Source organism: Salvia splendens, chromosome 8 (assembly GCF_004379255.2).
Source record: "Salvia splendens isolate huo1 chromosome 8, SspV2, whole genome shotgun sequence".
In the NCBI taxonomy this organism is placed as follows: Eukaryota; Viridiplantae; Streptophyta; class Magnoliopsida; order Lamiales; family Lamiaceae; genus Salvia; species Salvia splendens.
The window spans coordinates 27,829,282-27,887,930 of record NC_056039.1 but is presented as its reverse complement, the minus strand read 5'-3'; the positions used below and the strand labels follow the sequence as shown (position 1 = coordinate 27,887,930).

At 39.3% G+C, this 58,649-nt stretch overlaps 5 protein-coding genes and 1 non-coding gene across 11 annotated transcripts; 5 read left to right on the top strand and 1 right to left on the bottom strand.

Moving 5' to 3' along the window:
- Positions 1–3,678: 3,678 nt before the first annotated feature.
- LOC121743662 (sodium/hydrogen exchanger 6-like) lies at positions 3,679–9,862 on the bottom strand. Of its 5 annotated transcripts, none has more exons than XM_042136988.1 (22): positions 9,510–9,862; positions 9,334–9,385; positions 9,156–9,215; positions 9,005–9,029; positions 8,405–8,490; positions 8,173–8,284; positions 7,657–7,719; positions 7,508–7,527; positions 7,310–7,407; positions 6,967–6,995; positions 6,835–6,866; positions 6,713–6,760; positions 6,557–6,617; positions 6,360–6,457; positions 6,191–6,266; positions 6,084–6,103; positions 5,779–5,876; positions 5,556–5,665; positions 5,102–5,185; positions 4,530–4,627; positions 4,364–4,443; positions 3,679–4,253 (listed from the first exon to the last, which is right to left on the bottom strand). In XM_042136988.1, the coding sequence occupies exons 1-22, from the start codon at positions 9,688–9,690 to the stop codon at positions 4,096–4,098; spliced, it is 1,689 nt and encodes a 562-aa protein (XP_041992922.1). In that variant the 5' UTR covers positions 9,691–9,862; the 3' UTR covers positions 3,679–4,095. The 5 variants fall into 5 exon arrangements, with proteins under 5 accessions (XP_041992922.1, XP_041992924.1, XP_041992923.1 ...); XM_042136990.1 differs by having other exon boundaries at positions 3,679–3,985; XM_042136989.1 differs by having other exon boundaries at positions 6,859–6,866.
- A 910-nt stretch (positions 9,863–10,772) lies between these two features.
- LOC121746013 (protein MAIN-LIKE 1-like) lies at positions 10,773–11,213 on the top strand. The gene has a single exon (XM_042139952.1). The coding sequence runs from the start codon at positions 10,773–10,775 to the stop codon at positions 11,211–11,213; it is 441 nt and encodes a 146-aa protein (XP_041995886.1).
- Positions 11,214–20,083: 8,870 nt separating this feature from the next.
- Positions 20,084–26,704, top strand: LOC121743398 (zinc finger CCCH domain-containing protein 37-like). Its single transcript, XM_042136696.1, has 12 exons — positions 20,084–20,505; positions 21,600–21,847; positions 23,419–23,475; positions 23,565–23,642; positions 23,733–23,795; positions 23,875–24,069; positions 24,681–24,718; positions 24,836–24,882; positions 24,970–25,097; positions 25,811–25,864; positions 26,183–26,326; positions 26,432–26,704. Exons 1-12 carry the CDS (start codon positions 20,166–20,168, stop codon positions 26,582–26,584), a joined length of 1,545 nt encoding a protein of 514 aa, XP_041992630.1. The 5' UTR covers positions 20,084–20,165; the 3' UTR covers positions 26,585–26,704.
- Positions 26,705–27,414: 710 nt separating this feature from the next.
- Positions 27,415–33,686, top strand: LOC121743014 (ABC transporter D family member 2, chloroplastic-like). Of its 2 annotated transcripts, XM_042136187.1 has the most exons (10): positions 27,420–27,781; positions 27,856–28,063; positions 28,145–28,212; positions 28,840–29,166; positions 29,306–29,470; positions 30,116–30,344; positions 30,634–30,866; positions 30,957–31,281; positions 32,128–32,387; positions 33,154–33,686. In XM_042136187.1, the coding sequence occupies exons 1-10, from the start codon at positions 27,530–27,532 to the stop codon at positions 33,337–33,339; spliced, it is 2,253 nt and encodes a 750-aa protein (XP_041992121.1). In that variant the 5' UTR covers positions 27,420–27,529; the 3' UTR covers positions 33,340–33,686. The 2 variants fall into 2 exon arrangements, with proteins under 2 accessions (XP_041992122.1, XP_041992121.1); XM_042136188.1 differs by lacking the exon at positions 33,154–33,686 and having other exon boundaries at positions 27,415–27,781; positions 31,865–32,135.
- Positions 33,687–36,170: 2,484 nt separating this feature from the next.
- LOC121746012 (protein SOMBRERO-like) lies at positions 36,171–38,996 on the top strand. The gene is made up of 4 exons (XM_042139951.1): positions 36,171–36,248; positions 36,735–36,921; positions 38,112–38,395; positions 38,580–38,996. Exons 2-4 carry the CDS (start codon positions 36,750–36,752, stop codon positions 38,994–38,996), a joined length of 873 nt encoding a protein of 290 aa, XP_041995885.1. The 5' UTR covers positions 36,171–36,248; positions 36,735–36,749.
- Positions 38,997–56,652: 17,656 nt separating this feature from the next.
- Positions 56,653–56,726, top strand: TRNAN-GUU. Its single transcript has one exon. It is a non-coding gene; the product is annotated as a tRNA-Asn (tRNA).
- Positions 56,727–58,649: the final 1,923 nt, after the last annotated feature.

Here is a 58,649-nt window from a genome sequence, read left to right as displayed (position 1 = left end):
TGGTACTATAGATAAGTACAAAGCTCGCCTAGTTGTCCAAGGCTTTAAGCAGAAAGAAGGGCATGACTTTTTTTATACCTATTCACCTGTTACGAGAATCAATTCCATTCGGGTGCTTCTTGCGATTGCTGCTTTGCACAATCTCGATATTCACCAAATGGATGTGAAAACTGCGTTTCTGAATGGTGATCTGGAAGAAGAAATATATATGGAACAACCCGAAGGGTTTGTTGTGCCTGGGCAAGAGCGTAAAGTATGCAAACTGGTAAATTCATTATATGGGTTGAAGCAAGCACCATTACAATGGCATTTAAAATTTGACAACGTGATGTTGGCAAACGGGTTCACTATCAATGAGTGTGATAAGTGTGTTTACATTAAGAACACAGATAACAGTTTTGTTATTGTGTGTCTTTATGTAGATGATATGTTGATTATGGGCAGCAATAGTGCCATTATCAACGAAACTAAAAATATGTTGAAGAGAAATTTCGACATGAAAGATATGGGTTTAGCTGATGTGATTCTCGGAATCAAAATTAAAAGGAATCATGAGGGAATTGCTCTGACACAGTCTCATTATATTGAGAAAGTGCTAAAGAAATTTCACTCGTTCGATTGTGAGCCAGCTAAGACTCCATTGGAACCCAACGTGCATTTGAGTAAGCACACGGGTGAGCCTGTAGCTCAAGAAGAATATGCAAGGATCATAGGGAGTTTGATGTTTATCACAAACTGCACCCGACCATATCTTGCATGTACGGTGAATAAGCTGAGCCGATTTACGAGCAACCCAAGCAAGGAACATTGGAAAGCTCAGGGTTTTGAGATACTTGAAGTATACTTTGAGCTGCAGTACACAAGATATCCCCAAGTACTTGAAGGGTACTGTGATGCAAATTGGATCTCTGATTCAAAAGACTCATTTTCGACAAGTGGGTATGTGTTCACTGTGGGGGGTGGTGCTGTCTCGTGGAAATCAACGAAACAGACGTGTTTTGCTCGTTCCACCATGGAATCTGAGTTTATCGCATTGGATAAATCAGGGGAAGAAGCCGAGTGGCTCAGAAATTTCCTAGAATGTATTCCATGTTGGAAGAAGCCAGTGCCGACAGTAGTGATATACTGTGATAGCCAAGCAGCTATAGGGAGAGCACATAGTGGCTTATACAACGGTAAGTCTCGACATATTCGTCGGCGACATAATACCGTCAGACAATTGATCACAAGTGGTGTTATCACAGTTGACTATGTAAGGTCAGTTGATAACTTAGCGGATCCGTTAACAAAAGGTTTAAACCGTGATCAAATGCATAAATTGCTAAAAGGAATGGGACTGAAAACCACATCTTAAAAGATGAGTATAGTGGTAACCCAACCATACGATTGGAGATCCCATGGGATTGGTTCAATGGGAAAACGAAGCTATACAAATCTAGCTGTAACACTCAGAAGATTTTAATCTTCGCCCATTCTTTAGAAAGCATTGAGTGTTGTAACCTGCATGTGGTAAGAGGCTAAGTTTTGACTTTTAATGATTCTTAGAAACCTCGAGGAGGTGGGTATTGCAGGATACCTGGAAAAGAATCACCTATGTAAGTGAAGAAGTGTGGGCCGCTTCAACATGTGAATCACTTATGAATCCAAAGTGGTGTTCCATGGCCAGTAATGGACACAAACGTGAGAACTGATGAGTTTGTAAATAATATTGTGTCAATATTATTGTCTCGGTATACACCAAGGAGGAATGGTTCAAGGCATCACGTCCACCAGGCCGCCGGTATGCCCGATAGTGTTCACTATGGAAAGTTCAAAGCCCCAAGCTACTATTCCAAATGCAATATTGTTTCTCGAGAATTGAGCAAAGAGTCAGCATGCATACATGTCTTATGTTGGTTTGAGCTGGCAGCGCTCTAACCAATGTGGGGGATTGTTGGAAACGTGTAAAACATGAGGGATTTTGGAGGCTTTTCACATGGCCTAGACCTATGGCCTTTCAACTTGTGTAAACCTCTAATTTCTTTATGTTGTATCTTGAATGCCAAACTTTTCAAGTACCATCCTCTATCCTATAAATAGGTGGATTTGAGGGATATGAAATACACCAACAACAAACATTCTCTCTTTTCTCTCAAGGTCTCTACATCATAGTGTGCATCTTAGGAGCATTGTCTAGCTCGATTCTCGGAACTCCATCAAGTTCGCCGGTGCCTAGCGGGTTTGAGGTGCTTCTACACGCTAGGAGGAAGTCGTTTTATCTTTGGGGGCAATACGCCATTCCGTGAGCACTAGCCGGGGCGTAATTTGTCTTGCGGAAAGAGGGCTTTCCTCGACTCGACTTATAAATTTGGTTTGCTTTATTTCCGTTGTAATTTTCATTCCTCTTTTGTTGCAAGTTTTCTTTCGATTGTAATAGTTAGAGTACCGCCTGTACACGGCTTGGGAATTTCTTCCCATTATTTCTAACACGTACTCCGACGAGAACAAATTGACCTGCTTCTTCACCTAATCCCAGTGCTTGTGGAGCTGCTCCCTATGGCGCTTGTAGGCTGCCGCCGGCTTGGACTCGTTATAGTGATAAGCAATGCGCTCCCAGTACGCGATTTACTTTTGGTTGTTGGCAAACACCAGGTCCTCTGAAATATCAACCCAACACTTCGTCAAGGCAATGGTTTCATCCGGGTTGTAGTTCGTCCTCCCTGGGGCGAATTCTTCATTCTTCTCCGGAGGCGGCAACTTCTAGGCTCTTTGCTTGTTCCTCTTCTTCTTGGTGGCGGAGCCCGAGGCGCGGCCACGGGGTGGGGCGGGGGCGCGTGGGGGAGACGACTCCATGTCTGACAGCTCGTACGAATCCGTGCTGAAATCGAGATCGTACTGGGTGTTGGAGTCGAAGGGTCGATATTCATCAGGGTCTGTACCCGTCCACCGTGCACCACCACCGAACATTGGAAATCCGTCGGGACTATTCGGACTTGAGAAATCACCGAGATTCATTTTATAAATTGAAATAGAGAGAATGAGTGAATGGAAGAGTGAAAGGAAGAAATAGAATTGCGGTGTATATATATTAAAAAAATGTAAAACGCGTTGCATCGGGCGCGCTATCGTCCGCGTCGCCCGCAATGGGGCGGACGATAGCACGCCGGATGCGTGCTCCAAGACCTATCATCCGCGGACGATGCATCGGGCGGACTATCGTCCGCCCCACTGTGGATGCTCTAAGTCGTAGAACCTGAGTGTTTTAGATTTTTTCTGGACTATTCTTAATGCTATATTGATTGGTATGGTTTTTATGTACATTTATAATTTACTATATTCACTAATTCCACGAAGATACTACCATTTAATTTGCATATTAAGTCGCAGAAACTCAGTATGGTATTATTTACATTTACGATTTACTATATTCACTCACTAATTCCACGAAGATATACCATTTAATGTGCATATTAAATTACAGAAATTGAGTGTAATGGAGGATAAAATACTAAATTATGTTGTCTATACACACTTTGAGGTTTTAACTTTGTTACAGCTAATGAGCTTTACACCTACGATTTATTTTCAGGGCAGTTCTAAGCTATTCAAATCTAGGCCCAATTTACATCCTTAGATATCATGCTCAAAATATTACAGTGTAATACAACTACTACTAATAATATGACGAAAGGGACAAAATAATTCGATGGCAAATGATACCATGAAATCCTCTCAGAGAATCATTTCATATACTACCATTTACAGATATTAAAAGGCGTCGAATGATGCAGCACCTGACCAGTCCTACCTCTAATTTGTGACTAATCTCCAATCCTATGGCAGTAATACTTTTAAAAGTTACAATCTTTATGTGTCATTGAGCAGTCTTATATCCAGCTTGACGAGCCACAACTGGATACACCACTGTTAAAGTCAATTCTGTCATGGAGGAGGATTCATGTCTGTCAATCATAACTTCCTCTTCCGTTATCGCTAAATATATCATCTGTGGATTATGAACAATAGATTATGGTAAATAGATGAGGTGATGCTCGATTTAGATCAGAACCAAACTTGATCATGCTCTCTGTATCCATGTGAAGGGTGGTTGCTACATCAAGCCACGATTAGCATAGGTTTTGAATGAAAAGACCAAAAACGCTCATTCACCATCAAGGGTAGATCACATAGACCAGTAAAATTTTCAGCATGCATAGTAGCACATAGCAGTAGTATATTTGCTTTTCGCTGAAAGAAAGCAATTGCAGTGGCCACTGTGGCAAAGAAAAAAGCATGCTGAAGTGGTAACCCATGATTGATCAGCATTTAAATTAATTATGGAACTGTATCAACAATAAAACCTGATTTTACGCAGCTAACTTACCGTGCTCATCATCTTCGCCACTTTGAGTGGTAAAAAATGGGGTGAGGTAGTTCTTATCAAGTTCAGTGAAAGATGCAGTGCTGCAAGACGCAATCAAGAAACTCACATGAAGAAAATCTGGAAAGTGAAAAATGCAGAAGTTTGAAATACTATATATCTTGTTTACCTTTTACGGAACTCACTAAGTTTCATCTTAAACCGGTTCCCAGAAGATGATTCCCCCACATAAGTAGGAGCTATGTAGCCATTGTGTGCATCAAAGCTCTGAAATTGAAACAAAGACGTTAAAATCCCAGAACTTGAAAGCTGTTGCAGAAATTGGCATAATATTATCAAGCCAGCAACAAATTTAATGGCTCCTTTTAACCTGATTATGACCTTATGACAGGGAGACAATGAGTGGGACAACAAATTTATTGGCTCTGTTTAGAGGAGCCGGTTGACCACACAGAGCAATGGTAGAAGGATAAGTAAGTGACTTTCCAAAAGTAAATATTGAATGCAAAAACATTTGATCCACAGGGCTGACTAATGCTTTCATCCAGTTCATTAGTATGCATATTCATAGATAACTAGACCAACAAACTGCTGAAAACGAATCCTAGAATTTATGCTTGAATTTGATTTTCAATTTTATTAGCTCACACCAAATTGTACAGATGCAAGGAACTGAAAAAATAGGTTATTATTCTTCACCAAAGGCATGCTGATGCAAGTGGTGAACAATTAATGACTTACTTCACCCAGTGGGATCTCATGACCATCACCAACAACTTCCAAGGCTTCCAGCATGGTTCCTGTTGAACCTCCTATCAGCAAAACCTACAAGATGCCAACAACCACAAAAGTTCAGAAACATATTATCAGAATCAAATTAAATCCTCATCTTAGGTGCATTATTATAGACTAAAAACTAGGAGGATAATATTCGAGAAACAAATTATAAAAACTTAAGCATAAATGCGGTGAAGTTTATATCAAATGTAGCACGTTACTAGTTGATTGATAAATTAGAGAACTATTAAGTATATATTCACATTATTTTGCAACTGGGGATGCAGAGAACATAGCTACAGCCTACAATCACTGCTGACATTCAATCTTACTACGACATACTAAAAGAAGACACTTATAGTTCGACATTCAATCATAGGTCCACTACGAGTTCTACTTGATCTTCAAGGTTTCTCACCGTTAAAACAACAATTGAAGTTGTCGCAGTGAATATAGTCTGACCGTCACCCTCTGGAAGATCATGAACCGATTGCAGGGCAAGCGCAAATGCCATTGCCCCTCGGAGCCCTGTGATTGATATTTCATGTAAGTTAGGGCTGTCAAAGGCTGTACATCTGTTTTGCAGATGAAACCACAAGTGCATAAGGACCAGACACCTAAAACAATTCTTCTTCACTTACCACTATACCAAAGTGCTTTCTGATGCTTCATTGATATTTTTCTATGAGAAGGTCTAGCCATATTGACCAAATAAGCACATGAGAATACATTTGCAGCCCTACACAGAACAAGTTAAACAAGGTTTAAATAGTACTCCATATAAACAATTCCATTATATCATTTCCATATATTCCACATGGCACACTGCAAGACATTACATAAAAAAATTACTTTACATCATAGATGGTAAGAATTGCGGTGTAGATGATAAGATGTTCAACAAACAGACAAATGCTGCATAAAGGAAAATACAGACTGGACATACCTTGCAATTCCAATGAATAACTGGTTTGATTTAAAGCAAGTTAAGGAAAATATAGGTTTCAAGGAGTTAAACAAGAACCCTAGAAGAGTTCACAATTTCAAGGATACAATTGAAAAAAAGATGAATCCAATATGAGACCAGCTGTGCTGTTCCATGGCAATGTCAAATCCCATATATATAAATCTGCAAGACAGACAACATTTAGGAACTTCAATGGAAGATGGAAATAAAGAGTCAGAAACAACATTTAAAATAAATTAATGAATGAATTCTCACATGAACGTCTCGGCCAACGATGATATTAAATGGAAAAATGCAGCTACAAATTTCTGAGATTTGTCTGACAAATTTGAGAAAGTGTAGTGCTTCATAACCTAATACAAAAAATAAGACCTAAATGTTTTGCTGCATTCTGACATCAAATGAAAAGTGAAAACTAAATTATATGTAAAAATCCCAGTAGCTTCACTTACAATTCCAGTGAATAATATTGACACGATGCCTGAGAGGCCAAGTCCTTCGGCTAGCATGTATCTATGTAAGATTGAAGATGACAAGGATCAAAGACACACAGACAAAATAAAATAAAGCTGTCATATAAACTAAAGAAAATAACTCAAAGTTCTTACGAAAAATATGGAAAAAGAACAAATAAGCAGCACTCCAAGTTCTGAAGACTGTACAAGTAACAAGAAAATTATAACATATTAGATCTCAATGGCAGGTTTCAGTAATGCATTCATATGCTTACTTATCGATATCCAGACCAGCATACTTGAAAAGGTGCTGGAAGTTAAGGCTCCACAGAGTGTGTTATAGGCTACAAAACCACTGAAATAATACTTTGGCAAGAATGATAATAAAGAACTTAAAGGAAGGATATCAAAGCAGAAGTAAATCCAACTCCAACCCCTGCAGATTCAGAAAGTAATTATATTCATTAGCTCAAATAATTATGTGACTGGATATAAATGCAATGTTTCTTTCTTTGGGAAGTAAGCAAGCTAAAGTTAAATTGAGGTGTGCGAAAGGAAAATTAATTTACTTAAGTTTATAGGGGCATGTAATAACTTTCATCTGTCTCAGTTCTGGTAAATCAAGTAGTATTATGCAATTTAGCACAATGGTCATCATTGACACATACAACAAGTTAAGCATACTTCAAACTTTAACTAGGACTATAAAACATAGACTGATGAAATTCCTACAGAGTGCTAAAGACAAACCTGCTGACATTGAGCCAACAAAAGTCTCAAGAAATCTGACCACCACCATGAAAAGGTTCTGATCTGATGACATGTGACTCCTCACCGATGACATTGTTCTACAAAAGTATTAATCAGGTATTCAGGTTGTTAAGACTACTAGAAAAAGGGTTGTCATTATGCAATATACAGATGCAGGAGAGCTAAAGTTCCACTTACCTATACAGAGAAATTGCCATCTTCAAAGAGCGGCAGACACCAGCGAATAAACAAACAGCAAATTAGCAACTGGCTAAATAAAGACTGTCCAGCTTTTTCCAAAAAATTATATCAAGCTAGTGGAAGAACAAAAAAAAAGCAGAACTTACTGCATCATTTAGCACAGATTCTCCAAAGACCAAAGCATACAGATTCACATCTGTACCAAGCTCCTACAAATTTCATATCAAGAAAATGGAACTAAAGATTTATTATGTGTTGCAGAATAATGCCATCTAATAGTGAAAAAGCTTATGAAAGATCTATGCTCTCGTGAACATGAGATGACTCTCCAAAGAACCAGAAGTGATTATATTCCATTTAGAGAAGTCTACATTATGGCACTTTACTAGTCATAAAATATGGTCAATGGTATTTGGTAAGCAGAAAACCCAGCTTCGGAGGAAACAGTTAAAAAGTCACTTTACTACTATTATTATATACTCCTATATATAGAGCATTTTTGTGCACACAATATGGATCAGAGAATAATCTTGTATAGACAATGTGAACTAGATACAACCTACGTATTTTGCAGACCTAGGAGTTTCTGTCGCACATAAAATTTTCAACTATCCCAGAATGCCAAATTGGAAGAAATTCATAAGCATAGAATATCACATCACCTGAAATATAGACAGAACAGTGACAGGATCTGTGGCTGAGATAAGCGCACCAAACATCAGACATTCAACAAAAGGAAGCCTGTAGATGAGATATGATACTCCGGCAAGGTATCTGAAACAGAAAAACAAGGGATCAAACAAAGCACATAAATGATGGGAAAAATAATACTTAAATAATAAGTGCTACTAGCATTTACACAAAACCCTGAACTATCAATAGAATGAGACTCACACTAAAATGCCAGTGACCATGGAAGCAACAAAAGTTCCAAAAATTGCAAAGGTGACTATGGCGCCAAAGTTAGAAAAAAATGGTTTCTGCAAAATCAAATTCGTAACAGAGGTCATCCTATACCGAATGATAATAAAGAAATCAAAATCATAGTTATTCAATTATTTCAGGTAATAGTAGGTTTTTTGGGTCTTGGAGCCAACCTAAGGTTGGGATTTAGGAAAGACACAAAAGGTTCATATTTTGATGTATTTGCTGAGAGAAGTTGCAATTCCACCCCTGGACCCTAGATCACAAGAACCGGGCAAGTTTCTCAATTTGGCCTTTTCTCCACCAGCTAACATGCTCATAGGGGCCATGAGGTCTAGCCAAGATCTAATCTTACTATTGAATGTCGCAAGAAACTGTCTTGTCCACAGCCCAATAGAAACAAGTAAGGCGCATAAATGTATTAACACCCTTTCACTGATTTTACACCTATAACTTATCTAGGTGGAATGATGGGTAACACTTCAGGCATCTACATTTCCTTCCCTAATCCAACTCTTTCTTTGACTCATTTCATACTTTATAAGCAAAATTAAAGATAGAGAAACTTACAGGCTGAAGACTGAATCCTGACTGAGTAAACACGAAACCAAGTCAAGGAAACAAACACACTTCGTTTAAAACCTACAGAGGAGCTGTAAAACATAAACTAAGATATTCAGACTAAATTAGGTCCAGAAAATAGTCATCATCAAAAGGATATAATATAATTGGGGGTAACAAGAACAAGAAAAAGAACTCCTCGTGGAAGTTGAACCATGACCTGCCAAACCAAGATTTCAATATGTTAAAACAGAATTGGTATAAACCACAACCATATGAACTAAAGAAGAGTTTTAAGCAAGAAAATAGCAAAAGATGAATAATTATTGGCATGAAACCTAATGCTATTCTCCGTGTTGGAAACATTGGCCAGTACTCCCACGATCAAACCTGCATCACACATTCAAGTTCCAATAAATTGCACATACAGTTAAACCGCAACAAATTCAAGGTGATCATCGGCCAAAAAAACTAGGGCACGACGAATTAAAAACCACAGCAGAGACAAAATTACCGATTAAAAGGGAAGCACTAGCTTCAGGGAGGTAATAAAAGCGATGGCGGCGGAGAACGTGGCCGATAACAAACGATAACACGAGCATCATTATCTGCAGAAGAATTCCGACGCCGGCGGCCTGCTGCTCCGTAGCTGGACTTCCCCTCGGATCGGCCGAAGATATGCGCAATTCTTCCATGCCGATTCCTCGGGATTGCTCGACTTGTAATTTGCTCTTTATCCAATAAATATAGGTTTCAATCCTATCGAATCGATTGCGACGAGATTAATTCTTCCGTATCACTGTTGAGCGATGATTTTAGGATCTTTCTACTTCAGAATTCTCAGTGGTTTTTACCAACTGGAACTTAGATTGCATTATACTTATGGGTAATTCTTTTATTGTTCTAAAATATAATTAACGTTCCATAAGTGTACTGGATTTTTTTTATTCCGGCTTTAGGAATGTATGAAAGAGATGCGTTTTACAGAAAGACACATGACTCTCATGAGTCTTTCAATTTTTCGTTTTTTTAAAGACGCATTAGCGTCATGCGTCTTAGGGAGAGATGCATCTCCATCATGCGTCGCTTGTTTTTTTTATTTTATAGACGACGCATGACCGTCATGCGTCTTAGGGAGAGACGCATGAGGCTCATGCGTCTCTAATTTGCATAAATCAGACGGGCCAGACGCGACAAAGGGCAGACGCGAGAGAGAAAGAGCAGACGCGAGCAGAAACAACAGAGCAAGCGCAACTCAGCGATTTCGGCGATTTCTTGGCGATTCCCCATCATATTCCGGTAAGTTTCCTTCAATCTTTCAACATTCCTCCCTTATTTGTTGTTTATTTGCATATTTTGTGTATGTTTCTCTCAATTTTGTAAATTATGGTTTATAAGAAATTGTTCAAATTTGACCGATGTTTTGTTGTTTTGTTAGTTGTAATGAATTTTATTGGTGAAATTCATTCTATTGTATAGTTTTTGATATGTTTGAGATGCTTGGTATTGCGATTTTGGTTGTTATTGGAGAAGAGAGTGGGGGTTGAAATGTATCTTATAATTTAACCTTCTAATTTAGTAGTTATATGTAAATTAGGTCTTATAAATCATGAATTGTGATGAATTGGAGTGTCTAATATATAGTATTCAATGGATTAGGAGTGAATCATTTGGTTTATAATGTTTTGTGGTTTTGATGATGATTTGAATTTATATGTTAGTTGTATTTGAAATGTGAGTTTGTAATTGTTGTTTTGTGAATATGTTATTAGATTAGATGGAAACTTCAAATTCTAGCGGACAGTTAATATATGGACCTGAAGATCCGTCAGTGCTATATCTTCAAAAAAAAAACATTTCAAATAAACTACTGAAAGATGATTCAACACAAGTTTTCAAAGTTCGAAGGGCGGAAAGTAAGACATGGGATGTGGACATGTATGAGAATGTGAGGTATTGGCTTGACCTATTTGGTTTCAAACGCGTGATGGATTGTGGGAAGTCGATGAAGGTCGACAATGAGCTTATCACGGCTTTGATTGAGCGTTGGAGGCCTGAGACGCACATTTTCCATCTACCAATTGGAGAGGTGACGGTGACCTTGGAAGATGTGCAAGCTATTTGGGGCTTGAGAGCGGATGGTCGCGTTTTCACAGGACGTGACCATCATGTCAGATATCCCGATTGGCCTAGCAAGTGCCGAGATTTGTTGGGATAGATACTGGATACAAACACAGAGACAAAGCAAGGCGGTTTGCTGATGACCGCTCTGATCAACCAGGCCAGGATACCTTTGGGTGGTGACCTACCTACATATGTATACATCCAAAGGGCACGTATACATCCAAAGGGCACGTATCCATGCCCTAATTTTGTTAGGAGGTCTCATTCTACCAGACACCACGTGGTGTAAGGTTCCTTTTATGTGGTTGAATGAATTTGAGGATTCGGACGAGGTGCAGAATATTAGTTGGGGAAGTGCGGCTTTGTCGTACGTGTATCATTACCTGTGCGAGGCTTCCATGGATAAGAGGAAAGAGTTGGGCGGGCCTATGATGCTTCTGCAGCTATGGGCGTGGGAAAGAATGCCCACATTGAGGTCGTCGTTCATAGGAGCACTCGTGCAGGAGCCATATACGCCATGTGGCGCCAGGTATATATTTAAATATTTATCTGTTTAGGTATCTTGGGTTATTTTTTACATCAATTTTATTTATAGGTGGAAAGGAACTACGGAAATAGGAAATGCTCCTAGATATTCGGTTGAGCATTACCGTGATCAAATATCCCTGATTAGACCTGACCATGTGAATATTATTTTAATGTTTACTTAATTTATGAATTTATTATGAAGTTAATTTGGCGTTTGCATTGTTGATTTGTAGTTTCCGTGGACGCCATATGCACATTGTATACTGCCTGACTACTGCAGTGATGTGAATGGATGCTCCTTGTGCGACACTTACTTGGTGTGTTGGTCCTATGTCGAGGCATATGAGGCTGGACGAGTGCGCCGACAGTTTAATCGGTACAAGGATATTTCTCAATATGTAGATAGGATGCTAAAAAATGCTGATCATTTGGGCAAAAATGTTCGGCGTGGTAAGAAGGGTAACAATTGGGAAAGCACGCATCGGTTCTACATTGGGGAGTGGGACATGAGGTATGAAAGGTTCCAGGCAACCAAAGATGCCGCAACGATGTCCATGAACATTCCTATGAGTTCGGGGTATATGGCGTGGCATAACAAGATTACAGTGGCGTACCTGACTCAACCTAGGGTACGGTCAACTGCTGGGATGAACGAGTCGGCTTCTTCGATGAGATTACTTGTAAGTTTGTTATAATAAACTATATGTTTTCATGTGTTACAGATTGTTTCGTATTGATATTTGTATGATTTTTTTTATCTAGGTTGAGGGTTTTCAGCAAGTTTGGCATTTAACTACTGAAGAAGAAATGGACCCAAGAATGCGACAGATTCGAGAAATTGCTAGGCATGTCATTCAGTCTACGAACCACACCGATGTCATGGAGTACCCGGCTTCCCAACACCAAGATGTGGTCATGCCTTATCAACCACAAGTAATTTCACCACGCCGTGGAGTGACTGGTGTTCGGACTGGTGGACACGGTTTCACAAAACAGTTTAGGATGTCGCAGCCGCATCCCCGATTATGTAGTACCAGAGCCGATGAATCCAGAGCATGACCCACCTCAATGGTCTTTATATCCGACGCATGAGTCTCAATCACAGTGGGACCGTCCCCTGTATTCTCCAAGCCAGTCTGTGCCTGAGTGGAATCATCGCCCCTATTCACAAAGTCAAGATGTGCCGCAATGGAGTGGATCTCGAGCATCAGTCGATTCATTCTTCCAAAATTATCAGTTTGTGCCTCCTGTACAAGTTGAAGAAGAAGATGATGATGATGAAGGAGAAGAAGAAAATATTGAAAGAGAAGAGGAAAATGAGGAAGAAGATGTTGTTCAGAACATCTATGTCCAACCTCGACTAGTTGCGGACAGTTCATCACGCGGCGGGGTTGGGAAGATCATGAGAAAAGTGTACAAGAGATTGTCAACCAGGAAGAATAAGGGGATTGAACCGTCGAAATACATTCCATCGTCGTATAAGTAGCACATTTTTCAGGGTTTAGTGATGTTTTGATACTTGATTGACAGGTTTATGGTGACTTATTTTAAGATGAATTCATGCAAAAAAATTTCTTGTGATTGTATGTGATGTGATTTTAATATTTGTGATTTTTCTGATAATTTAGCCATTCAAATCAGCAATACCAGAGATATTTCCTTAACTTTTCAATTATTAGTCCATTGAACGTTTATAAAATCAAACAAAGACGAAGATTAGAGAAAACAAGATCACACAATTACATAACGATGAGATGCAATTAAGCTGATAAAACAGTGTAAGGAAATGGAATAAATCAGAAGTCATTATTAATCATATTTAAGGAAATTCAGTTATTTACATGTACTAAAGATAGTAAAGTATTAATTGAGTTAACTAGATAGATTAAAGTGTGTACTATTCTATAAGACATTATAAGTTTTATGTATAATCAATATTAATTGATGCTATAAACTATCTACACATCTAGAAAAATAGTTTAAATTTAAAGAATAAGTTGAGCAACTCCAATTGGCAATATGAGAAAGTCTATTAAAACTTGCAAACTTTGAGAATATGACATCCGATTTCAACAAAAAACAAAATAATGACATCTAGCTGTGAGCCGAGCTTCTCCAAAACAACCTTCTCAGCCTTGACTCTCAACCTTCCTCTTCTTCTCCAGCTCCTAAAACAAAATTTAAAAAGAAGAAATTTCTCTTCTTAGTCCATTCATACAAACAATCTACGAATAAAGGTAAATTAAATTTCTGAAAATCAAAGATTGAGAAAAAAAATACTTGCACTACAAGAAGTGGGAGGATCCTACATAACACGACCGACTGAGCAATTTCTTCGGTCATGCCCCTCTACGCCGCAATTCCTGTACTTGCGGGGAGCTCTCGGTTCATCTTCCTCGCGGACATCCGTTTGATTAGGAATCCTCCTTGTTCTGCCTCGTCCGCGCTTTCGAGGAAGCAACTGCTCAGGGGTGATACGCAATTTCCATCCAAGTTTAGCCCAATAGTCTTCGTGTCATGGTGCGTGAAATGGGCCACCAGAGTACTGTGCTTCCCATGTAGCTTTGTGGTTGTGTTTATCAATGAGTTCAAACATAGCGTTACCTCTATCTCTAGCAACGGCGCAAGCATGTGAATAAGGAACTCTCCACATCTGCCACTTTCCACAAGTGCATTTTGAATCCAAAAACTCGACATCTTGTATGTTATTGCCCTTTGCCTGTCCATTTTCTAAACGTGAGCGACTTAGAATTTGGTAATGGCCTAGTTCTCGGTCAAGTACTGAACAGTAATGTATTTGCCCCTTCGCATCATTCGCAGCAAGTTTTTCCCTCGCCCACGGGGTTAACCAACCTTCGGTATGTTGTATTTCTGTCTTTCTATCTGCCCACCATTGCACTATTCTCCAAAAAAGTCAGATCAACCAAAGCTCTAATTGACAACTCTCTTATACCTTTCAACACTTTGTTGTAGCTCTCTGACATGTTTGTTGAGGTCACCCCCATCTCAGTTCATCATCGTAACAAAGAGACCGGTTTTCTTTTTTGGCTTTGTTGAGCTCTTGTATCGCAACAAGACTTTCCTCCCATAGTGCACGTCGTCTTCGCATGTATTTACGCACCTGAGTTGTGACACCCAATGTCCATACCATGCCTTTCACATTAGAGCCCTTACCCTTAAGTTTCATCAAGATATTTTTCCTCAAATGGATTAAACAAAATTTGTGGTGACATATCGTCGGCTTTTTCCATTCATCAGAACGCATATCCTTAAGGATTCCTTTATGCCTATCCGAAATGATGCACACCTCCCTTTGGTATTTCACCACATGAATTCTTACATGATCCAAAAACCACTCCCAACTGTCGCCAGTTTCTTCATCAACAACAGCATATGCAATAGGCAGACATTTTTTGTTAGCATCAACACCACAAGCAACAAGCAACTTACCTTTAAATCTTCCTTGAAGGTGAGTCCCGTCTATTGTTAAAACTGGTTGGCACTCTTGGAAAGCATGTATAGCAGGCCCAAGTGCCCAGAAAACGTAGTAGAAGACTTTATTACGTCCCTGGCTCAACAACTCATTGTGCCTCCACTCAACAATTGTGCCTGGATTCCTTTACTACAGTTCAAGCATGTAGCTTGACAAATCCCTAAATGATTCCTCCCATCCACCATATACAATCTCTATAGCTCTTTTCTGTGCATACCATGCCTTCTTATAACTGACTACCACATGAAATCTGTCATGAACAAAATTTCTTACTGCTGCTGCTTGGTACTCGGCATTTTTTAGCAATTGATGACGAATACACAAAACAATCATTGATGATGAAAAGTTAGCATGTCATCACGATGGCCCTCGCAACTATGGCGTCTCACCCACTTCCTAATTTCCCACATATCATCATGGGCCCTTTGTGTAACAGAAACTTCCCACGAACATTCATTCGCTTTTTCAGCGTCGGTCTTGCTGATAATAGCTACCCCATCTTCTGTCCTCCCTGCTGGATATTTGCATACGACATGCCAGTACATAGTACTGTGTTCATTACCAACATCAGGTACCTCAGAAGGACCACTCAGTAGTCTGCGAAAATATTTCAACCCACTGTGAACGTATTCTGGAAGTGGTTGTTCACCTTGCACGTCGGGTTTACACACTATCTCCTCATTACTAGAAACATCACCTTGAGAATCATCACTTAAAATAGCATCAGATAATGATGACGACAATGGTGGATCAAGGTCTCTTCGTACAACATCAACATCAATATGCTCTTGCACATTCACTTGATTATTCATTCCAACATCAGCAGCATCTGCAATATCTACTTGCTCATTCATACCCCAATCAAAGCTCATATGTTCAGCCCTCGCAGATGATCCAACACCATAATCAACAACTGGTGGGATTTCTAAATTTCCAACAGACGAATACTCAACAAATAATTCAATATGACGAGTAGAATTTAGAGCCTCATTGAACATAAATATCACACTTTCATCACTGTCAACCCCAGTACATATATAACTCGTACCGGTACCAAAGAGACAATGCCTCCATGATATTTTGATGGAGTGTTGATATGAATCTATTCTTATCTTAGCACATATCATTGTAACTAATTCAGAGAATGAAACACACGAATTCAATACGATGGAGGCTCTCGCATGAGGAGGATCATAACAAATACCCACTTGAAAAAGTTGAACTATTCCACCACCCCAATATAAACTCACAAATACTTGCATGATTTCTGCAAAAATATATACAAACCAATTTAGAGACAATTTTTTTTCTATAAACCCTAATTTAGTAAGTTTAAGATAAATTTATTAGAAACCCTAATAATATGCAAATAAACAATAAATAAGGGAGGAATGTTGAAAGATTGAAGGAAACTTACCGAAATATGACGGGAAATTGCCGGAATCGCCAAGAAATCACCGGAGTTCGCGTTTGCCTCTTTCTCTTGCGCAGAATGTGAGCTACTGACTCGCCTCGCGTCTGTTTTGTTTAACATTAGAGACGCATGAGCCTCGTGCGTCTCTCCTTAAGACGCATGACGGTCATGCGTCATCTAATAAAATTTTAAAAAAAGGCGACGCATGTGGAAGATGCGTCTCTCCCTATGACACATGATGCTTATGCGTCTTTAACAAAAACAAACGACGCGTCTCACTCATGCGTCTTACCCAAAGACGCATCTCCGTCATGTATTTCATTAAAGGGAGACGCATGACCCTCATGCGTCTCTCCCAAAGCAGGAACATAAAGTCAAGTGCACTTATGGAATGTTAATTGTAGTCTAGAACTACAAAATATTTGCGCCTTTCTAATACGACTTCTTTGTTAAGAATTTTTTTTGGGCAAAAACTGTTACTCAAAGTTTTTTTCTTTCTAACAAAAAATCTAATATTATCTTGACATCCAAAGAAGCTGAGGATGAAATCACATGCGCTTAGCACAAAATTAGTTAGTTAAAGGTTGTTAGTAAATGAAAATGAACATAAGACCAAAAACACAACAGAAATTCATTGGAATGGAGTTAATGTTTCATGGAGTATTTCTTTCGGATGATAAAAAACAATACAATAAGGGAAATATTTATATTGAGCTTTAGAAGCTCCTAGAATTAGAAACTAACTAAATCAGTTAACTGAATCTTTTCACGTATCATCCACTTTGGTAGTGGCCCATAACTGCATCTTTATCTCCCACGTTGGTAATGTCCATAACTGCACCTTTCCCCTTTGCATTTTCTATCTCCATGAGTTTCAACCACGTTTGCATCTTCATACACAACTGTATCACTTGTCTTAACACGCCCCCTCAATTCGACCAAGGTTAGAGAACATACCCCAAGCTTATTTCTCAACTTCGCGAAGAATTGTAGACTCAAAGGCTTTGTAAAGATGTCAGCTACCTGATCTGAAGAGGGGACATGTCTGATATCTAGCCCTTTCTTCCTTACTTTATATCTAACAAAATGCACATCTATTTCTATGTGTTTTGTTCTTGCGTGTAGCACCGGGTTCGAAGCTAATGCAATGGCGCTCAGATTATCAACCCAAATTATTGGAACATTGGCAGACTTGATCTTCAATTCTGATAAAAGGGACTGCATCCAGGTTACCTCAGATGCTGCATGAGCCAAGCTCCTATACTCCGCTTCGGTGCTCGATCTCGAGACCACCGTTTGCTTTTTCGCACACCATGAAATCAAATTAGAACCAAAGTAAGTGCAATACCTCGTCGTGGATCTCCTGTCGTCCACATCCGATGCCCAGTCCGAGTCCGAGAAGGTTGTTATGTTTCCATCTGTCTGCTGAATGTGAATCCCAAAATCCAGAGTCCCCGCCAAGTATCGCAGGATTCTCTTTACAGCTTTCCAGTGCGAATCAAGAGGTGTTACCATATCCAGTACTGAAAGACCCAGGAAACAAGAAGTCAATATGATTGGCCAAAAAAGTACCTAAAGGAAAGGCCAAATTTTTGTTTTGATAGTTTATCTACTTCTAAATTTTCCAAATATTTTGGAAACGGTTATTAGCCCTCACCAAATTATGGTTATTGAAGAGTAAATCATCACAAGTTGAATAAGATGAGGGGCTGAAAATATTTGCAGCGGGTAGAATGAAAGAACAATGGCGGTTGTGTATGGTTGAGCAAGAAGACTCAATTTTAAAAGTAATTAATACTGTACTCCATAATACTACTACTAGTGGTTAATAAAGCACCGGTTGCTTTAAATGTTTTCAGTTATTGTCTATTATTTAAATTGAAAGTCTAATTTTTATTTAGGTAGTGAACACGAAATTTCAATTTGATGACTTAGTTTTTAATAAATGAATATTAACTATTTTAAAATCAAATAGTAGTAATAAATATTTATGATCCATTGTAATTTTTTTTTGAATAATAGGGTATAATATTCTTTTAGTTTTCTTTTTTCAAATCAATTACTACATTCAAGGATTTGGGGTTCAGGGTTTTGAAGGATGGCAAAAGTTGAAGTCGATTAGTTTTGATGGATAATAAAATGACAAAATTATTACAACTCCTACCATCTAAAATTTATGCATCCGCCCAGCATATACAAAATTAATCTAAACAAGCCCCCACCGATAGTAAGCAAGTAACCTCACATCTCTTTCAACCTCTCGTAGGATGTCACATACTCTTGATTTAACTTTATCAAGTTTCCCTTGGAGTCGGTTAACATGAGGAGGGCTGATGTCCGCGGAGTGGGCGTGTACGTCCGTGAAGGCTCTTATGCCCACCGTTGCAACACGAACATATATCATGTTGCGGTGGCCTTGGGCGACTCTCTCGCCTATCATGGACCTAGCCTTGTCGACTGTCTCGCCCAAGAATATCAGCTTCTCCTCCATCTCGTCTTGTGAAGGCAGTGCATCTGCACCGTGGTGGAGGTGAAACTCTATTTTCTCAGTTGTAATTCTTCATGATTAACATATTCTAAGGTATGTGGTCGCTTCTGTAGATGAAACAGAGTTGGGTCAAATTGTAAAGCACCAATTTGCATAGAAATGAAATTGTAGAGAAACTTACTTAGCGTGCATTTTTCATATAATCAACAACAAGAAGTGTAATACGAACAAGGAGTTTTGCACTTGTTTGTCCATCAAGACTGATGTTGGATCAGATGATATACTATGTAATACGAACAAGAAGTGTGATCTGCAATGAAGGGTTCTGCACGTGTCTGCCCATCAAGACCCATAATGAGGTGATGAATTAAAGTGAATTGGTAGTTTATATGGAAGGTGCCAACCATTGTAACCCAAATTGCCGTTCCTGCTACTATAGTCAATGTTTGCTTATTTTTTTTCTTGTTCTTGAAAAAAAAGGAGCAAAATTACAACTCTAACCAATCATGGGTCGTGCACAGTGATAGCTCGAGACTCAAACAACCCCAATAACCGATTGCCAAATTTCCACTGAACCGACTGACCCACCCAATTGAAACAACTCAATTTTAAAACGGTTTTAGAGTACAAATCAGATCAGACCAAACACCGGTTAAGCCGATTCCCGATCTCCGGCTGAACGTCTGGTTCACCCCAATTCAAAATAGCCCAACTTTTCGAATGGTTATAGAGTACGAATCGTATCGAACCAAGCACCGGTTTGCAGCCGAACCAATCGAACCGATCGGTCCAGTTTTAAAACACTGGATGAAGTGTAACTAGATAGATAATTTTCCTCTATCTAATAGGTTAGAGGTTCAAGTCGTTTGTTGGCACAATTCTCATTACTCGATCGTGGGCACAATGCTTGACACACGTCCTACAATGTAGCCGTGATTTGGACTCCCGTGACACAGCTGTGAATTCGATTCGGGGTTGAATAGCCGCTGGACTGGGCATGCCCTAAAAGGCTAAACCTTATCCAGGCATAACATGGGCTACTAGCACTACTATTAGCATCATTCTCCTCTAGCCCTGACCTACTTAGCAGTTAGGGCTTCACTAATCAATAACACTTCATCTCATGTCGAACCAGCTCTACGGCTACACTTCCAGTACTTACGGAGCCGGCGCCGGTGCCGGTGCCGGCTCCAGCTCCGGCGGCAGCATCTTCAACTCTCGATCCGCTGTCGACGCCTACGTCCCATCCGACACCTCATTGCTCGGCACTGCTTCTAGGTACTTGAGCGCTGACCTACTCTCCTCTTCTTCACTGCTCTACAATCCGGAGAGCTACTCTAGGATCCCCGGCCTCTCCTCCACCACGCCCTCGCACTCGTATGGCCCACCTGGTGTCGATTTGGGGGCTAAAGGTGTCCTCACCGACCCGCTCTATGCTGGTTTGAAGCGTACTTCAGCTGAATGTAAGGAATCTTCACCGTTCCTCATGTTATTTCTGACCTAATTCTGTCCTTTTTTGGTCGCTATGGACTAGTTTTCGCTAATTGTTGTGCTATGAGATTGAACTTGATTTATGCTATGGTAAATTTTGACAATATCATGCGCTATATGTGAGTTACTGGTATCGGTCGATTAGATTTTTGATTAAGCGGTTCTTTGAAACAACTAAGAGAAAATATACTGCCGTTTTTAGAGTATTGTACGATCACCCAAATTTCCTTATGCATTGGAGGTGGCTGATGGATTGTGTCTGCAATTGATGCTGTAGACTGTGGAGTCTAAGTGCCGGCTACTTATTGAGTATGCATTGGAAACATTTATGCTTATCTGAAGTCAAAACAAAATTTTACATTCCTTAAGTGATTTTAGATGTAATACTGTAATATAACATTGATCATGCGAACTAAAATGGAACTCTTTAAAAAAGTGTTTGGCTTTGGTATCATCTAACCGTAATTCAAGTGATTGGTCACCTGTCACTCTCTTTGAAATATATTTTCTTACATTAACCGCTCTAAGTAGGTCCTTTGTTGAGATGGGGATATGATTCAGAACTTCGTTTGAAACACTTTCCTTTGAAAGGCGACCAGCCTACAATAACTTGAATACTCGATGAGTGTTTGTGTGAGGAAAGTAATTTAAGAAGCATTAATCCTTCCTCATAGAACATAGTATGGATGGGATATCTTATAACCATGTCATTCTCCGATATATTTGCTGTATTCATAAAGTTATATTCTCTTTATCTATTCCGTTATTCATTATATGTGCCATCATCAGCGATATGGTGGCATTATTGGCTAGTAATTTTATATAGAATAAATAGTACGAGTACTACTTATTTATGAATAATCTGAAGTCACACAGGTGTACATATGTAACTGGCTTACTGCTATTCCAAACTTATCTGATTTCCAGTCTTTACTAGTCTGATATTATCAAAATTAACGAGTTAATACAATTTTCTGTTATTTCTTTCAAGATATATAAGAAAATATCCTATTTATGTAATAACTTGTACGGGTTTTCTTATAATACGTGTCTACTATCCATCTAGCACTCTATCACCAGACTCTTTTGGGTGCCCATAACAAGATTGGGCAAGCTGATGCTTGGTATTCGTCAAACCCTTTAGTCAAGCGAACTAGATATGGCAGTACGAGCCATTTGCCCATATACCCCCAGAGGCCCGGAGAGAAGGACTGTGCCTATTATATGCAAACAAGAACCTGTAAATTTGGAGAGAGCTGCAAGTTTGATCATCCGGTTTGGGTCCCAGAAGGGGGAATCCCTGATTGGAAAGAGGTGATCCTTTTTGCTATTCTATTATTTAGTAATACTTCATTACTTCAGTTACTTAAATTATTTTCTACTTATATGATTATATCATACCACTAATTTCAAGTTTGGTTTATGTGGTTGTCATAAGATTAGATTATTTTATTATAAGAAGTAATCAGTTATTATTTAATCCTGCATATATATAATACATCACTTGATCTAGCACATTGTCCATGGCAATACTATGTTTATATATTGAGAAACATTACTTTCTGATAAGAATCATATTTTTTCATCATGATAGTGTACTGATATCACCGTTTTGCATTTGAAATGGTTGCTACCACTTACCAGTTACTTATGTACTTTCAGAATGAAAAGAAATTAATATTATGTTCTATTTCTTAAATAGTTTAATATATTTTCATACTCTGGCTCTCAGAGCATCTATATTATTTTTGTGTGGTCACATCTAATGTACTGATTTGGTGGGAAATGTTATATTTCACCATTCTACATCTTCGATGATGTAGTTATCAGTGGTTATGTTATTTATACATTAGAATGTCTATCTTATTAACAATGGAACCCATGTATATTGCTCCCTTCCTATAAAATCTTCAGAATCTCTTTGGCAACAAGGTTTCAGTCATGTTGTCTATCTTTTATGCTTCATACCTTGTGTGAGCTTTATTATGCCTATTTAGTAGTAGTAGTATTTACTTTGTAGTTTGGTCATTTGAAAGATGCAAAACATTACCACATTGAGTGGTGCATATCCTGTACCTATCTTGTCCCTTTTTTTTAAAAAATTTCGAGGTTAGAGACGTCGAAGTTGCAGCATCTTTTGTGGCTGGTCTCCGGTAATGCTATGTTTTACATTAGTTCTTGCAGGGTGAAAATTTGCATGTAATTCTTACATGCAACATGGTTGATGGAAAACAAGTACTTATTCTTTAAGGTGATAGCTTCCCAGGAAAAATGGAACTTTAGCTGCTGTGTACTGTATACTCGTGTCTTTCTCTAAGTTCACCTGGCTGTAATATGTGTGGCTGATTACTTAAATGTAAACCTAACTTTCGTTCCTCAAATGTTTCTAAGATGGGAGGTGAAAGAATTCTTCATGTAGTCATGTTACTGAATGCATTATCATTGATGTTTACTGAGATTGCATCCCGTAGCTAGATGAGGGTGTTGCTGAAAGATTAGACTTTCTCTGGAGAAAGCATATCAATATTGGTACTCATATACTTTTTCATGCCACACTATATTAAAGTCTTAAGACAATGCATGTACTTATCTGAAATGTTTTGTGTTACTCTCAGATGACACCCCTATCACACTGGTTTCATTTTTAATGAGCTAAGCTCCAGAATTTACAGAACGAAATTTGTTTATGCCGTATGCAATTAGCAGGAGTTTGGATCAAATTGTATGCTTACCATTAACTTTTATGTGTAGAACAGTAGAAGTACTTCTTTTATTTCTCCACTTAAATTGTTGCACTACTTTTCTATGGTTGGTGTACTGGAAACGTTTCTTCCCATGCTTTTGTCATAATGAAATATTTCACATCATTTTCATTTGCAATACAGGTCCCGTTGGTGCCGAGTGAAGCCCTTCCCGAGAGACCTGGAGAGCCAGATTGTCCTGTAAGATGGATATAAAATAATTTTTGTTTGTCTTTAGCCATGATTTTCTTGACTTATATTCACAATTCTTTGTTAAAAAATTGTTTCAGTACTTCTTGAAGACTCAAAGATGTAAGTTTGGTGTTAGATGCAAATTCAACCACCCTAAAGATAGCATCCAACCTGCAGTAAGTCCTCCTGGAATACTCTTATTTTGTTTGATGGGAATATTTATACTGTCAAATTTTCCAACTGTTTTCTCATTGATTTAATTTCAGGGTGCTCCTGAGGATGGTGACGTCTCTGCCTTACCTGAGAGACCGTCAGAGCCTCCATGTGCTGTAAGATATTTTACAATGAGGTCATTATTTTTTTCTTGAATTCGTAATTCAGCAACCTAATTCTATGTAATATAAGCAGTTCTATGTGAAGACTGGAAAGTGTAAATTCGGTTCAACCTGCAAATTTCACCACCCCAAAGGAGTCCAGATTCAGTCGATTGGGGAAGAAAATATTAATGGGCTGCAGAATAGCATGCTTGGAGACAACAAGGCAGTGCAAACATCATTTGCCCCTGCTCTGTTGCACAACTCTAAGGGCCTTCCCATCAGACCGGTATGGTTATTTCAACATATTATATTTTAATTTGATAATTGCCAATTGACCTGTGCTGAAATGTTCTATATTTCTCATTTAATTTGTCATTAGAAAAAATATTTTTCTTATCACATGCAGAAAAAAATTCCTTTGTTTTCAAGTTGCTCAGTTTAATAAATGAAATGCTAGATGAAGTTGTCATGGTTTCTGATCTGCTCCTGCTTATTTATCCATGACATAAACTTCCCATTCATCATCTAGTATCTCATGTAGCCTTCCGTTTCCCGGTACACAATGAAATGAAGAAAGTGAAGATAGAGGCATCCTTCTATTAATGCCGTAGACAACATTCTCAACTCTCTCTTTGTTTTGTGAAACGTCCTCAACTAGTTATGTTTCTTTTTAACTTTTGAATTTAGGCTGAGTCAGGGGGTGGGTAATGTGATTTGAGGAGTGTGGCTCAAGATGTTGCTGTTCTTTTTGTGATAAGAAGAATGTCATCTAGAAATTTGGATTTCCAATCCCATTTCCAGAACTATTAACAATTGAAAGCTTGAGGCGGATAAACTTTTGTGTTGCTTGGTGACTCTCTAAGCCTCTATTACATCCTTTTATGTTTCATTTGACAGGGTGAAGAAGATTGCCCATTTTATTTGAAAACTGGCAGGTAAATGCTTAATTAATAATATATGTCATTAATGGGCTTGTCATGTAGCTTTAGTGTACATAGCAAGAATGGATGCATACTGATATATTTTATTTCATTTCATTTCCATTCAATCAGCTGTAAGTATGGAGTGACATGCCGCTACAACCATCCAGACAGATATGGTACAAAGAAAAGATATATCTATATGATGTAACATTTTTGCTTTTTCCGCTTAATTACATTTTACTTATCAGCTTGATGTTACGCAGTGATCAATCCACAAGCTGCTATTGCTTCTTCTCTTCTAACCTCACCGTCAGCCCATTACAATCTTGGTCTTGTTGCTCCGACAGTATCTCTGTTGCCAAATTTTGATCCAAGGCTCGCTCAGACAACGGTAAAGTTGAAGTTTCGTGCATCATACTGACTTTTAGAAGCATAACATATTTGGAACTTTTAGGCTATGCAGTGCACCTAGGGGTGTAAGCAAGCTGGGCCTACTGTGAGCTCCGCAAATTTGTCGAAAACCATAGGCTCGTGAGCAAATATAAATCTTTGTAGTACTTGGATCACAAGCTCATTTGCCAATTGTTATAAACTCGCAAAACTTGATATTTACATGTTCTTTTTTAGTTAAAAATTACTTTAAAAGAGGTTAATTTTCTTTATTAAATTAAATGTTGACTCTATTCCTGATGTTACTTAAATATTGCAGATTGAGTAATTACTAATAAATACTTTTTTATATAACTATATAATTATTAAGTATATTCAGGTCATTTAGGAGCTAGAGCCCTCCTTAATGAACTTGAGCTTGGGTTACTAGCAGTTCAATCTTGAGCACTCGACTGAACTCATAAACTTTGCATTAGAATTTTGTAACTCATAAAAATTGTCGCTATTTCTCTTAAATGTTGTCTTAGATCCCTCTCTATTATTTCTGTCTATCTTAGTGCTTTGGTCAAGGAAATGATAGGAGTGTTTATTGAAGGCTATATTACTGATGTCCATTGCTGCCAAGGAGTTTATAATTACTTTTAACTTTAATTGTGGAACTGATTTTATATATGATGCTCTTATAGTAGTATTCCTTAATTTTGCTGGTTACAGGTTGGCTTGACCGCAACTATTTACCCTCAACTACCTGGACAGCAGGAATGTGATGTAAGTTTTCCGTTATTTCCATTACTTATCTACTTGACTTCAAGAGACCATGCCCTGGTTCTGTATTTACCTTTACTTGGGATACCTACTTTGCAAAATCAGACGTTAAAATTAGTCACTTGCAAGTTGTGTGGCCATCTGTAGGAAGTTCTTGATGGAAAACTGTTAAACTTTTGGTGTTATGTTAGTTACATCTATCATGATTGAAATTCGAATGCTTATAGTTTTCACTTGGCATCAGGAATTTGTTCCTGTGAAGACTGAAGATGCATTGCACTCTTTTTTGCAACTTTTAATTAATTTTTCTCTCTTTTCAAGTATTACATGAAAACTGGCATATGCAAGTTTGGGAATAACTGCAAGTTTCACCATCCGATCGATCGGTCAGCACCCTCTGCATCAGCTACTGAGTCTCCACAGCAAAATGTGAAACTAACTCTTGCTGGCTTGCCAAGAAGAGAGGTATGTTTTGACAGAAAGACCTTGATTCCATCATCATATTAGTTGTTAAGTTTCCCTTATAAATAATTGTGAAAGAAGCAAGTATTGAGGTGATCGAGTATGCAGGGTGCTATCAATTGCCCATATTACATGAAGACTGGAACATGCAAGTATGGGGCAACATGCAAGTTTGACCACCCACCTCCAGGAGAGGTGATGGCGGCCATGGCAACAACGTCTTCTGCAGTTGCTCAAGTCAAACAAAATGGTGATGTGTAAAATTAGCTCACTTAACTGCCCCCTTTTTCCTAAACAATTATCCTTGCTGTATGTTCTTCAAACATTTATTTGATCACAACACAACCATTTCTTTTATTGATTATGACCTTTTCTGTTTTCCATGAAAGGAACATACAACATGATAAAACCTAATCATTTTTTTTCAAATAGGGTGATCCTAAACAGTTGCAGAAAACTGTTCGACTCAAGAATTTTGGCCTTAGCAGGAGTCGACCTTGACTCGACTTAGTGCAAGGCTAATCTGTCAACCACTTGAGCTAACAATTGTACATTTAATTTTTGTGAACCTAATATATATATAGCAAACTACAAAAATTGGGCGTTACTCATTTCTAGTTGTTGATCTTGTGCGAAAATTAAGATAGAGAGAAAACTCTTTAAAACAAGTGGTGCGAATGAAAATGACGTGCAAATCGCGTATGTATAGTGTTTCGAAAATTAAATAAATAAAAAAAAATGGGCTGACCGATTGCTCACCGATCGGGAGCCTGCAATGTCGGCCAGCCGACCGGCGAGCGGATCGGCCAGCGCTCGAAAATCGGCGTGCGCTCGCCGATTTTCTCGCTCGCCGCCTGCAATGGTTCGGCGAGCGAACCGGTCAGCGCTGGGAATCGGCTAGCCGGTCCGCTCGCCCCCATTGTGGATGCTCTTAGGTCCACCGGTGAATTTCTATGAGATCGGGGAAATTTCTCACTCACTGAATAGCTGCGGAAATGCACACATCATTATTATTTGTTTTAAAATTAAACTACCCACTCAAATAATGTCGTTGATATTGGATGACGTGGCATATCGTGAGCTGCGAATATTGAGATAATTTTGGCTCCGCCAATTTTCTCAACGGAGATTGACTAATACCAGAATTTTATAAACCACCAATAACAAAACTGAGATGCGCCGGAAATAGGCTCAACATCGGAAAAAATGATCGCACTTGACAGCCCGACCTACCTTCCACTTCAAAATTTCCACCGGAAAAGCAGCTTCCTTCTCAGCAGCGGCGGCCATGCCTGCCAATTGAAGCGCAGGAAGCTGTATCACTTCGCATTATTGTCCAACACTTCAATGCTCGTTGCTTCCGCAAGGAGAAAGCGCCACCGCACGTCATTTTCAGTTTCCGTCGCGAGTTCGGATTTCGTTCCGCCGGAGCAACCGCCCGACCCCCAATCTAATGAGGTTGCTGTTAGATAATTTGACATTTTTTTTCGTACGCTCGGCTGAATCATGCGTATTTTTGTTATCCTATTTAGAAGGGGAAGGATGATCCACAAAGGAAGGCTCCAGATGTGCAGACTCTAGCCAAGAGGTTTTGGAAAGTGGCTGCGCCGTATTGGTTCTCAGATGATAAAGCCACGGCCAGGTGGCGGCTTGCTACTGTTTTTGCTCTCACTTTAGGAACTACAGGGATAAGCGTCGGCTTCAATTTCCTTGGTCGAGATTTCTTCAATGCGCTTGCCAGTATGATTTTTCCTCTATTTTCGTTTTATTTTATGTTATAATTATTTGGTAATGAGAGTGACACTTTCCGATTTGTGGAAGACAAGGACCAAGAACAGTTCACCAAGCAGTTAGCGTACTACCTGGCGGCATTTGCTGGTGGAATTCCGGTGAGCACACTGCTCCTCTTTTTTTAGGTATTGATCATTCTTATGTCTTTTCTATATTGGCAGATTCTGTTGGCATCTTTTTCTACAGTTTTTTAGTATATATATATATATATATATATATATATATATATATATATATGCATACAATTCGTTCTTGTCATAACATATTGCAACATACTTAACATGCTTGTTTGGAAGTGTCAACATACATAGTTCATATTGAGTACAATCTGACTTCATGTCAAGGCATGTAGGTGAATTGTCCATGCATACATTCTTTTGTTTGAATTTGGCTATATGATTGTAGTGTGGGAGACAATAGAGTAACAGCCTGGTGAACCTAAACTGCTAAAATTATGATATGCTTTAAGTAGAATGGTTGAACCATTTTTGTACTTTGAATTTGAACACATACAGTTTACTAGTATTTATCTACAAGCAAGGCAGTGTGTTTCTCTAGTGATTGCTTCTAGCTGCTTCACAGATAATGAACACTAAGAGTCAGAATTTTTTGAGTCAGGACTCAGGGGTGCTTTTGTTCTGTTTCCTTTCTCTATATGTATAATGTTTATAGTTCTGGGATTCTGTTTAGTTTCTATCATCCTTATTGAATTGCTACCTTTCCAGGTTTTTGTTTTGAGAGATTATGCAAAAGATACTCTTTCTTTGAGATGGAGATCTTGGATGACAAGTTTTTATATGGATCGCTATCTGAAGAATCAGACATTTTATAAAATACAATCTCAGTCAATAATTGATAATCCTGATCAGCGGATTGTTGATGATTTAAGTGCTTTCACTGGGACAGCTCTTGCATTTTCCTTGACGCTCTTCAATGCTTCCGTGGACTTGATATCTTTCAGTAATATTTTGTATGGCATTTATCCACCGCTTTTTGTTGTACTCCTTGCATACTCACTAGGTGGAACAGCTATCAGTATCTTCCTTGGGAGGGTAACTTTCTCATTTTTCTTCTGCAATTGCAAGTAGTTATTAGAACTGATTTGTTGATCTTGCATCCTTCTAATTCCTATTCCCTGTTAGTTTTCGTGTATAAATTTTCTTTATAACAATAAGAACGGTCTTTCCTTAGGACTTGGTGACTCTCAACTTCCTGCAAGAGAAGAAAGAAGCAGATTTTCGATACGGACTTGTCCGGGTTAGAGAAAATGCTGAGTCCATTGCCTTTTATGGTGGTGAGGAAAACGAGATCCAACTACTGCTGCAGCGGTTTAGCAGTGCATTTGAAAATCTAAGTGTACGGAAAGTTTTTTCATTAATTCTTCTAAACATAAGCTTTAAATTTCTGTGTTATTTCGGGCTATTACATGCGTAGATTCTTCTTTCTTCTCACTTGTTGGAATGTGGATTTTAATTATGCACTTGAGGATTCGGCATAGACTGCTTCTTCAAAATCCAGTGACTTAGATTTCATAGTCTTCAATAGATAACAAAGTGAACAGAAAATACTGAATATGAAAATGCAGTGGTATACTATTGCACCTTAGATCATTCCTGTGTTGACCTCTGGAGTCTGGATTCAACCTAATTAACATATCATTATCAAGTGCCTGATAAATCTTTCAAAAGCACATTTCAATTCCTAAAGCTCCTCCTAATTCACACAATTAGTTTCTTATTTAACTTAATAAGCTAAAGACAAATTACTGTTTCAAGTGACTAATGTTTGTCTGGCTCACCCGAGAGTAGGAAAGAAGCAAATGGATGTTGCTGCAGAAAGCAGAAAGTACACCAGAATGAGCAATATGCATCAGTATTGCTTATGCACTGTCAAGCTGACCATTGTGACTATGTTGATTTCATTTCTTTACCATCTTTGATCCATGTCATACTTGATTACCATTCTAGTTTTTTGATCTTTTCCTCTTTTTTAAATTTACAGAAATTATTGATATCATCAAGAAATCTGGACTTCTTTACTAGTGGTTACCGGTACCTGATCCAGATTCTTCCAGCAGCAGTTGTCGCACCTATGTATTTTTCTGGAAAAATTGAATTTGGAGTCATAAATCAGTCAGTGTCTGCTTTCAATCACATACTTGGAGATGTTTCTCTTATTATCTACCAATTTCAGGCTATCAGTGCTTTTTCTGCTGTTATAGATCGACTGGGTACTGATTCATTTTCCCATATATTCAATAATTCCATATACTATTTTGAAACGGGATAAATTCTCAGCTCTTAAAGTGTCAAGTTCTATTGAAATAACCTACCATCATATAAGTATCATGATTAATTGAACTCCAACAATCAAACTGATACAAGTTTAGAATTTGTTTGTGCTAATTATGATCTCTTCAGCATATTGGAAAACCATAATTTGTGCTGTTCTTGTCAACTGCTGCTGGCATTTATGCCTGTGAATTTATGCTAAGTTCTCTTGATATACTCACATTCCAGGTGAATTTGATGATCTTTTAAGTAAGAGCGAGACTAGAAGTGAGGCTGACCCTACTGAAGGAATTGTTCGTGAGTTTTGCAACATAAATGATTCTAGTGCGTCTAATGGATCTATCACCCCGGGAAGAGGCCAGGAGTTATTAAAGCTTGAGAATTTGACTCTTATGGCCCCAAGCAAAGCTACTCTTATTAGGGACTTGTCTCTGGAGATCTTTGAGAAGGAACATCTTCTGGTAAGTATTTAATATCTTGTTGTTAGATGCAGTTTTAAGGTGGAGAAATTAGACAATGGTCTGATAGCTGATGCATAGCTGCACTAACAGATTACAGGTCCTAGTGGAAGTGGTAAAACTTCGTTACTAAGAGCTATTGCTGGTCTGTGGAGCTTTGGCAAAGGAACAGTAAAATTCTACGATATATATGCAAAGGATTCTTCACCATGCCTTCCTAATGACGTGGCTTCTTCTGAAATGACTAAAGTGGATAAGATGATGCCTGAGTGCGATATTCTTGGTAAGAGAAATGCAAGAGGTGTATTATTCCTTCCTCAGAAGCCATATATGGTCCTGGGAACACTTCGTCAACAATTGCTTTATCCTACATGGAGTGATGCCACAGCACCCAATGCAGAGAGTGCTGATTCAAATGGTACGGAATTTCTCTTACGCCTCTCCATTATAATTGCTTGTATGAAATGTCTGAGGTGAATACATTAAGGGCTTGTTGGCTAAGCATGATAAGAAAATTATCTTATTTATATCTAGTTTCTTGTTTCAAGGTAGGCATTTGGCCTGGTATCTCGAACTTCCTAAATTATGGATCTGCCCATGAAATGGGGTTAGTTATACCTAATAACGGCCCAATCATATTAGTTCTTTTACACTTTAACAGACAAAATTGCCTGTTGCATTTGGTAAAAACTTCAAAATCTTATCTACGTTACATATGTTCATGATCCTGTAAACTTCTTCATAAGACTCTCATCAATATGACAAGATAACACAAGTTATGCATATATGTATATGAATACAACTAATTTGTTTGCAGTTCTATTTAACCATTGTAGTATTAGTGATACAAGTGCACGATGCATTTATGAGGTAGAATTGTTTTACCCACTTTCAAGTTACAGGGTTCACTTTTGTCACTTAAGAAGTCATCTCTTGGGGGCTCAAAGTGCTCCAATTATATTAACTCTTGGGGGTTGAAGTGGCTTATATTGTGTGGACAGAAGCAGAAATTGGCCGATATTAAGAAGTCATCTCTTGGGGGCTCAAAGTGCTCCAATTATATTAACTCTTGGGGGTTGAAGTGGCTTATATTGTGTGGACAGAAGCAGAAATTGGCCGATATTGTATGCATATAAGAAATGAGCTTTAGATCATTTACAAGTGAAGGATTGTGTGAGTCAGGAGATGACGCTAAAGACAAAATAGTATTACAACCACATGTTTGCATTTGCTCTCATTCAACATTGCTAATACATTTGTTCAGGTTCGCCGCCTTTCCTAATGCTCGCCCAAAACATGGATGCAAGGGCAGAGATGCCTTCAACTGATGATCTAATCCAAGTTCTTGAAGATGTTAGACTTGGATATATATTATCCCGATTTAGTCTGGACAGTACATATGAGTGGTCTAGTGTTCTCTCCATTGGTGAACAGCAACGCCTGGCATATGCTCGCTTGTTGCTTTCAAAGCCAAATTTGGTTCTATTGGATGAATCAACTAGTGCTCTGGATGAAGCCAATGAGGTACATAACAGTTTCCTTCTTTGGTCTCCTTCAGATGTAATTAATATTTCTAAATACTCGTTGGGTTCCCTCTGATGCTAAACCCATTTGAAATATTGCAAGGGCTATGGTTATTTTGGTGCACTCCTTTCAAACATTACGAATTTTGCTATAGAATATTCTCCATTAAATTCATAATCATGGCGATGCTCAAAATCTATCAACTAACTAAAAGCGATATTTAGTCGATGATTAAATTAATAATATTACTAATTTATGAGATGGATGTACAATATATATTTGAAATTAGATAAAATTGATTAATTCATTAAACTTCAACAATCTAATTCACATAATCTGAACTAATTCCTTTAGATTGAGGTCTTATGAAACAGAAGAATAACCATGTCATATGATAACATTTTAATTAATCTATGCATCACAATAAAATAGTAAGGATCAAGGATAACTCTTTCTCTAACCAGCGATCTATATGTTGTAGGGGAAGTCTCATTTATTGCCGCATGTATATGCATATACTATTGTTTAGAGTCTTGCTGACTAATTTAAATGCATTGATTTTTAAGTACTTTTCATGCATGTTCCCCTTCCGTAAGAGGGTAGTTATTTTGTGTTCGCGGGACCACTGCTCATTAGCTGGAACCAGTACTATCTTAATACAATTTGATATGATTTTCTTTATTCTAGTTAGTCTAGATTTAGGATTGATCTGGACATCTGCCATGGCTATAGCTGTTATCTTACATACGCAACTTGTGGTTTGCAGGCACATTTGTATCAGCTAATTGAAGCTGCAGGGATAACTTTCGTAAGCATTGGCCACAGAAGGACACTCTACGAACACCATAAGAATGTTTTACATATATCCCCGTTGGATACAACAGATAGCAGACCCAACTGGCGTTTTGAGCCGCTGAATAAGGATTCAGTGTACAGTCTGTCCAAAACGTAAAACAAAGCTCATTCAAGGTTGATCCCTTACGGAGGGTATAATCAGGAATAACAATCGAAGGACCCAAGTAAACAGTTCGGACCCTTCTGTCTTTCAATATAGGTAGCTTGCATTCTTGTTATGCCTGTGTGAAGTAGTGTTGGTGAAGTATTTGATGATAAAAAGCAGGCTGCAAAATTGAGGAGTATCCATGCATGTTCATGCCCTCATAAAAAAATGAAGTAGATATGGTTGTCTAGGCTAGCAAAGCATTAAAAGCTGTAGGGGGAAATGATCCATGCATGTGTATTATATGTGTACCTTGGTATTTGAATATTGTTTTGTTAAAGAATAGAAGTTTCTCATTACCTGGAGTTTCACTCATCCCGTGAAATTTAATTATGGGATCTCCCCCGAAAATACAATCGCTGCACTGCACTGCACTGATTCTCATGCAATACATTCATTGTTCATTATCATGTAAGTGTTCGTGAAGGCGACGGCATCGATCAGCTTGTACCACTACTACCACTATTTATTTTCTTGGTTTGCAAAATCCATTTAAATTTCGAAGGATGGCTACTCTAGTTATATATCAGTATGCCTGCATTATGCATATATGTATGGCATGTCATTAAATTGATTTTGAAAGATGGGGTGAAAGAAAATAGGATTAATATGGCTGAAAGAATGTGAATATGTTATTTAGGGAGTTGGTAGTGTATAAGATATTAGTAATTGAATTGGATATTGAGGATTAATTAGTGATTTAGTATCCGTGTTTGACCAGGTACTGTCATGGTGGCGTAATTTAAGTGAAATGTGAAAAAGGAGAAGAGGGTTAGCTTAGGAATTGATTTGGCCCAGAAATAATAGCAACTTGTTTATATGGTATGTGTATAAGTCCACGGATTTTGAGGAATTTGCTTTCCTATTTTCATGCTCCTCTCACGTGCTGTCGTTAACTGGATCCTGCTTGCATTTGGATTATTCCCACTCCAATTCCTTTCTATATAATGTTTCTTTCTAATTTTACATATATATGCAAGCGCTACTCATAAAATATACTTCATTCATTTTAAATGCGAAGTCATATTTAGCATGTTACCATACGGAAAATGTTGCGGCCATAAATATGTTAATGTAAGCATTTCTGTGTGCGTAAAAGCACATATATATATATATATATATATGCGAGAAAATGTTGCGGCACTATTATGGTAGCAATATTTTCTTCACATGGATTTGTTGATATCACAGCGGTCGCCCCCTCCTGTCCCCTTGGTCCGCCACTGCTCTCGACATTTGTTGAGCACTCTGTGTAGCGTGCATGTGTAGATCAACGAAGCACGTTATTGCTAGAACTTTCCATGGAATGTTCTACACTATGTGGAGTGTAAAAGCACTATATAGAGTGCTAAAGCATCATAGTTCAAAGCACACCAAACTCACATTCGTAAAATATTGTCTATATTGGGCTAAGTTATTACAATTTTTTTCTTGAGACGAAGGACATTATACTAGCGGAGTTAGGATAACCCCCTTATACAGTGCTTGCAACTTTACTAATTCGCTGATATAAGGGATGTAATTTACACACCAACAACTTCTTTGTGCTCATTATTGAGGATTCCCTTGGATGACTAAGTTTGAATCTCTAATTTATCAATTGGAGGGAAACATTTTACCAATCAAACATTAATTAATTACTTATTAATATTTTCAAGTAATAGTTTCTTGCTTTCCGACTTCTACAATTTAGTAATAGTACTCAGCTTGATTTTTGTTTCAATTGTCCATATTTCACGTTAATTTTGTGCAGTATGGCGTTATAAATATATAAACTCAAATTTCCGACCCTATTTCCATGGCTATCTAATTTCATTTACATTAAAAAAAAGACTGAATTATCTCAGGAATCAAAATGTATCTTTGATTTCAGAAACAAAAATATAATTAGTTCATGTTGTAGTTGCATCAACCCACATCATTTTTAATTAATGATATCATGATCACCCTCGCTGATCACTTGTTATATTTCTATTATAGTATATAAGTTTCGATGATATTTTGTTATTCTATTATTTATGTTATTGAATTAAATATCATAACAACTTAGTCGGCAATTAACGTGAAGACTTTTCTGCCATTTTAACATATGTCGTGGTATCACTTTTTAATACATAAGCGACACCAAACAGAATTTCAATTCTCTTGACCGAAAGGAACAAAACACATACCCATTTTTTCAGAAATATATAATTGGGATAAATTGTACATGCGCATGTATAAAATTTTGGAGGCTAATGGAAAATAGAGGAATTTCGTTCATTCTTGATTTGACTCGGATGGTTCCACACATAAGGTGACATATATTGCATTCATACAAAAACAATTACTAATAATAAAATAAAAATGACGAAGATGATAGTTTTGACTGAGAAAAATAAATGCTAGTAATTGACAGTAATGCAGATTTTAATCAATTAAATGCGGGATAAGGTTTCCTGTTCAACGACATTTTCCTAACTCTTTTATTTCACTAATTTCTCTATTATTCACACGTTCACAATTCCTCTTTGCATGCACGCATATAATTTATACCTAGCTCCCACAAAATATTTTCGCACTTTAACTAATTACTAAATATATGTACTAAATTTAGTTTAATTAAGATCAATCCTATTCCAGTATTCCAGGTGCTGGCAATATAGGGTAGGCAGAACTTCCAATTTCTCATATATTTATTTCTTCATTTTCTTTTTCAATCTTATCTTGGCCTTCACATTTGAGTCCCTCTTTTTAACGACACTTGATTTGTGTGCTCTCAACCGCAGAAATTGGGCTAAACTTTCCACCTGCTTCCTCACCTTCTATTTGTCTTCTTTTTTCTTAGCAAACACTCAATTCAATTTCCTAACCCTAACAAGGTCTGCTTCCTCTTCTCCTCATCTTTATCTTCTTGTTATTGTGTGCATACGATCTTCTTTTGTTTCATCTTGTGTTTATGTTCTTGTTACCCTCCTCCAAATTATGCTCCTAGCTAGCATAACTGCCGGGAGATGGGAGGGATGTAAATTTTTACTTTGCTCATGAAAAAGCATATGTTAGTTTAATATCCTTACTCATTTCTCTTGGCTATATCTTTTGTGAAGTTGCATATAACTTTCATATTTGAATCATTAAAGCAATTAAATTTTTAGGGTTTCCTGGTTTGTGAACACATATACTACATATATTGATCATAAAACTAGGCTTCTCTCTTTTTTCATCTGGTTTTTGAAAGGTGAGGAGATCTACTTTTCACTCCCACAAACAGATACTCCATAAAATTTCAAAAGAGATGCAGATAATAACTTTCTAAACCTGTTTATTTTATGTATCTGATTTAATTTTGGTATGTTTATTTGATGCAGATAATATATCAGAATATGATGGGAGGTGGAAATGGAGCGCTGTCAGTTCCACCGGGATTCCGATTCCATCCAACAGATGAGGAATTACTGTATTATTACCTCAAGAAGAAGGTTTCATACGAACCTATCGACTTTGATGTTATTAGAGAAGTCGATCTCAACAAACTCGAGCCATGGGACCTCAAAGGTTAGCATTTCTTTTACTTTTATTCATTTACTTAATCCTTATTCTTTTCTGTATCTGTAAGTTAAATTATTTTATGAATGCTATGCAGTGTATAATATTGAATATTTCCTATGCATTCTCTGCTAGATTTGATCCCTGTATGTGCAGATAAAATGTTTTACTATATGCATGTAAACTTCTGTGAAATGGAGTATTAAAAGTTGAATATTGACTTATTTCAAATATTTATTGCTTTAATTAATCACGTTGGGAGAATAAGAACATTAACAAGAATAATTAAGCGATAGGTGGAGAAATTAGTTTGCCAGATTAATTAATTATAAAGGGATCTTGATATTGACTCCTAGAATTTATAAAGTATAAAGTGGGAGCAAAATCCATTTATGACTTTCATGGAAAAATAAAGTGGAAGTCATGTAATATGTCACTGGATCCCATAAACTCACAATTATTTTATTTCCCCCATGGAGTTCGAGATACTAATCATATTTTAGAACTACCAAAGATTAATGTGATTAAGATTTTGAATTCATCGAGAAAATGTTGACTGCAAATTTCTCAAAAAGCATCCTATGTTAACTTGTGAATCTGTGATGCATATTACTTCTGAGTTTTAAAAACTACAAGAACAATATAGAATACTCCAGTGAGCAATAGAGGATATACCTTGTTAATACTTGAGATATTATATTAATATAGTATATAAAAAGTTATGATCACACGGGGGTGTGATCAATTGCTGACTTTCTTAAGTTGCTAACTCTGTTAACTCATTAACGTAGGAGTATATTAAAAATCTCAACACGATAACATTAATATGTCAACACATAATTTTGTTGACATTTCAATATATTGTATTGACATTTTAATTTCATCGTGTCGACATTTTTAATACACTGCGTTGATGAGTTAGCAACTTAAAAAGTTAGCAATATAACACACCCCTTACCACACTATAGTAATTCGTGACATGCATGACCTTTTATGGTATAATATCGTGTTCACATTTGCGTGAAAAAAATTTTGAGTTTCCACTTGTTAATATCCTTATTAACGTGTAGATATAATGATATATAGAGCTGCATGTGCAAAGAAATCAGCTGCATTTGAGAAGAAAAACCCATGAATAGAGTGTAGAGAGTTATTTTCTTTAGTTGTGAACAAGGCTAATTTATAAATGTCACATGCAGAGAAATGTAGAATCGGGTCGGGTCCCCAAAACGAATGGTACTTCTTCAGCCACAAGGACAAAAAGTACCCTACGGGGACCCGAACGAACCGGGCAACGACAGCCGGTTTCTGGAAGGCGACCGGAAGAGACAAGGCAATCCACATGAACAACTCAAGGAGGATCGGGATGAGGAAAACCCTAGTTTTCTACACAGGCCGAGCCCCCCACGGCCACAAGACCGATTGGATCATGCACGAATACCGTCTAGACGACGACAACGCTCCTCACCATGATCACATCCAAGTATGTCCAAATTTTATTACATCTAAAGATGCAGGTAAAATATTGTCAACTAATTATCCATTAATTGTCATTCTAGTCAAAATTACAAACACACTATAGGTAATTAAATAGTAAGATATTTTAATATCATCATTTTAAATTTTATCATCAGTTTTTAAAAATTTCTGGTTCCGTCACTGTTTAGGAAGACGACGGATGGGTGATATGTAGGGTTTTCAAAAAGAAAAACATGAGCCGAGGGTTCCAGGCGGAGGAGGAGCAAGAAGAACCGATGGTACCTTTCCATAACCACGCAGTGGGTGGTTGTACCTTGGAGCCCGCATTCAAGCACCATCTCCCGCAATTACTGTGCCCCGAGCAAACCGGCGTTTCGTCCTCATTCATGTCGTCGCTTCCGCTGATGGACCTAAATCTCCTCCGCCCAACGCCGGGCGCAGGGCCTTCCTTCATTCAACATGAGAAGCTCACCGGAGACTGGTCGTTTCTGGATAAGCTTCTCACCACTCAGCAGACCATGGATCACGTTAACAAGTTTGCTGATCTGCGCTTTCCCTTTCCACATCACGGTCTCCAACACGATTTCTCCAAATTTTCCAAGTAGAATTGTTTTGTTTCTTCTCCAAATGCGCTATTTTATCTTTGGACCTCATCATGGAAATTATATATACTGCTCTATGCTCATCCCAATTTTTTGCATTTATTTATTTATTTACCACTAATTTTTCCTCAATGCTAATAACGTATTCCTAGCTGATTTTTGAATCCTTAATTACCAATTGACTATGTGTGACATTATTCAGTCATAGAATTACTCTCTCGCATACACACGTTTAAATGACTTTAACCTCAAATATATCCGTTTGGGAAAATAGCCTAACAAACATAGCGCTTTGTTAATATATTAGCACAGTTTTTTTCAATAGTTAATGATGTGCAAGATTTATTAACTAAAGTGAAAAATAATAATATCCGGTGCTTTTTCTTTGGAGATGTATCAACCCATATAGGTTTCCTTAAAATTAATGGGATATTGGTTCCTAAAAATATAAATTTTGGCCAAAATTCAATATTTTTCACAAATTTTAAAATTAGTTTAAAATATATAAATTATATTTTTTAAAATTGATTTAAAATATCAAAAATTTTATATCTTGTTTATACTATATTTTATAACAGGTTACTCACCATATCCGACTAACTCACGTGCACTTTTTGTTCTGCACTTTTTGTTCTACTTAGCACTGCTAAAGTAACATGATTTCTTACGTTGCATTTTATCCTATTTGTCAAAAACTTAAAAAGTTATCTAAGATATCATAAACATTTCACGATTGTCAACTAAAACAAGATTTTTGCCAAAAATATTTAATTTGGATTAGACGGAGAAATAACAAACAAATTACTACAAAATTTGTGATAATTTAAACTAGTTATAAAGTTTTCGTAAAATACTACTACTCCCTCTGTCCCCCGTCCCTGATAAATAAATGTCCCTGCAAATTTATCGGGTTTCATTTTCTATACTCATTTTAAAAAATGATAATAAATAATTAAAGTGAAAATAAAGTAAAATAAGAGAGAGAATTTCATTTTCTATACTCATTTTAAAAAATGATAATAAATAATTAAAGTGAAAATAAAGTAAAATAAGAGAGAGAATAATGTAGATGATAGTTTTCTCTACATTATTCTCTCTTTTATTTTATTCTCTTTCCACTTTAACTATTTATTATCATTTTTTCAAAACAAATACTTTTATTTTCCTCTTTTTCCACTTTAACTATTTATTATCATTTTTTCAAAACGAGTATAGAAAATGAAATTGTGACAAATTTTCAGGAACATAGGGATTAAAATTTAGCCAAAATTTATAATTTTAGAAACCAATATCTCCATTGGGAGAGGATAAACTATGTTCTTAGTTTAAGTTACAGTTTTGAAATACCATCGTAGATGGTATTTGCTCCAAGTTAAAGTTATTTATTTTATTTTATGTGTTTCTGAAGCATTAATAATAGAACTAACTATTCCTGCAAAAAGAAAAAGAACTAAATAGGTTGCCAGACAAAAAAATTGATCAGTAGAAGAAGTAGCTAGGATGCTTGTGCTAATTTTGAAAGGAGGAAGCATCGAGTGAGATATATCATGATTGTTTTTAGGTACTCAATCACTGTATGAGTGTATCACAGTTGCAGACAAATATCTACATATATATACATGGTGTAACTATTATATCAAGTGCAATGTAGATAAAGGTCTACATACAGAGGTAGCAGCTCATTAATCCCAAACCCATTATTATTAAGTGGGAATTGGGAATTTGGGAAGAGGCTGCTATACTATGCTATGCTATGATCATAAAAGTAAACAAAACATAGAAGCAAAATACTACTAGTAATAAGTAGTTGGGTGATAGGGTCCTCGATCTAGCAAATCTTGCCGAAAATCATCTCCAATATTTAGCATATCTTTTATTATAGTTAGTTAACTTTATTTATTTTCCATATCTTTTTATTTTAATTATCTTTCTTGATTAGCAAGATATGTTTAGGGTTTAGAATTCTATAAATTATAGAATTCTCTAGTATTTTGATTCATTGAGAAATAAAGTATAAACTTATTCTCATTCCCGATTCTGGCGGAAATCGCCCCCTAGCACCTCAACTAGGGTTTATCTTGTTCTTCGTTTCGCTACAAATCGTTGGTGCTCTAGTTTGATAGATCTAGGGTCTATCAAATTAGCGCTTTCATTGATTACTCTTCCTCCATCCATCCAAATTGATCTCTCAAAATCTCTCAAACAAACGTCAAATCTCTCCCAAAATCTCTCAAAAACTCAAGCCACCTTCTCTTCAATCTTCCATTTTTCTACACATCACAAAATCATGCTCATATTCTCGACAAACTATGGAATCACAACAACACGCTCTCGAGATTCTCATGGACTTACGCCGTCTAGTCGCTGCTCATGGCGAATTTCTAGCCAAGTTCAGACAGCATACCAAGGAGGCTCCGGAAAGCCTTGCCGAGCGCTCACCTACACATCAGCCATGTAATACTTGGCCGCCGGACCAACAGCCAGTCACGGGACCTCAGCGGGGCTGGTCTCTTCCTCCATCGGTCACAACCGCACCGCTGGGTATCAAGCCCGAAGCTCTACCACGCCTCCGCCTCGAACCACCACGTTTTGACGGAGAGCATGCCCTGGATTGGATCGGTAAGATCCAAAGGTACTATAACCACCACTACACACTGCTAGATGATCGCCTTTATCTTACGAAATATTTGTTCGATCACCCGGCGTCCGAATGGATGGCACACTGGATGGATAATAATGCCGAAAAAGGTTGGGACGATTTTCTATTGGCAGTCAAGCAGCGTTTTGACCCCAATCCATACGAAGGACGACTAACAGCCCCACACACTTGGTCGGAAGCTCCGTCTCCTGCAGCACCTTCGGCCGCCACTGCCGCTCGTGCTAACTATCCTACGGACGGAGTTGGTATGATGATCTTAGAAGCAGACAAGGAGATCTTAGATACAGACAATGAAAAGAATTTAGGTGGCAGTTCATCATGCGATGGTGTCCCCAACGACAGCATAGCCCTTGCTGTAGTTGATCCACACAAAGCATCAACGTTTGCTTCTTCAATTCTCGAGGCGACTATGGAGCTTTGTAGCATTGAAGCTGTCTCATTTATTGCGACTTTGGGAACTCATAAGACACTAGCAGAGACTACCAAGGTTGAGCACTTCATAGGCGAATTGGGTGTTTGTTTGGTTGGGGACAAAGCCATGCCTGAGAGTATCAATAACCAATATGTGGTTCCCAGTATCGAGCAGTTGCAGCACACCGTTTGGAGCTTCGATGTGGATGATGAGGCCTATTTTGGAGAAGTGAAAGTCCCCAGCTCAGAGGATCAGACTCCTTGTCAACCCTATGTAAATGTGTGTATGAACGAACAACTTAATCCCTTTCCGAGGGCTAGTTACAGTGAAGAGCAAAACAACCACCTCGATTACCCCATTCCATTGACTCCCACTATCGTCAACTCCCCGATGATCACTGAAGGTGCAGATGAGGTTCCCTTGGAGAAGTTGTTGGGCTCGTCAACAGGTGAGGAATTGTTTCACATGAAAATCAAGATTGTGAGATCGATGGATTTTGCTCATTTCTTCAAGAATCCAACTGTTGGTGAGAAGCTTAAGGCTCTTTACTTCATTGATGAATTTGTTACAAATCCCGTTACACTGCACGAGGGATTAAAACTATTAGTTGGCGATTTCTATTTTTATGTGTTGTTGCATTCATTTGTGAAGCTTCTTTCAAGTATAGAGAGCCCAGTGTTGCCACAATTATTGGAGTGGTATTAGGATGTTTTGGCTGATGGGAGTCAAGTTGTTCAAGTTTGGCCTTCATTATGTGTGCCTCATTCTACCTCAATTGATTTAAGGAGTACGTTTGCAGAAGTGGCTTCTAGATGGAAAGAATATAAGGGTGTTATCCATATTTGGTTATCATGCTGGTGCAGAATCCTTTCGGACCTAAACTCCGAGCTGCATCTTTTTCAGCTCGTGTATTGGTTTTCAAACCCATCATCACAGCCGCCTTGGGAACCGCCAAAGGCCCTCCAACAACATTTCCTTACTTTTTGCCCAAGGCAAGGCGATTTTCAACGGCGGGAGAGTTGATAGGATCCTCGATCTAGCAAATCTCGCCGAAGATATCTCCAATAATTTAGCGTATCTTTTATTATAGTTAGTTATTGAAAGGACCTCAGGGCGCTTAGGTCTCGTTCAAGCAAGGATATATCCTACTGGTCAGGATAGAGATCCTAACTAAGCCTAGACCCTGGTTTCAAAAATTCCTCAACCCACTTCTACTGATCAGTATAGTGGTTGTAAGGGTCGAATCCCACAGAGATGGTGCGTTAAAACTATTGTGGTGATATTCTGGATGGTTTGGTTAGCTACCACGCTCGGGTTGAGTCTCTACCTAGGCAAGAACTTAAAGGTAATTTCCTACTGACTGGAATGGGGAAAGAAGTGTAGGGGTGCAGCTGTGTAAGTGGAAATAGGGGGATATTTTTATAACAGAAAATATTTGGAAGGTACGAGATTCTATTTTGGGCTAGACAGAATATTCAGAGGGTAGTGGTAGTCATGGTGACTAGGCTGACAGATCTGCAGGTTATAACTAAAAGTAAAGGACAAAAAAGCAAAAAGCATCTAAAAAGCAAAGTGGTCCCCAACATTAGACATGGACATCATCTTCTTCAACAACACAAACTAAAATCAGAAAATAATTCCAGATTCAACACGGAAACACAGTTTATCAATTCGCGAACACAGATCCACAAATAATAACACCCAATCTGAAATCAAAACACAGAAAATGCAACTCCGCGTACTGGTCAGCAGGAAAACGAAAACGAACTCAAACAAGACTTCACATGCAGCGATTCACTCACGATCAATAGTTCCACATTTAACTAAAGGAATTTTGACGGAAACAAAGAAAGGAAAGTTTCAGCACTTAAACACCAAGGAACCTTAGATCTAAGCTAACTAGGCGGAATAGGAAGGAAAAGAAATCAACACCATAACTGAAACGGAAATCAACTTCATATCATAAACACGTTCGGATCTTCCACAAGTACTTCAAAAACAGAAAATATCCAAAAGCAAACAAAGATCCAACGTAAGGAAAGCAAGTAAATTAAACTACGAAAGCGAATAAAAGTGTTTTGCCACTCCGGGCGATGATATCTCTAACTACGGTTCTGCTGGCTGGAACGGACGATTTGGAACTCCGGGAACATCTAGATCTTCAAGTGAACATGGCAGTGGCGAGGAACGAGATTCAGGACTGGGCTGAAGGACTGAACTCCGAGAGAACTCTCCTAAGAGTGATGATGATGAATGATTCCCTCCTCAAGCTTCCTTTTTCTCTCCAAGTGGATTCCTTTTATAGGGAGGCTTACCCTTGATTTTTAGGGTAAGACCTTGCGGTGAAATGACTTCTTTGCCCTTAATTGTGATTGAGCAGTCCCAGCTATCCTCCTTCTCCATCTCGAGCCATTTTTGCATGTATACTGGTCAGTACGTAATCGTCCTGACGCCCTTTTCACTTGAAGTGTCTGAAACTCTGTCTACTGGCTAGAACGCTTACCCTGCACGCTTAAGCAACTAGTTTTGCAGATATAATTCAATTATGCACATCATACTGACCCGTAACCTAGGCCTAGAATACGACTTATCAAATTGCTCACACTTACCACATGCTTGTCCTCAAGCGTGAAGAACAAACAAAAAGGAATAAGTCGAATTCTAGCCTGGTTACTCCCCTGACCGACTCTACCTAAACTAGACTCTTTACTACAACGACGCAAAGAAAAACATTTGGTCAAACACAGAAAAAACACACAAACAAGAATAAACACTAAAACAAAAAGATTAGGCTATATTTTCAACCATCCCTTACCTCGGGATCCGGTGCAATCCGGCCTTAGACAGCCTTGAACTTCTGCCACCCCCCATTCCTTCCTGGTCAGTATATCCCCTTGTCAAGATCGCCCAAACTCTCGGCCAAACACTAGATTCACTCGGTCTCTCATACCTCACCAGGAATGTTGGGACCGCATTCTCTCAATATGCTCAACCACGCTTGCTTCGGACTTGGATCTCACGTGCAGCTACTGAAGGGCTTAAAGGCTTGTAATGGGGCTATTGGGTTGTATTGTTTTGGGGTAGATGTTCCTAAGGCTCTAAGTTTCAACATTTCTATTTTATTGATGTGGGGGGGACTGTGTGCATTAGGCTTCTGATCAGTTGCTTCTTAGTTGGCGCTTCTGGCTTGGGTCTCCAACTGGTCAGTATCATCTTGTGGCTTTGCCACCCTTATTCCTTCTCTTTTTTTTCTGTGGTCAAGTTTCTGACCATTTTTCTCCACATTCTTCTTTCTCTTTTTCCTTTGTGGCTTCGCCACCCTTATACCTTCTTCTCTCCTTTTTTTTTCTTTTTGTGGACCCGGGATAACTCCCTGGTCGATTTTCTTCCGAACCTTCTTGCCCAGCTGGAGTCTGCTTTCTTGTACATCTTTCTGGCCAGTAAGCTTCATTCGCCTCACGCCTTGCACACACACAGCCCCAGTGGCTAGGGGTATTTATCTGGGTAACAGAGTTGAGAAAAGAGGTTCTAAGGGTGGTTTTTTTTTTTTTTTTTTTTTTTTTTTTTTTTTTTTTACGGATGGGGGGTTTCCTACTGCCTTCAGTGTTTGCTACCCGTGGTCACTTCATCCTAGGAAATTTGTGGCAGCCTCTCTTTCTTTTCAATATTTGTGGAAAGTGGTTCCACTTTAAGCTTATAACTCACATTTGAAGAGGGCTTTCGCGTTTGGCTCTAAGTATGGGCTTTTCTTTCATACTCACATCATCTATCCTGACTAGGAGGTACTAGGGATGGTGGTTTCGGTTTTTCAGCATGTCCTATCTCCCTCAATTCCCTTCACCGTCAGCTCAAGACGGTTGAGTTTTAAACCCAATCAACACACAAAATAAAAAACTATACTTAACGGGACACAAACACAAACACAAAAACTACACATATATACATACTCATCATACTGGTCATTGCGTCCCCCCCCCCCCCACTTCACAAGTGTCTGCCCTCAGATAAGGCTGTGAAGTGGAAAAGGTAATGGCCAGTATGATGGACACATAGACAAACAGACAAAAACAACAAAATAAAACTAAAACTTCTCACACTTAGACTATGGAATAGGCTAAGTGGGAGAAGTTTGAAAACCTAAACAGCAACCAACAAAACACATATATACAAAACTCCTCACACTTAGGCCGTGCAACGGACTAAGTGTGAGTCAACATGCGTACGAAACAAGAAAAAATACAAAAACATGCTACACAGAAATAAACACAGAAGTTTACCTATCGCAACAAAAACTAACACCAACAATTATGAAAAACATAAAAAACAAACAGAAAGCTAAAAAAAACTAACTTGTCAGGGTGGGGGGTTGGTCTAGCGAAGTCTCCTGCTCCTCCGTGGGGCAGGTGGTGTAGGCTGCTTTTCCAGGGGTTCCTCTTCCGTTCCAGTGTGATCCTCACTTTCCTTCGCCGGTTCCTCGGCTGCTGCCGGCACCTCGGTGTTCTCTTCCTCGGGCTCGTCTATCATTGTCTCTGGTGGGTGGGTCTCATCGTCCTGGCCTCCATGGCCGCTTGTTCCTGTAGCTGGTTCCTTCTTCCAGCTGGTCACTTCTTTCAACAACACATCTATCACGGATGCCATCCGGCCCATCTCCGTGATCAATCGATGGTTTTCCTCTCCCAAAGTAGTCACTAACGTCTCCATAGCGTCTTGCTTTCGAGCCAATGTCCTCTGCTCTGCAGATCCGTCCAACATCCGTTCCACTACTCCCGCTAGCTTCCGTGCTCATGCCTACTGCCTTCGAAGCGAGGTCTAGACCCTCAGCCTCCGAGGCAGTAGCTTCCGCTGCTTGGCCTACTTGGTTCAGGATGGACTCAAACTCCTCATCTGTCATCAACGACCGCTTTTGGGCTGATTCGTTCAGATCTATGTCCTTCCTCTCCACTTCATGAGATACCGGCTCCGCCTCGGGCGTCCTCTTCGCTTCGCCACTCCCCTCATGGGTTGTCTCTTCTTGGCTGGCCCTTTTCTTACGCTCCTCAGAGTTGGAGTCGTAATAGGCGGCGACAGCATCGAGCCCGCCGAATCTGGTGCCGAGGTTTCCGACGGCGCGGTCACCGAGGGAGATCCCTACTCCGATTGTACTTCTGCGTGTCTGACCGGTGCATGCGAAATTTCACTGGGTGCGTTTCCTATGCCCCCCATTTGACCAAAACCAGTCAATGCCGCCGTCCAGTCCCGAGTAGGGTCCTGTTGACGAAGAAATGCCATCATGGCATCCATGGAAATCATAGGTGGTGGATGAGTGGTCGGTGCTGGTGGCGGTGGATTTTGCTGTGGTTGTGCCTCCTGGGTTTCTTGGCGGCGCGATTTGATTTTCTTGGCGAAAGCTTTCTTCCCCATGAGTGGAAATCTGTGATTTAGTGGTGAAAAGGTAGGGTTGAGAGTTGGGTTGAGACTGATGTTTCGGCGAGAGAGATGGACAAGAGTTTCTTGAAAGTGAATTGAAAATGAGGGTTTGTGAGGGAAAAGTGTTGGGACGGTAAGTTTAATTCGGATGAGAGAGAGCAGTTGCAGGTGGTTGTAACCGGTTATCAGGGGTAGCCGGTCGCGACGTTTCAGACGGGAAGGGCGGTTGAGGTTGCTGGCCTCTGATTGGTCCGCGCGTCTTTTCCCTCTGCTCACGCGCCATTTCTCCTGCTGTCACCCTGCAAAAGCTGCACAAGCTTTAATTCAAATTTTCATCCTCTCCATAATTCCTCCTATTCATGCCTAAAAAGGAAACTAATTTAAATGGGCACTTAAATAAAATTTTGAAATAGCACCAGATAAGTAATCCCTTGGTCAATGTGCACTTCAAATTAAAATTAAGGCCCGGAAATATTTTTGGATTTTTAGGAATTATCTAGCGTGCAAAGATTAATTACGTATTTACAATATTTACAACTTCCTTAGGCAATTTGGAATTCAACTTGGCCAGTAATATGCAAACTATTTTCAAAGGGAAACTGGCCGCGCGGAACTCCAAATTCCTATCTTACTGATCAGTATGAAACCGATGGAAGTGGCTGTAGTGGAATTTCATCCACCACATCCACCTCGCTATTATCCCTGAATATTTTCAACCTATGCCCATTTACTATGAAAGGTTCAGAGTTAGAGAAACTCCCTGAAATTTCTACTGCCCCATTAGATCGGAGCGCAGTTATGATGTAAGGTCCTGTCCACTTGGACTTGAGTTTCCCTGGCATAAGCTTCAATCTTGACTGGAAGAGTAGTACTTTCTGGCCAACATGGAGCTCCTTAGTTCTCAGATTTCGATCATGCCATAATTTAGTTCGTTCTTTGTACCACATGGCGGAGTCGAATGACTCCAATCTAAGTTCCTCAAGCTCCTGCAGTTGCAGCTTCCTTTCCTCTTCACAGGCTGTAGCATCCATATTCACTTTCTGTACTGCCCAGTATGCTTGATGCTCGATTCCAACTGGTAAATGACACATCTTTCCAAAAACAATCCGGTAAGGGGACATGCCTATGGGGGTCTTGTAGGCTGTTCGATACGCCCAGAGAGCATCCTCTAACCTTACACTCCAATCCTTCCTAGAAGTGTTCACCGTCTTCTCCAAAATTTTCTTTATCTCGCGGTTAGAGATTTCTGCTTGACCATTTACTTGCGGATGGTAAGGGCTGGATAGTCTATGGTGCACACTGTATTTCTTCATCAAGGCTTCAATTGTGCGATTACAGAAGTGTGTACCTTGATCGGATATGATCGCCCTGGGTACACCGAATCGGCTGAAGATATGACTTTTTAAGAACTTGGCCACTTCCTTGGCTTCACACGTGCCTGTGGCCTTGGCTTCTACCCATTTGGAGACGTAGTCTACAGCAACTAGGATATACAGATTCCCATAGGATGAAGGAAAAGGTCCCATGAAATCCATTCCCCATATGTCGAATAGCTCGCAAACTATTACGGGTACCTGCGGCATTTCATCCCGGGCAGATATTCCACCGGTCAGTTGGCAACGCTCACAGCTCCTGCAGAACTCGTACGCATCTTTGTTGAGGGTTGGCCAATAAAAGCCGCTATCCAAAATCTTCCTTGCCGTCTTCTTGGACCCGAAATGTCCTCCGCATGCTAATGAATGGCAGTGGGTTAAAACATCCCGCTGCTCCCAGTCAGGAATGCACCTCCTTATCACTTTATCGGACCCTACTCTCCACAGATAGGGGTCGTCCCAAAAGTAGTATTTTGCTTCACTCTTGATCTTCATTCTTTGTGCTTTGGTAACACTCGGTACTTCTAGAAGCTCTCCAGTTACTAGGTAGTTGGCCAGGTCCGCGTACCATGGCTCTTGCCCTACCTTCTCTTTTCCTTTCGCTATATCATTCTGACCAGTAAGTTTCAACACTTCTTCCCAATCAATTTTTCTGGGCACAAAAATCACCTCACACAAATGTTCCTCCGGAAATTTATCATGCACTTCGTCACCATTTCCATCTTGCACTATTCTACTCAAATGGTCTGCCACCTTGTTCTCGACTCCTCGCTTATCTTCCACCTCCCAGTCAAATTCTTGTAGCAAGAGTACCCATCGGATCAAGCATGGTTTGGATTCCTTCTTGGCAATCAGATACTTAATCGCCGCATGGTCAGTATACACTATGACTTTGGATCCCAACAAATATGGCCTGAACTTCTCGAAGGAATACACCACTGCTAGCATCTCCTTTTCAGTGGTATCGTAATTCCGCTGGGCTTGATTTAAAGTCTTGGACACAAAAAATTACGTACCTCTTCCCGTCGATCTTCTGACCCAGCACGGCTCCTACCGCAAAATCGCTGGCGTCGCACATTACTTCGAAAGGATGGTTCCAGTCAGGAGCCCTTATGATAGGTGCGGATATCAACTTTTCCTTGAGAAGGTTGAAAGCAGCCTTGCATTGCTCATCAAAGATGAATTCCACGTCATTCTGAAGTAATCTAGTAAGGGGCTGGGCGATCTTAGAGAAATCCTTGATAAATCTTCGATAAAATCCGGCGTGCCCCAGAAAACCCCTTATTCCCTTCTGATCAGTAGGGAATGGTAATTTGGATATAACATCTACCTTGGCTCGATCCACTTGGATACCTCTCTCTGAGACCACGTGTCCTAAAACTATCCCTTCGGCGACCATAAAATGGCACTTTTCGAAGTTCAAAACCAAACTCTTTGCTTGACATCTCTCCAAAACTATATCCAAATGGTGAAGGCAAGAGTCGAACGAGTCTCCGTAAACCGTAAAATCGTCCATGAATATCTCTATGCAATCCTCAATCAAATCGGAAAATATGCTCATCATACATCGTTGAAACGTACCTGGAGCGTTGCACAGGCCGAAAGGCATGCGACAGTATGCATAGGTTCCAAACGGGCAAGTGAAAGTGGTCTTGTCCTGGTCCTCAGGATCTACGTAAATTTGGAAATACCCGCTGTACCCATCTAGAAAGCAGAAAAACTTCTTCCCAGCTAATCTCTCCAACATTTGGTCGATGAACGGCAGGGGAAAATGGTCCTTCCTGGTCGCATTGTTCAGCTTACGGTTATCGATGCACATTCGCCAACCCGTGACTAGCCTCGTTGGGATCAGCTCATTCCTCTCATTCTGAACTACTTGGATGCCCGACTTCTTTGGGACCATGTGGATCGGGCTGACCTACTCACTATCCGGTACTGAATAGATAATCCCTAGCGACAACAACTTCAAGATCTCCTTCAATATCTCTTCTCGCATGTTAGGGTTTACCTTCCTTTGAGCATCTCGATGTGCCTTCGCTCCTTCCTCCAACCTAATGTGGTGCATGCAGACGTCGGGGCTAATTCCCACTAAATCTGTAAGACTTCAACCAATCGCCTTCTTGTTCTTGCTCAGCACGGTCAGTAGCCTAGCCTCTTGTTCCTTCGTAAGGCTGCTACTGATGATCACTGGATATGAGTTCTCCTCTCCAAGGAAGGCATACTTCAAATTCGGTGGTAACTTCTTCAGCTCAACTTGAGGTGGAAGTGTGTCTTCGGGTAGAGGGTTTTTCTCAATCTCTCCTTCTTTTTCTAAATCTCCCCCCGATGGTTCTTCTATACTGGCTGGTAGCTGAACCCCTGTGGCTCCAATGAACTCCGATTTCAGACAGAATTCCTTGATTGCTACTTCTATTTCTTCATCAGTCAACCCTTGGCTACTAATCAGATCACACCATGCAGCAGCTTCGACGTCAGCCTGCTCATAAACATCTAACGCTTGGAGTTTCTCCTGCAATAGTTCGGTCTCAAGAAAATCTTGGACAAGGGGGTCAATCACATCAACATAACACAAATTCTCAGAATCAATCGGTTTCTTCATGGCTTCATTGATATCAAAAGTGAATTTCTCTCCATGAAAATCAATGCAAATTGTCCCCTCGGCCATGTCCACTATTGTCTTAGCCGTTCTAAAAAATGGCCTTCCTAACAACACTCCACTAGATTCCCTAGCTTCATGCTCACTCATTTTGATCACATAAAAATCAGCAGGATAGGTAAAATCATGCACTCTTACTAACACGTTTTCTAAAACTCCCTCAGGACTTATGCACGACCTATCAGCCAGTTGGATCAATACCCTAGTATTCGACAATCTAACTCCCTTCAATCGGTTATAGATAGACAATGGCATGACATTTATGGATGCCCCCAAATCACACATTGCATGTTTGACCTTTACATCTCCTATGGCTATGGGCAGAGTGAACATACCTGGATCGGCTCTCTTGGGTGGCAACTTCTCTTGCACTATTGCTGACGCTATCCCTTCCACCATAATCTTGCCATCCTTCTGGGCTCTCCCGGCTATGAAGTCCTTTATGAATCTTTGTAACAAATCGGAATGGTAATGGTGACATCCAACTTCCCGAAAATCGACAAGTAGTCAACCGGGTTCTCTTTCTTCCTCTTTGTAACAAATCGGAATGGTAATGGTTTCTCCCTTTTTTTCTCCTCTACTGGTTCTTCAGCAACCTTCTTGGAGTTTCTCTTGGGTAGTTCCTGGGTCTGGGCCTCCATTCTGGGCTCTACCTCTTGAGGAGGTTCCTTCCTGGTCAGTAGGGTGTCGGGTTCACCTCGTACACTTGGTGTATCATCCAAGAAGAATGGATCTTTCATCTGAGGCATAGTTCTCCCTAATTCTTCCGCTAAAATGGTATCACCTCTTATCTTCGTTCCATTGGATTCTCCACTAGGTTGTTTCGGTTGAGGCGTGTCATAAGTGGTTCCTGACCTCAACGTAACCTTACTCACATTTGCCTTTTCGGGCAATTGGACTGTAGATGGGAGTTTCCCTGCATTTCCCTTCAAATCACCCACCGAACTGGCCAGTTGAGCTAACTGTCTATTCATCATATCCATGTTCGCCTTATGTTCCTTCTGGGCGTTTTGCATCCCCTGCACGACTTCATTATGGGATTGCAATTCTCCTTTGATGCTGTGTTGTGACGCTAGCATTTCACCCATCATGTCCTCAACGGATCTCCTTGACCTGAGTTTTGGAAGTGACTTGGCCCTTGGTGTTGATAGTTCTGGGAATTTTGCTGGCCTTGATTAGGCGGGTATTGGTTATACTGGGCAGGAGGGGTGTACTGATCTTGAGGATATTGATTCTGGTGCTGGCCTTGGAATTGATTTTGGTTCTGATGGTTTTGGGGTCCTGGGTTTGGCTGATTTTGGAAGTTTTGGAAGTTTCTCTGGTGGGGTGGCACATAGACAGGGTTCGGGTTTTGTGGGTTTTGGTTTTGGGAATGTTGGTTTCTTCCTGACCAGTTGGGCTGGTAGTCTGGGTTTACTGGTCCACGGTTAGGGTTTTGGTTCGGATGAGGGTTATACTGGTTCTGACCTTGGTTCTGATTTTGGCTCCCGTCGCCCCATCGGAAGTTCAGATGATCCCTCCATGGTGCATCCCGTTGCCTACCTTGAATCCAATGCCCACTAGAATTGAAGTACCCCGCAGCATTAACCTGCTCCATATTCCCGAAATCATTAGGCTGATCATAGTTCGGTCCTTGATTTCCCTGCTCTGCACCCTTGTAATTCCCAGCTGGGGAAGGTGGTGGAGTGCTCTTCTCGATCGCACTCAGAAGTGACTTCTTCAGCTCATCCATTTTCAAATCCATTTTCTGCTCTAGTGTATTTTCCTGATCAGTAACCGAGGCAACAGCAGCCCGTTCTCGGTTGTATCCTTCCCTTGAATGGTCATACTCTTTCTTTGCATTCAGTAGCTTCCTTAGGACTCTCTTTGCTTCGCTAACCCGCAATTGCGTGAAGCTTCCTCCTGACGATGAATTTGCCAGGTCCTTGGTTACCGCGTTCATGTCTTCGTAGAAAGTATGATGTACTTCAATGTCCGCCATGCGATGGTTGGGACATGATTCCAAAAGACCCATGTATCTTGCCCAATAATCACTCAAGGGCTCATCATACCCTTGCTTCACATTAGTTATTTCCCTCTTCAGCGCGCTTGTCTTGGATGACGGAAAAAACTCGCCCAGAAATGCTGACTTGAAATCGGCCCAAGTCTCAATAGAGTTGGGGGGGCAGGCGCATGAACCAGGTGTTAGCTTCCCCCTTGAGCACAAATGGCAAATCCTTCAGCCTATAATCATCCTCAGTTGCTCCTGCTGGTCTCCTCTGCGCTCTACAAATTTTGCAAAACTCATGAAGAAACTCATACGGCCCTTCGTAGCTCTTCCCGCAGTACGTAGGCAGGATCGCGATCACATGAGGCTTCACATCTCAGGCGGTTTGCCCTGGAGTAACGACTATGGCTTGCGGGGGCTCTCCTTCAGTATGCGCGTTCAGCGTCCCTATCTCCGGGTCCTCATCTCCCTGGTTGGCCATTTCCCTTGGGTTGCCTTCCAACAGTGGTATCTCTTCTGGTATCGGTCCCTCTATGGTGCCCTTCTCTTCGTCACTACTCGTGCCTAGGTCAGACAAGGTGGTCCACAGCCAGAACGAGTGGTTACGAGTATAGATCCTCGCTGAAGTATCTTCGGTCTCCCCTGGTCAGGAGCCGAACTGCTTCTCATAAACTGAAATGAAAAGAAAAGAAAAAGAAGATTATGCACAATATATACGCCAAAGTATCACACACAAAAGTAACTAGTAACGCCATCCATCCCCGGCAACGGCGCCATTTGAAAGGACCTCAGGGCGCTTAGGTGTCGTTCAAGCAATGATATATCCTACTGGTCAGGATAGAGATCCTAACTAAGCCTAGACCCTGGTTTCAAAAATTCCTCAACCCACTTCTACTGATCTGTATAGTGGTTGTAAGGGCCGAATCCCACAGAGATGGTGCGTTAAAACTATTGTGGTGATATTCTGGATGGTTTGGTTAGCTACCACGCTCGGGTTGAGTCTCTACCTAGGCAAGAACTTACAGGTAATTTCCTACTGACTGGAATGGGGAAAGAAGTGTAGGGGTGCAGCTGTGTACGTGGAAATAGGGGGACATTTTTATAACAGAAAATATTTGGAAGGTACGAGATTCTATTTTGGGCTAGACAGAATATTCAGAGGGTAGTGGTAGTCATGGTGACTAGGCTGACAGATCTGCAGGTTATAACTAAAAGTAAAGGACAAAAAAACAAAAAGCATCTAAAAAGCAAAGTGGTCCCCAACATTAGACATGGACATCATCTTCTTCAACAACACAAACTAAAATCAGAAAATAATTCCAGATTCAACACGGAAACACAGTTTATCAATTCGCGAACACAGATCCACAAATAAGAACACCCAATCTGAAATCAAAACACAGAAAATGCAACTCCACGTACTGGTCAGCAGGAAAACGAAAACGAACTCAAACAAGACTTCACATGCAGCGATTCACTCACGATCAATAGTTCCACATTTAACTAAAGGAATTTTGACGGAAACAAAGAAAGGAAAGTTTCAGCACTTAAACACCAAGGAACCTTAGATCTAAGCTAACTAGGCGGAATAGGAAGGAAAAGAAATCAACACCATAACTGAAACGGAAATCAACTTCATATCATAAACACGTTCGGATCTTCCACAAGTACTTCAAAAACAGAAAATATCCAAAAGCAAACAAAGATCCAACGTAAGGAAAGCAAGTAAATTAAACTACGAAAGCGAATAAAAGTGTTTTGCCACTCCGGGCGATGATATCTCTAACTACGGTTCTGCTGGCTGGAACGGACGATTTGGAACTCCGGGAACATCTAGATCTTCAAGTGAACATGGCAGTGGCGAGGAACGAGATTCAGGACTGGGCTGAAGGACTGAACTCCGAGAGAACTCTCCTAAGAGTGATGATGATGATGAATGATTCCCTCCTCAAGCTACCTTTTTCTCTCCAAGTGGCTTCCTTTTATAGGGAGGCTTACCCTTGATTTTTAGGGTAAGACCTTGCGGTGAAATGACTTCTTTGCCCTTAATTGTGATTGAGCAGTCCCAGCTATCCTCCTTCTCCATCTCGAGCCATTTTTGCATGTATACTGGTCAGTACGTAATCGTCCTGACGCCCTTTTCACTTGAAGTGTCTGAAACTCTGCCTACTGGCTAGAACGCTTACCCTGCACGCTTAAGCAACTAGTTTTGCAGATATAATTCAATTATGCACATCATACTGACCCGTAACCTAGGCCTAGAATACGACTTATCAGTTATCTTTATTTATTTTGCATATCTTTTTATTTTAATTATCTTTCTTGATTATGTTTAGGGTTTAGAATTCTATAAATTATAAATTTATTCTCATTCCCGGTTTTGCGGAAATCGCCCCCTAGCACCTCAACTAGGGTTTATCTTGTTCTTCGTTTCGCTACAAATCGTTGGTGCTCTAGTTTGATAGATCTAGGGTCTATCATTGGGCAAGAGCTAGGCGGTGCGTTAACGCCCAAATCATCCTTATTGTCGTTGTCCTTACCGGCTCCAAACACAGGTCCGCCCAAACCGGCGGCGTCCTCCACTTTATCCTGATTTTTGTCGATATCAATTCCACCGGCGTCCTGCTTGGACCGCGGATCAAACTGAGTCTTATTCTGACCGCCTTCCACCGACTCGTACGTCGTCGCCATGAATGATTCCGGCGGCTGTGCTCCCGACATCGTCTTTTTCTTTCTATTTCTACGCTTGCATGCCCTTTTTCTTCCAGCCGCTGGTGTGAATTGCAGAATCCCGTGAACCATCGAGTCTTTGAACGCAAGTTGTGCCCGAAGCCATTTGGCTAAGGGCACGTCTGCCTGGGCGTCACGCATCACGTCGCCCCCATCGTGCGCCTAGCGCTAGGGCGGGGAGCGGATATTGGCCTCCCGTTCGGCAGATATTTATCTACTCCCCATACCCAAATATCCTGCATGTGTCTGCTCTATCTACACGTGGCTACAACTGCAGCCCAATCTTTTTTAGTCGGATGTTTGTCTATATCCACACACTAATGAAAATTGAACCTAATAAAGATAATCTTTCATCTTAGCCACAGACAATTAATTAAATGGGACTAAGGTTTTGACGAGAGACCTAATATATTATTGAGTACAAAAGAAAGCAGAAGCTGGAATAGCTCAGTTGGTTAGAGCGTGTGGCTGTTAACCACAAGGTCGGAGGTTCAAGCCCTCCTTCTAGCGTTTCTTTTTTGTTTTTTGCTATTGTAAACCATCCTTATTCTAATTTTCTGGTTATAAAATTGTTTTAAATTTGCAATTTTGATTCATACTAGTTGATCGAATTCATTGTCCGACATTTGGTTGATGGATTATTTTCAGTTTGAAAATTTATTCGTATTTTAGTGATTTATTTTTTAAAAATTTATTTTGCCATTTTTGGTTGTGAAATTATTTCTAGGTTGCTATTTTAATTAAGTTTTTTGTTTATTGATTTTATTTTCCGATTTTTAGTTGATGGATTAAAAATATTGCATATTTAATTCTATTGCTTGGTTATGTAATTGTTTTAATATACAATCTCTTTATTTTTGCCTTTGTGATTGAATTTGTACTTTATATTTCAACCACTTGTTATATTTTTTAGTCCTATATGATGTCATTTTAGTGTCAACAACGTGACTTCATTTTGATTGACATTCGAGAGTGCAATATAATAAGTTACTCCTATGAGCTATGTCAGTGTTAGATTCTTAATTGGCTGTAAAAATAATATGTAAAATTATAATTTCACAAAAGTTTTGAATTGTTTACATGTATTCGATATGATAAGTTTCAGATGTCTATAGTTTCATTTAGCATATCAAGTCCTATTGCTTATTAGTCATTGCACTGTTTCGTTCGTTAAATAGTGTGTATTGATCCATATGATTGGGCTAAATACAAGATGTCTTAAGATCTTTAATTTTTATAAGTATCCATTAGTCTAATTAGAGTTGGGCCTGCATTAATTCTGATCTGGGTCAGTTTCACTATTTATGGCAAGAACTGGTTAAAATAATACTAAAAAAAATATAAAAATTATATATTTATTTCTTTCAGAACATATTCAATTAATAAATATGTTGATTGACCAATAAAAAATATCACAATAATAATGAATAGTTCAGTTCATATTGGAGCACTGGTTTGTATGCAATACTGTAAAGCGGCAAATATTTGATGTGTAAGACTTAGGCTTATAGAGATATAGGTGACATACTCAGAATAGGTGATTGTGAGAGTGCTATATGTATTGTGACATAGCTAGTATAGTTAGGTGTTAGTACTTGGAGTAGTATATGTAGTAAAAGTCGATTGTCTAAAACCAGAAAAGGTGAGAAAAATAAAGCCAAAATAGAGTAAGACAGCAATGGCAAAAGTAGAATTGGAAATGATAATTAAGATGTAGTATATGCATAGCATAATTGAATATAGTAGTTGTACTATCAATGTCCTTTAAATTATTTGGACATATATGTAGAGGAGATGATGAATGCATGAAGAGTTAGCTTGCGCAATGAGGCAGTGCAAACCAAAGTTATAGAAAAGCCAAAATTATGGCATTCTTGAAATGGAGGAATCTCAGTGGTAACATGGCGCAGAATAAGGGGTCAAACTGCTCAGCCCCAACAATTACTCACCACCTACTTCACCACCGCATCCACATACACATCTGATAATCTCGGCCGCTCTTACTAAGGATAGTGAAGATGGGAAAAACGTGACGAGGGGAGGGACTAAGGAGCGGGGAAGAAAAGGGGGACACAATAAAAGTTGACACTTAATGCAAAAATTTAATTAACTTCCAAAAGGGAAAATACTTTAGTCTACAAAAACATTTTAGTTTAACAAAAGTAAGCAACGGAATAGTCTCAAAGTACTTGACACAATAAAGCCATACGAAGTAAAGTAAACTCTTGTGACATCAGTTTTCAAAAGTAGCAGCGGAAATAAGTTATCAAAGAGAGTCATAGGATGACGCCTATGTATGAAGACACAACGCATCCAAATTTCCTAAGCCGACTCAACATCCATCGCAACACCCCACTCAACCTGCACATAAAGAAAGCATATGCAGGGCTGAGTACTTGATATACTCAGTGGACACACGCCAAAATATTTGAT

Bases quoted from the DNA above. Each gene is read 5' to 3' on its own strand.
- LOC121743662 (XM_042136988.1), bottom strand. From the start codon at position 9,690: ATGGAAGAATTGCGCATATCTTCGGCCGATCCGAGGGGAAGTCCAGCT. The intron at 8,285-8,404 runs GTGAGTCTCATT...TTTCTGTTTCAG, and splicing joins ATGGTCACTGGCATTTTAGT to ATACCTTGCCGGAGTATCAT. The intron at 4,254-4,363 runs GTAAGTTAGCTG...TCTTTGCCACAG, and splicing joins TGGCGAAGATGATGAGCACG to TGGCCACTGCAATTGCTTTC.
- LOC121746013 (XM_042139952.1), top strand. From the start codon at position 10,773: ATGGAAACTTCAAATTCTAGCGGACAGTTAATATATGGACCTGAAGAT.
- LOC121743398 (XM_042136696.1), top strand. From the start codon at position 20,166: ATGTCGAACCAGCTCTACGGCTACACTTCCAGTACTTACGGAGCCGGC. The intron at 23,476-23,564 runs GTAAGATGGATA...AAATTGTTTCAG, and splicing joins CTGGAGAGCCAGATTGTCCT to TACTTCTTGAAGACTCAAAG. The intron at 25,098-25,810 runs GTAAAGTTGAAG...TGCTGGTTACAG, and splicing joins CAAGGCTCGCTCAGACAACG to GTTGGCTTGACCGCAACTAT.
- LOC121743014 (XM_042136187.1), top strand. From the start codon at position 27,530: ATGATCGCACTTGACAGCCCGACCTACCTTCCACTTCAAAATTTCCAC. The intron at 30,345-30,633 runs GTACTGATTCAT...CTCACATTCCAG, and splicing joins TGCTGTTATAGATCGACTGG to GTGAATTTGATGATCTTTTA. The intron at 32,388-33,153 runs GTACATAACAGT...TGTGGTTTGCAG, and splicing joins CTCTGGATGAAGCCAATGAG to GCACATTTGTATCAGCTAAT.
- LOC121746012 (XM_042139951.1), top strand. From the start codon at position 36,750: ATGATGGGAGGTGGAAATGGAGCGCTGTCAGTTCCACCGGGATTCCGA. The intron at 36,922-38,111 runs GTTAGCATTTCT...TGTCACATGCAG, and splicing joins CGAGCCATGGGACCTCAAAG to AGAAATGTAGAATCGGGTCG. The intron at 38,396-38,579 runs GTATGTCCAAAT...GTCACTGTTTAG, and splicing joins CTCACCATGATCACATCCAA to GAAGACGACGGATGGGTGAT.